Raw genomic sequence first — 72,089 nt, 5'->3', positions numbered from 1 at the left:
AATTAACTTTGAAATTTGATGAATTGTTCAAATTCTCTGAAACAACCCGTCCTAAGAAAAAAAAAGTACGAAACAGTTTTTTATTTTCTGTGTCTTCTTACGTTTTATATTTTCGACAGTTATTGACGTAAAATTTTTAAATATGAACATAAATTTCATACAAATCTTCAGCCCTCTGGTATCGAAAACAACGAAACAGTTTTTTATTTTCTGTGTCTTCTTACGTTTTATATTTTCGACAGTTATTGACGTAAAATTTTTAAATATGAACATAAATTTCATACAAATCTTCAGCCCTCTGGTATCGAAGCCGTCATTTATCATATTTGGGAGATCTCTGTTTCTCTTCCCCAACTAATTACAATAATGGCTGACTTTTAAATTGGCATTGCATTCCACTCTATAATTCTTATTATTCAACCAACACAATACACCAACGATAAAACGCCTCGCACAACGACTATAAAACTACGTAGGGGTGTAAGTGTAACTAATCCACAAAAAAATATAAGAAAATCACGAAAATCGCACGAAAACATACGGCCCGCCACTGCTATGTACGTGCAACTAAATTGATTAAAAATTAAACTACGCTTACACATACCTTCCTCTTGACTGAAAACATCCTGTGATAAATTAAATGGGGAATATATTATTATCAAAGTATCAAAATTGAGTTCTAAGTCAAGCCATCTGCAGCGGCGATCGGTCGGCTCAGGGCGCCCACGCATCGCCCCACCGACCCGGCACTGACTGGAAGAGTAAACAAAAGATCTTTTTCCACAGTGGGGTGGCAAGCGGTCGGAGGGCGAGCGAATATTTCATTTTCATCCCATATATTGCAAGAATTGATACATTTCACAATCTCACTCAAACTAATAAATTTTTAAAAATCTTAAGCTTCTGACAGTGACGGACATATACAGGGTGTATCGGCACGTACCCGACAAACTTTAACCAGCTTTTCCTTAGCACATTTGGAGTAAAAAATGTTATGGGCACTTTGCTGTCCGGTAACATTTTTTTTCAATTAAAAACAAAAAATTATAAAAAAATCCACACTCCGTCACTGTCATAGGCATTGTTTCTCGTGTTCAACAGCTGTTATTAGCAAGTGTGTCAAAAAGCGTCTTCGCTCTTTCATAGACACTAAATAATAATAGTTAAAAATGAGACGAATGGTGCCATGCCATTTCGTTGTGATTGTAAAGGCGCGCCAATGTAGGTACGTACGTATATTATTCAACGAAACTCGAATAAAATATTGCCAGATGGGTTTTCAAACTATGACAAAGGATAAAACAGTGGTGACATGTGGTGAAAATATGAATGGTAAATTTTTTATTAAAAAAAAAATTTACCGGACAGCAAAGTGCCCATAACATTTTTTAATCCAAATGTGCTAAGGAATAGCTGGTTAAAGTTTGTCGGGTACGTGCCGATACACCCTGTATATAATGGAGTTATGCCTGTTAGTACGATCATCTCCAGAAAAGTTTCCACAAAAAAACTCAACACATAAACACGCTACAAGGTTCACAGAAAACTTATTAATCCCAAAAGCAAACAAAACTATATTTCAAAAAGGACCACACTACATGGCCATTAAAGTATATAACAACCTTCTACGTAGCATCAAACAAATAACCGACATACTTAAATTTAAATCAACACTAAAAACATTTCTTTTAAACAAATGTCATTACACCTTACATAAATTAAATACCTCTGCTTTTTATTTTTTATGTACATACATTTGTTAACATGTAATTGTTGGGTTATGTAATATAATGTGTATTTGTTGGATTAGCTGGAAGAAATAGGATGTAACCTAAAAGCTATACCCTTTGTACTCTTTGTGTGCAATAAATATTTTTTTGAATTTGAATTTGAATCATCGAAAGTTCACCGCCACTTCATATCTTAGAATAACCGTTTTAGGTTATAAACCTTAAATATCAGCTTTCAGCATACAATATAGATATCTCAAAAGCTTATTTATCCCAATAAAAGGAACACTTCATCGAAAATCCAAGAGACAGTGAGAGTCGCCTATAGTACATATTAGTAAGGTGAGTTTTATAATGACCCATGAGGTCCCATCACGTGTCTCAGGAAATGATTTAGAATCAGGGGGACGGATGCGGTTGTTGATAAGGAGGCGCCAGTCATCGTCCATAAACCACTAAAAGATTTTGACTAATCAAACATAAAAATAATCATGTTTATTTTATTGGAAAACTATAAATAAATTGGTTCAGTGGGCGCCGTACAGTAGAAAAATTACGATATTTAAAACATGACGTTGCCTGACATTGTATTGATATTGCCAAAATGGCTTTAAATTATTTACCATTTAATTCATCATTCACACCTTTACTCCAAGCCATTCATTACCCTGAACAGTGCTGAGTGCACACTAGGGTGTATCGATTTTTAACTTTTTTTTTGTTTTCAAATTCCAAGTTGAAAAATATAAAATTTTCACTAGGCCTATGTAAATACTATACATAATTTTGATTTAAGGTTTTGAAGCCAAGATGAAAGGACGAATACTTAAACAAGTCAGTAAATTTGCAGTAGAACAAGAAAACTGCCACTTATGTCGTATGGAAAGTAATCAGCAACATTTTGTACTTAGTTTTTATACTACATTTTATGACATGTTATAATCTTTTATACTTTTGTAATAAACAACAGTAATAGCAAATAACATCAGTTTCTTTCAACACCTTTCTCATACAATTTACACCGTCCAACTATCTTTTTTCAGGTATAAAACATATTATATATATATAGTATATATGTGCTATATATTTTTAGTGTATGTATATAAGAATTATGTATATATATATTGTCTCATTTTATGCCTTCTGTAAGAAAAGTACAATTAATTCCGGTGGCTTAAACTTTAAAAAAACATGGTTCATATATGTACACAAAATTACAAAATTTCATCAAAATTAACAAACTTTAGGGCTTGTGCGGGAGACCAAAATACCATATTTTATAAAAAAAAACCGTTTCTTACTTATTTTTATGCCCTAATATTACTGTTTTTAACTTGGAATAAACACAAAAGTTATGAATTTATTTTTTTAAATTTAAAAAAAAAATGAAATTTTTTGAAAAAAATTAAAACTTTAGGCCTTGTGCGGGAGACCTACACATTTTTTTAAAAATCCAAAAAAAATTGTGGTAAGTTGTGGTACCTAGTAGCAACTTTATTTCAACTTGGAATTTGAAAACAAAAAAAAAGTTAAAAATCTATACACCCTAGTGCACACGACATGACATCTATTTTTTCAATAAATATAAACTAGAATGCATACATTGCATACTCAATAATGTGTGGTGTCTTAATTAATATATCGCTTTTCCATGGTCATTGTTATAGTACTTTAGATTTTTATTTTTTCATAAATTACCTACGATGACTTTGTCACATCTTAAAAAAACATCATAAAACTTAGGACGGGTTGTTTCGGAGGATTCGAACAATTCTTCAAATTTCAATGTCGATTTCCGGGTTCTGTGAAAGTCCTATTCAAGTTCTGTTATTATATCAGCACAGGGTAGTTGCTTGACAGAACTGAAATAAAAACAGAACTTGAAAAAATCTTTCACAGAACCTGAAAATTAACTTAGAAATTTGAAGAATTGTTCAAATTCTCCGAAACAACCCGTCCTTAGTAAGTAACTCGAATAAAGATTGATGATAGGCGATGCAGTTGGAATGACTAAAAAAAAATTTACTCAAGACAGATACGAGTCGAGTTTGATGACTTGTTTCGGGCTGCAGTCAGAGGGTTAAAATTGTCTTAATAATATAGAATCAACGTCCAAAGTGAACAGAGAAAAAATCAAAGAAGAATATTCTAACATCATAGGACAAAAAACTGTTGCATATAGTAAAAGTGCCACATAAAATGTTGAATGGCTAGGGTTTATCAATTTTTCTGCTTGAAGATACTTTTGTAAGAACGAAACCCACGGAGTCTTGTTGAAGGTCCATCGGTCCCTGACACTTTTATCTTCACCGATCTATTAAAAAAATTAAAAAGCTTACAATACGCAAATTTTTATAATATTTAAGTATTAGCATTCTAAGAAAAAGTTGGCGTCCAATGCCATGGCCGTGTGGAAGAGCAGAGACCCGACGCAGTGGTTCTCGGATCGACAGTAAATGTTTCAGTTGTGCGTCTGGCAACTCGTAAAAACTGCCATCAATCCTGCATACTTGTACATGTACCAAACCAAATGTAGCCTGCATACAAAGTAGCTTACTATCTGTCTTATCTTTAGGCCCATTGGAACCTTGATATGAACGGTTATTGAATCCATGATGAGTAGACGAATCAAGTTATACCTGAAACTTGAGAAAAGACCCAGGGGAAGACTTCATTTCGCATGTGGTATGAATTTGACTACAACGTGGTGAAAATTTTATTCAATTGATAAACGACCGTGTAAAAGCCTTACTAATTGAAAAATAAAACTGAAACTGATATAAAACAGTTCGTGGAAAGATATATACATTGCTTATCCAGTCAAAGGAGGTTGTTTATCAGTAGTTTAAATATGAAATAATGATAATTTCTCATGGAATTTAGGAATTTTTCCAGGGTATTTTAAATGTTCTACATGTTTCTTCATTCATCAATAATTAGTTCGAAATATTCTCCCTTTTTCCGATACGATGAAGAAGATGAAACTAAATATGACATTGTTGATGGATTAAAACTGATGAAAAATAACACAAATAATAGTAAACATATTGAATTATACTAATATAATAGTAAATTGGTCATTATAATAGAAATTATTATGAAAAAAATATTTAAATCATAAATGACAAATCAACACCGTCATTTGCCGGGAAACGGAAAGTATTAAATGTTGCTAGATTTTTTATTAGAAATAATTCAAAATTAAATTAATACAGTCTTTGTACAATGTGTAACAAAAAGTCGTTTAACGGTTGTGAAAGGTTTTTTTGTTAGTAACACCGAAAGCATTTAATATTTAACTAAAAATTGCATAGTGTTTTGTACACACCAACTACGTGGGAGAAAATTGGCAACGATAGCGATGCGTTTATAGCTACCTACCATCGGAAAATCCTTTTCAAGCGGTGTAAGAAATTTATAAATCCCTTTTTGTAAAGACATATCTTGAATTATAATTTGTTGAATTGAACGCTCATGCGCTCTGGCAGAATAAAAAGGTACTATCAAGCACGGCTACCATCTTGACATCATTGGCTGGAAACGAACGAAACAAACGAACGAAATGCAAAGTGGCCGAGTCATAATAGGACTTCGCCACGCTCAGCCAATGATATAATGATTGTTCACAGAATCTCCAAAACAACACCTTACCAATTAAATACGGTAAAATATGTAAGTATAGTATAGCACTGAATGGTTTTTAATACTGCAACCTTCTATAGACGCGTTGCATGTATGTAGGTACGCTAGTATCTAATGATCATCTCTAATTTGTAAATAAATACCTGTATAGGAAAGTACTACCTGTGTTTATATAGGTATACATAGGACGGATTGTTTCACAGAATTTGAACAATTCATCAAATTTCAAAGACAATATAAAACTTCTGTGAAAGTCAAGTTACAAGTTATATGTTAAGTATCTACTATGAAAAAGGGCGAAATAATAACATTATTTAAATAGAACTATCAAAGAACTTAAATTGTTAAAATTCTCTGAAACAACCCGTCCTAAATACGATATGTTACATAAATACAAGAAAATCATTTTAAAGAGACTCTTGCTTGTGTAGTGGTGTAGGCAGGGCCGGCCCTACGCGGGGGCAATTGGAGCAGTCCACTCCGGGCGCTTAATTGGCAAGGCGCCAAGTCGCTGATAATACAGGGGTCTCCAATAAGAGGTGTTATTTTGATATTCAAAGAAAATGCCATATTTTAATATAAATGATCGAATGTTTATTTCATTATAAAGAGGAAGGTATGCCGTTAATAGTGAAAAATAACATCAGTCAAATGACCACCACGACCAAGCCTACAGGACCATATCCTTTTCATGAAATTTTCCATAACCAAATCGCAAAGTGGCTGCCTTATGTCCTCGATAGCCTCACGAATTCCATATTTGAGGTCTTGAATCGACGCTGGGCTGTTGGCGTAGACCTTCTCTTTCACGTGGCCTCAAAGGAAGAAGTCGCAAGGTGTTAAACCACAAGATCTCGGTGGCCAATTGTGATCATCTCTTCGAGAGATAACACGGTCCGGAAACTTTTCCCGTAAAAGATCAATGGTTTCGTTGCTTGTGTGGCACGCAGCGCCGTCTTGTTGAAAGTAAACGTTGTCCAGATCAATACCATCCAATTCCGGCCATAAAAAATCATTAATTCCTTAATTAATATTCAAAATAACACCTCTTATTGGAAAACCCTCTATATGATATAGAAGTTTCTGAGATATTTATATCTTAGAGACTTCGGATATTATCCCTGGTTATATCCATCAGCCTTTTTGTCCGGCATGCTGGGTATTAATAGCCTCACCGATAGAAGGAAAACTGCTTTGCTGATAACAGCATATAAACTTCTAAATGGTAACGTCTGTATTCCCGATATTATAGAAAAATTTGAGTTTTATGTCCCCGACAATTATACAAGAGCGCGCAGGCACAGAACCTTTGTCGTTCCAAAATGCAGAACCAACTTACCATTAGTAATGCCGCTCGGAAAAATGATTATGTTACTAAATTACCTGTCCCCTGATATAGATATTTTCCAACTTAATATTCACCAGTTCAAAAACGCTATTATTACTTAATAAATTAAAATAAAATGTATGTTTATTATTGGTTATGTATAACTGTAAATGTGCATTTAAAATAAAATAAATAAATAAATAAATAAAATAAATAAATAAAGGGTTTTCCAATAACCTGACAGATCGCCCTTGAGTTTATTTTTCACAAAACGACCCTACACAAACAAACAAATCGTCCAAATATTATTGATTACAGTGCTCACCTTCCTATTCGTCCATTGGTTTGGACAAGGGGCTCCAAAATTTTATTCACACCACGCACTGGTGATAAAAAAATAATTTAATAACAATTTTGTTTTTGAAGCCGAAAAATGAAATAAACAATAGGTATAAAAAGAACACTGTCCTATTGAACTGTGATAACGCACTCAGTATCTTTTGGGGGCATATGAAGGTGGTAAGAAGGGATTGCGAGCGGTCATTCCAAACTAGTTCGAAAGACTTTTTTGAAAGTTAGCTGATAAGTACATTTTAATTCACCCTTTGTAACTGCTCAAGTTACTTGTGCAATATAAATTTATTTAATTTGAATTACATTTAGAATTTAAATTTGAATCCAGACGTCAGGCGTTAAAAGGTAAACAATAGTTATTTTTAAATGCATCTATCTGAATATCACTTTTGTATTCAGGAATGAAAATCTTGGAAGCGGAAATTAACCCATTTTCCCACATCCGATAAAGCTGAAACTCGGCTGCTAAACTCGCTATCGATGACAATGCATTATATCAACTATTGATGACAATCACGCATACACACGTAGACAAAAAAGCATTTCTCTGAAATTGATTGAAATTACATTAGTTTATATGCGAAATAAATGTTGGTCCTACCCGATTGGGATTTGACTCAGTTGCTAGCGCGGTTGACTTCAGTCCCTGGGGAGGAAGGTTCAATACCCAGTCAAACCAATTTTTTAGACATTTAAAAGTTCACAGCACTTAAAAGCCAATTCCTGGAGACGAATCGAAGTTCAATTCTCAGTAAAAAAAGTCTATGATTCATCTCTTATTAAGGCGATGCCATACGTAGTAATGCAAAATCATGTGTTTTTGGTTTGAAAATTTGGTCGCCTAGAATTGTTTCAGATGCTTTAATTAAATAATGCGAGTAGAATACATCTTGGCCTTTATAATAATCGAGTATTTTTTATATAAGTCTTTTTATAAGCCCAGAAAAAAATAATGTATAAGGTCTATGAAAACTGCTTTGAAGTTCAAAATCTCCTACTTACGAACACATTTTCGGTTATAATTTTATTGTATAATGTGGCAAATTAAGTCATCTATAAAATGATTAAATAAAAATTAAATATTTGTGCCTGAACATCCACAAAATAAAATAAAAGCCACTTTTTCGCCATGTTTTTTTCTTGCATAAATCAAAACAGGAGAATGGTGTTAAGCAAGCAGGAATTTAAACCTTATCGCCATTTACGTAAGGGTTGTTATTGATAGCGGCTCAATGTAAAATATTACACGACGTAGTGCATCGCCTTAATAATAAGAGATACATCATAGTAAATCGATATTTTTTTACGCGTTAATTTTTTCGTCTATCTAGTACACCCATTGACATATAGATAATAAAATTATTTACCTGTACTTTGATAATTACTATCTTCACAATAATGTAATTAACAGCAATCCATTTCATGTTTTTCAATATTTAATATTAGTTATAAATAGAGCCGAGGATGTATACAAAAAATAATTCAATAAAAAGTAGGGGCCAGAGAATTGTAATTTATATACCTATTTAACAGCACACAAAAAAATTAATAAATATATATTCTTTTCATTGCATTTTGCGTGCATTTTCTGAACTGCGTAGTTCTTGAAGAAGTTCAAAGGCAAAATAATTATTTTAAAATAATAAACATTCTTAAAAAAATTGTCACAGAATTTTCAACATTATTTATATACATTAATAGCTGACTTCAAATTGATCAACTATCGATTGTCTTTGTGATATGATTTGTACTGATGTAGCTTATTGGTTTATCATTTGATTCTTGGTTTGCTACAGTTCTGCTACAGTTACTCCACAACTGATACAATGTGCAGTATTATTCAATTTCTTGCCTTTCCAACTCTCACCTGACACTATTCGCTGCGTCCTCATGATTTGACAAGATTAAAGATGCTTGTTTTGACTTGTTGAATGAAACATTTTTTTATATTTTTTTCAGGGTTCGTCCTAAGGCCGAAATGTGGTCTGGAGTTCTAATAACTATGGGAGCTCTAGGGAAAGATTGCACTTTCCCTCCTTGATTGAATATTTGGCAAGTCCTCTGCTTCCAGCAATCTTTTACGACTTCCACGTGAACTTTTTTACAAAGTTTTTTCCATGTATGATTTTTAGAGAAGGTTTAACGAATCTGGAAATTTAAAAAAATATATGTGTTGGTTATGTATAGGACGTCTAGTAGGCTGTCCCAGGAGAAGTTGGAGAAACAACTACAGAGGCTCGGTCTGCAATGGATTGAATAGAGGAAGAATGCCCAACGTCGTTGAAAGATTATAGTAAACTTCAAAGCATGAATTTAATTTAAAAGTTGGATTTTATAAGCAGTTCCATGAAAATCACGGGATATAATAATTGTAGGATTTGTAAAGCTGAAAGCATTTATAAAATCTTCTCAGGATTTCTAAATTTCCTCAGGGTTACTGCCATTCAAAAAAAAATATTGTCAATTTTAGAGACGATCAAAAATTTACTTCTTGAATGAATACCGTTAAGGTAAGTAGAAAATTCATGAAATCTATCAAAAATTCAATGAAAAGAAATATACATCCATTACAGAATTATTATTTGATAAAAATATCATAATTTTCGGATTACAGCTAGTTACGACCTTATCGCATGTCTGAACAATCAGTTCTAATTTTAAAACTTTTATAAAAAGCAAATTTATACAGGGACAACCAAGGCACATCATCACAGACAACCAGAATAAATATTAGTTATAAGAAATTTATTTATAAACGAGTTAATATTATATACCTACTTTTGGGGTACCGCATGTGGAGGAGAAACATGGGTGGACGAGTGACTTGTTGGACTTCAAAGGAGGCTCATCATTGTTTCCCATCAGTTTTACAAACCAGAAGTTCACCTAAAATTTCAACATAACATAAGAAATCCTTTAAATCATCTATTTTTATTAAACAAAAATAAAACTATTTTTTTACCGACAAACTCATTTGCGATTGTTTTTAGGATTGATGATCCGCGTTGTGCTTACGATGTTGTATAAGCACAACACAGTTCAATACTAGTAAAACAGCCAAGATAAGACGCTTAGAGTCTCATCCTTGACAACTATTGCAACAAAGCTACCTGTCTTAGAATATAAATTGTTTAGAGGTAGATAAGGAAAATAGATTATAAAAAAATAATATAATAAACGCCCGAGTTGCCAGAAATAAAATTGAATATTTCCCCGACGAAATTGTTTTTGAAATCCGTCTTTAATTGTGTACTACATCTAAATAATTTTGATCTGCAGTAGTAACGACTCAAACTGCACATAAGTTTGTTCTAGTGTAAACTCATGGAATTGATAAAGAATGCCGATCTAGTATTTGAGGTGCTAGAAATTGGCCAAAAAGTATAAGTTTTACCTCTGGCAACATCCAATACTCAATATCATTGTCATCTTCTGTGATTATGGGAGGCTTGCGAACATAGGACGAATTGATATTTATCTCTGTTGAGAAACGATTCTCCCTTGAAAAAGGTTATTTAAAATATTTAATAGAAGTAGGCACTCAAAAATATTGTATAACTAGTTAGGCACCCCTGGTAAATTATCTATTTATAACAATGGTACGTGCAAAATGTATTATTTTCAAGAGAGAATTGGAAGTATACCTCTTTTCGTCATAGTAAAAGTTTCCATAAAAGCGGGCAAGCCTTGATTCTGGAATGACATCATTGACTGACAGCCTATTTTCGGTAATCGGACTTTCATTCATAATATAATTTTCTTCATTCACTGGGCTCTCTGAAATTAATGAAATAAACTTCACTTATAAATAATAGAAAACAAAACAGAATACTCCCTAAACTTTGACCTCCGAGTTGTACTAACCCCACAAAACAAATTATGTTAAAGAAATCTAGAAGGATTTCCAATCCCCAGTCCATAGGTCATAGGACTAAGGTGTGTAGGGAGCTTGACTAGCAATAGGACGGGAAAAATACCATACTCATACCCGGTACCTACCTACTCGCTTTTCAAACCAAGCTTCTGCACTGAAAATATCAGTATCACCTAATATTACCCATAAGTTTTAGGGTCCATGTCTCTATTTTTAAATTAAATTGAACGTCATCTGAATCTCCACTTATTATAAGTTTGAGTGAAGATTTGCCCACAGAGCGTAGGTACTTACTTGGTTTGAAGTTTTTCTCAGTGTTTGAAATGTATCTCTTGTTTTGTGCTTGAGACTGCTTTGGATTGAAGTCATAAATTCGTCTTTGTGACCACAGTTTCTGGAAAATAGAGAAAAGATTTATTAAAAAAAATATATACTCTATAATAATTCACTAAGCACAACTTGCAACGAAAGGGAGTTCGCTGTGCCAGTACCTGCAGTAATCTAGATGTAGCTAGACTGCTAAACAAGCGACGTACCCGCCGGGTACTAATTTTAAAACGATTGTAACGATCGATAAAACGAAACATTAGCATTACCTATAAACAAAATCTTTCTTTTTTCGTCGATAGATTTGAATGTGTATTTTTTGCATGACTGTCATTTGAAAATCAATCTGTCATTAAAACTATACACCTATTACATTTTAAAATCTCTCGTAACTCTTTCATTAGAACCAACGCTTGTATTAATTGAACTAATATAAGATAAAGTAAAATTTAAAAAATAACTACTAACTTACTCGATTTGCATTGATAAACTCATCATTTTTAGACTGTGGAGCCCAAGCAGTGTTAGCAAATAACTCAACTTGTCCCCAGGCTCTTATAATATTTTCGTTCTCTTTATTCATTCAGAAACAAGAAAATAATGTAATTAATCTCAAAAGAATCTTCCTTTTATAGAAATGAAAACAGAAAAGTTTTTCGTAGATTATAAAATCATCAAAATAATAATTGGTAAGATCCAAGAAAAGCCGTTCAAGAAACAACGTGAAAATGACTTTGTTTTTTGAAAATCTGATATTTGATTTTGTTTACAGTTCCAAACATAATATGTTTATTTTTTTTTTGTATTTTAGGCGGATGTTTGCAGTACAATAGTTCTCACTTAGGTTAATTTATTTTAAAATTGGGAGCTTATGAATTCCGCTGCATGCAGACTATTTAAAAAAACAACACTTGTTTTCAATTTAAATATCTAATGGAGGCAACTATTTAAGTCGAAGGTTTAAGTAAACATGAACAAAATATATTTTTAGGGTGTTAGTATGGGTTATTTTAATAATTCATCCGTATTTCCTAACCTTCAAACTTAAGTCTGAGAAAAAATTATATAATTACCCGGCATAAATAGTTATTTCTTGTAGTAATTAAGTTGAAACCCAGTACCATTTATATTTTTTTATTTAATAAGCGTGCAGCGGAATTTGTCAAGTTCATTCTTTTTTGTCGTAAAAAAAAGAACTGAATGCAAGTTAGTTGTTGTTGGTGAAGGAACAAATAATTGGTGAAGGTGGTGTAGGCTGATCCAAAACTATTTCGTGGACGAATTCAAACCAACGATTTAAGAAGATGGCGAAACATGTATGTTGGATATTTGCAACACCGCCGGGCAAGAAAAATACTCGGCTATGCCGGACATGGCTCAAGCAAGAAAGGTACCTACGTTCCAAAGCAACCCTAATGTTTAATTATGATTCTCATACTTTTTATCTTCTTCTTCTTCGATGGCGCTACAGCCCATATCGAGCTTTGGCCTCCTGCAACAGTCGCCTCCAACTCCTCCTGTCCTCAGCGGCTGACTTCCAGTTTGTCACCTGGAGAAGCTGTGCTGCATCCCCTCTTACCTCATCTTCCCACCTCATACTTTTTATACTGACATTAATTGTTTAGAGGTGACTTTGTTTATCCACCTAAATGTTATTTATTTATTTTTCATTGTTGCAATCCATTTGGCTTGATTGATGTATCATTTGGGAGTTGCTAAGTTAAATCTTGTATGATCTTTGCGTAGAAATCTTCGTAGAAATTCTGTTCATGTGTATAATGGTTAACAATATAAAATTTGTTTAGCTTCAATTGCTATATAAATTTTAGTACTGTTAAAAAAGAGCTAAAAAATGGTGCAAAAATTTCCAGAAAAAATATCGGGTTAAATGTTTTTACTAGAACAAGACACTAACGCTGCAGATCACTGGGGTACCCAAGTTTTCGCACATTTCGGAACACCTCCAAAATCTTCACTGGCTTCAGCCAGTGACACTTCAGTGTCCTGAAAGGATCTAGTAAAAAGCTATGCTAGATGGTGTTTAAATCTATCAACGAAATGGCACCACCTTATATTTCTGAGCTATGCATTCCGGAAAATACTGGTCTAGGGAGTCAACTCTTAGATCAGTGACATCATCTGCAATTGGAAGGTTAAAAGAGCCTAAGCGAAATCCGAACACTAAGTTTGGTGATCGTGTATTCGGAGTATCTGGTCCTAAGAATTGGAATAAACTTCCTATCGAATTGAGATGTACGAGATATAACCAGCCCAACAGAATTTAGATCCAAACTAAAAACTCACTTTTTCAGACACTCATTTCCATAAATCCGTCATTCTATCCAAATCTTTTTTTATACCGTAATGGTTGATTCACACACATAAATTCTCTAGCGATTCCGTTCAACTACTTATGATAAAGTCAAAATGCTATTGAATTGCCTACCAATGGACAATGGACAATATCAGCGGAAACATAACAGGTCAATCGGTTTAATTGTTGGCAGATGAATCATTTAAATGCGTTAAAGATCGACGATCAATTTCATTCATTCACTTCATTAATTTAAGATATATATATCCAGCTAACAATAAAAACTAATTATAAATACATCCTAATATAATAGAACTTCCTTCTTCTTCTGACGCTAATAAAATTAGTTTGTTAATGTTAATTTTAGTTGTAAGTTTGTACATACGTAAATATATATGTCATTAAGATAGTAGTTATGGGCCTTAGTCGTAAGTCACTAGATATAAGTCATAGAGGTAAGTCACTAGTTTTAAGTCAGTAGTTCTATTAAGTACCTATTAACTATTTAAGAATTTTATTTGTACAGCGGGTATGGTGGCACAGTTTAAATTAATAAAAACTTAAATTTAAAGACCATACATTATATAAACCCATTTAAAATATGTCAATTGTTTACTTATAACAACAAAGAAAAATACGAGCCTGGATTAATAATAAAAGCCACAAGGAAAAAACAACCTGTAAAAAAATAACACAAAGGTAGTTAATAATACAATAGTTTCATCTTTAAAATATTAAATATATAGGTACCAACTACATAAATCAAAAATACAAAAAGTAAAATTATAATACAAGCTCATATATATATATATATATAATAGATAATTATCGATCAGAATTAATTTTATAAATGAATTTTATAATCAACCTGATAATAGGATGATAATAAAATTGAATTTTCAAATATTCATTGCACAATTATAACGATAATTGTAAATAATATTATAATTGCTTATATCATACAATAACTTGAAAAACTACACACAGACCACCCTCCCGTCTCACAAAGAATTCTTGAGTTCGTCATTAACACATGCAAGCAGTTCAATAACCAAGATGCTATGTTAGCATTGTTCGATGGCATACTGAGAAACAAGCTGGAGTATGCGAGCGATGTTTGGGCACCGTACCACCAGAAGTACAATGATATGATAGAGCAAATACAGAAGAAATTCCCCAGGTATTTCTATATGCGGACGCATGGAACCTATCCTAGGTTCATGCACCATATCGACTTACTTGAGGAAACTAATTCTGTGAGTCTGGAAACTAGGCGGAAAGCAAGTCTAGATATTATGTCTTTAAAAATTTGGAACAATTTTATCGATAGCCCATTTCTCTTGGGATGCTATGATTTATATGTACCGGACCACTACAGCCAAAGTCGATACCATGACTTATTCAGAGTACCAAAAGGCAAAACTGACGTCCTGGCAAAGCATAGCATGACGAAGGGAGTGGTGCTGTTGAACAAACTAGTAAAGAATTTGGATGTAAGTGACTGTTCTCTAAATGACCTAAAACAATCATTGAAGAGTCACTTAGCTAAATGCTGATATGATGTAAAATTGTACTATATGTAAAATTGTACTGTAACTGGAATGAAATGTTCTGTTGTACAATAAAAAATAAAAATAAAAAAAGCTGCCAAACCTGGTGACGATATAGTTCCCCTGTATTTACACTGTACAGAAATGGCGCTCTTGCGACGTGTAACATAAAAAAATACCTTTGGTCATATTGTAATGCACGCTGATGTACGATAGGTACAGAGGTAGATGTACGTAGGTAGGTACCATTTGGAAAAGAACGTAGGTAGTGAATTTTGGAGAACCAAGTAGGTACCTGGTTGGTAGGTATTCCAGCTATTTCAGCTTCTATTTAGAAAAGTTCCATTTGACTACGATAAAGAAATTAGGTAAGTCGGCATTATAGAAAAACGCCGTACAAAATTAACTTTCATAAATTGATAATGGAGTTGATAAATCTAATCGTAACAAAGTTATTTTAATTGACATTATCTGTCTATCTTTTTTCGGTCCTAAATATTTAACAGCCCGCGACATCTATATATCTATGTAGAAGTACCTAGATAGTTGTTGGACATAGAACAACGCACGCCACTACTTAGAAATATAGGTAGGTACGTAGGTAAAGTAAGGTAAATCATTTTAACCAGACCCTTGCTTGTGTAGTGGTGTACTGAATATATCAAACAAATATTTTAATTTTGGTAAAATCTAATATAAACGTCCCCACGCACCCAAATTCTTTGGGCATTTGCAGAGTAAGAGGAGACTGCGGGCGACTATTCTAAACTAGTTCGAAAATCTTTTTTGAAACTTTATATTCTTTTTTGATAAAATCGTTGTGCAGAAATACGCTCAAACGTACCTATCCTATTTAAAATCATTTGTCTGAACCGATAGTGTTTTGGCATTTCATCAAAATACCTACTACGAAGTCGTTGGTAGTTTTAACAATTCATTTTCTAGCTTTTTACCGTCTTACAGGACACAAAAAGAAAAATTAAAAATTACCCAGTGATTTTAACAAAATCTACTGATACACACACACACACACACACCTTCACACACACACACACTCACACACACACACTGTTAAATATTAAAAAATGTTATGTAGGTAGGTACCTATATTATATTCACACACTGAAGAAAAGTTTTTTATCCATTTTTTGTAGGTAATTGCACTAATTCATCAAGCAGGGCACCTAGAGCGATACGAAAACACTTTAATAGGTATCCTACCGGCTATAACACCAGAACTGCCTTTTTTAAGTACATATTGATTAAGCGCCATTTCGTTTGTGTTCCGATGGGCGTGGCTTACCACTATGATCACACGGTGATGAGTCCAAAGAGCGTATTTCCGTTTCATCTCGCGTTATTGCTGGGCGGACGGAGCTCTTCGGTACTGCAGTCTCCCTTTCTAAACCGGTCTTGTACCGTATCAGTTCGTGTGTCTGTCTCTTTTTTTGTACGGATATCTCGTGAGATGGCGGGAGACATTTATCCGTCTCCCTCGACGAAGACTCCCACAAGTTAAGCGGCCCACTTACGGGCGAGCATGTCCGCGGCGAACAGTCCGTACGAACTGCTCGGACTGGACTTCCACACCTGCGAACATCTCAGTACGCTCGCAGTGATGGTGTTTCTAGGGAGAATCCCCCAGATCTGGAAGATTTTGAATTCAAAACGGAGTTATTTTTTTTAAATAGATGTATAGGGAATTTTGATTAACGGTACACATAATCATACGTGTAGAAAAATTAAAAACATATTTTCACTATTTTCTTCTTTTGCCATTCACTATGTTCTTTTGTATGTAATATTATAAATGTTTTATATGTTATGTATTTTAAAAGAATAAATTGTAAAAATACTTTTACGAAATAAAAATATATAAAAATTCCATCACCGACACTCCGTGAAATCGAGTAGAATGCACGTGTCAGCCGTTGCCCACTGTTGTTTTTGTACTTGCGACCAGTGGCGGCCAGCTAATATGTGCTCCCGAGCGCCGAACAACCAACAAGATTTCCGACATGGCTAATCACAATACGAAACTCGGTTCGTTTATAATATCTCATTCAAAAGGTACCTACTTATTAGGCGCGCTTAACTTGCAGACCGACTTTGACTTGTGCCTATGTTCGTAGCAGTTCGTTTTCGATTGCGATCCAAAATTTAACTGCTTTGTCGCATATTCTGTGGAACAGTCGAAAGCGTGGGTACATACCAGTTCATACTATTCTTTGCAAATAATACCATATCATGGACGGCGTTCGGGGTTTTACCACCACATCAGAAGGAACGGTTTATTCAGTAGAAAGTTAAACTAAAACGCGTATGTTTTATATTATTGTCGATATCGTGGTTTCAATTTACCATCTGCTATTTTTCAGCGAATGTTCCGCTTCTTCGATACAAGCATACATGATAAAACTTGTCATTAAGAGATGAGTGATGGTCAGATTACTCATTATCAGTTTAGTCAGTACTCGCCGTTGCCGGGTACGGGCATTATCTGTTGAATTTAAAACTTTTCTTACTCTGCGAAAGTTTTGATATTTAATTGCAGGTTATATCGATCTTGTATATCAATTATTAATAAGGCATATCAATTGCAGGTTGTACTAATTTATGATTACTTTTGTGTTTGTTCAAAGTATAAATTAAGAATGAGTTTGAATGTAGAATACATTAAGAACAATAGGTCGAGTTTTGAAAACAAAGTGATAATAAAAAATGCCGTTGCACCTAAAACCTGAACTGATAATAAAACAAGAGTGAAAATCTGGATCGAAGAAGTTTACTCGATCATTTAACAAAAAATTGTATAACAAAGCTTCGTAGCTCTGTGCATGTGATCAATTCAATAGTTTATTTTGTTTTCCGTGTTTAATTTACGATGTTATAGGTATCTACCTTTATTTAATTTATTTTATGACTTAATGTTTTAATCCAGTGAACCCCCACATATTTTGACCACCGGCCGCCACTGCTTGCGACTCTCAGTTTCTCCATAGATTTAGGTATTTCTCTGGCTTTTAGGATGTCTGGCCCTGGCGGAACGATAACCCTTACTGACGGGCGAGCATGCTCGGGTCACGCCTCTGCTAGCCGGCCTAGACGATGGACAGGCGAGCCGGGCATGTTATGCTCGGACTGCTCGCCGTGGACATGCTCGCCCGTCAGTGGGCCCTTTTAAGAAGAGATCTCATCGCTGAAAAAAGTCTGACGCCACTGTTTAAAACTTTAATGGTTTTGAAAAAAATATCAATCGTGTTATATCAACGTATATTTTTTTGGAAATGTAGGTACCTACTTTTAATGGTCTTTGTTGAGTAATTATAATAATAAAACACCAAAAGCAAAATTGTTTATGAAGGTTAATCGTTTTTTGAGCGCAATGATCTATCTATCCATTTTATTTTTGGAATTAGCAGGCTCTGATCCCGCCAAAACGTAAAATTATAGTTAAGCACCTGCATAGCGAGTCGGATTATATCATTTCTAAAACGGATGCAACATGGGCTTCATAATGTTGCTTTATAAGTTTGTTCTGCCGAAGGTGAGGAACAACTTACGGTAAATACTATGAGAATATTCACAAGTGAAGAAATATCGAGAAAATCATTATTTATTGATGTTTCTTATAAAGAAACATTTTAATACAGGGCGGTTTTGTAAAAAATCATCGTTTATTAGTTACCACCAATAAAATTTGCCTATCCGCATTTTTTTTAATTTTTTTTTTATAGTGAATACCTCACAAGAGTCCCAACTGCTCCCGTCTGGAGCCAGTGAGACTATGGCATCCCCAATTGGGGGATGTTGTGAGGCTGAAGGTAAGTGGGGAAGGGAAAGAGGAAGGTGGGGAAGTACCTGGCTATTCAGATCTAGTCACTAAACACGGCTAAAGCCATTTGGAGCAACGTTTCAATTCTGAATGGTGGTCTTACACCAGGGCGATACTGGTTGTATCTTCCACTCTGGAACGTGCCGCAAATATACTATATATTATTTTGATTAATTAATTGTGAAATTACACAAATTAATCAAATAAAATTTATTTGCGCACGCCGGGTTCGAACCCGCGACCTTCGGAATGGCAGTCCAATGCGTTACCACTAGATTATGCCGGCCGTCTCAGATTTATCAGAACTCACCATTGAAATTTTGTACGATTAACTATACATGAAGCAGATTAGTTGAATACATTTCGATTAATCAGTTGACTGCTGATTGTGTGTTGAAGTCCGTTGAATCGCCCGATGAGACCTGCTGGGACGGCGGCCAATAAAACCGGGGAATGCGGGGCCTGTTTAATCCGCCGGTTTGATGTGTGCTTATTGTGTAAACTGTTAAGACTATTAAACTTGCGCAGGCGGAGGGCAAATGGGGAGAATTCACAGAAATGACGGAACCTGATGGCTGCCATACACGCAGGCCAGGCGTAAACACAATCGTTAAACTCAACACTCGTACATGGATCTCGAAAGTAAGAAAAATCTCCATTGAAAATATCCATACATAGAAGAGATACATTTTTTTCTTTATAAAACTGATGTTAAAAAATGTCTCCGTAAGAGAACATACAGTAATGATAACGATACTTGAGAAATTAAAGTTGGAGAAGAAGATCTTTATAACTAACAAACCATCACGCCGTTTCCCCGCAGGGGTAGGCAGAGAGGACGGACCGCCAAACAACTCGGTCTTGGCACACACTTCTTGCCTCATTCACATTCATACATCGTCTCATACATACTCTTCTATTATTCTGACTCTTGACATGGCCCGACTCGAGTATCTGATTCACTTGATCGTGCCATGTCTTCCTCGGGCGTCCACGACTTCTGCTACCATTCGCATTTGCATCATATATCCTCCTTACACTCCTATCTTCGTTCATTCGCTCTACATGCCCAAACCATCTAAGCGTCCTTTTCTTAATCTTACTCATTACGCTTACATCAGCCTTGCACTCTTGCAGATCTCCACATTCCTCACACGATCAAACATAGTTTTACCACACATACGCCTCAGGGATCTCATTTCAACAGCATTTAGTCTACTTTCATCCTTTCTTTGCCAGTTCCATGCCTCACTTCCATACATCAAGGTAGGTACCAGCACTCCGTTGTGGACTGCTAACTTCGCTTCTTTGGACAATTTATTGTTAGCGCCAGCAGCGTTCAGTCCTCCATTAACGGAAATACTTATACACATGTTATTTTTATTAATATATTAGTACTTAACAATAACTTACGTATTATCTATTAAACTAACCACTTACACTTAAAACACTTAATAATATTTCATGACGAAAAGCGACGAGTGAGTTCAATTCCTCAGTTTGCACATGCAACATTTTCCGCTTACCGTGGTGTTTTTTTTAAATAAAAATACTGTATGATCATTTCTTAATATAATATTAGTCATTCATAATGTATCTGAACACACGTTGCCTCCCACACGGAGGTGCCCTTGTCCGAATAAATGTAATGGGCGAGATGCGAGAATATTATTATTTTGAAGAATACGTGTTCCGACTTCCTCATAACATATTCGTGCTTTACTGATAGTTTGTTATGAAATTTGTCAAATCAATCGTTATATGCCTCTAGTCCCATTTTTAACAGGAAAATGAATAATTTGACCACATTTTTAATAAATTAACAATATTTCATGGTTTAGTATTAAAGTATTTAATAGTTTCGCATCTCGTCCGTTACATTTATTTTGACAAGGAAACCTGCGTGAACATGTGTTCATAAATGTTCTGAATGACTAATATTGTATTGGGAAATGATCATGCAGTCAAATTTTCAACAGTATCTTGATGAAAAAATTCGCACGCATTTTTCTCCTGTGAGCTCTCTGATAAAACAGGACGGGTTGTTTCGGAGAACTTGAACAATTCATCAAATTTCAACGTTCATTTTCGGGTTCTGTGAAAGTCCTATTCAAGTTCTGTTATTATATCATTATAGGCTAGTGTCTTAAAAGAACTGAAATAAAAACAGAACTTGAAAATGAACCTTGATATTTAACAATTTCTCAAATTCTCCGAAAAAACCGATCCTAAAATATAGGTGCCTGAACATCTAAAAATAGAATTATCATTTAAGTAAGAAGTGCTATTGTTATCGACTCAATTCCAAATGTTACACGTTGTGGTGAATTGCCTTAATGGTTGTTAAATATATATTAATATTTTTTTTATTATTTCTAATAATTCAAGATTAATAATCTGCGATGACTTACAAGTAGTTCGAAGTGTTTTTAACCCTGTATTTACTTCAAAAGTATGATCATTTTCCAAAAAAATAATTATCTGTGAACTCGGAGTCACTATGGCCATTTACAGCTTTAGATATTCTTTAACTCTTACATCGAAGCTTTCAGTAGTTCTACATATATAAAAAATAATTTCAATCATTACAACTGACTTGTAAATTCCTGATTTTTTAAAATTTCTGGAAAACTCTTTTAAATATTTTCTCACTTAACCGGTATTTCCCTGGTTATAATAATGTAATTCCAAATTCTAATAAACTTCCACACACTCTTACACTTCTCTTCTCCTTCTACCACCCTTCTCCAAAGTTGATCTATATTTAATTTTTTACTTTTGTATCCAGTTATTCCTGAAAAGTAGACATCATTCAAGAAACATGAGTTTGAAAATAAAGAGAATTGTCTTTTTAAAAGTGCCAACGTAATTGACAATGGGACATGCTGAGGGTGTGCTCCAACAACATCTCCACGCAAATCATCAAACTCATGCAACTAGCAAGGTTCTGCAGTGCCTCCAAGATGTTCACTGAAGGGAGGGTGCACTAGTTCCCTGCCTTACTTCACCACCGCTTAGCCAACTTTTGGGGCAATAATAATAATAGGATGATTTGTATAGCGCCGTTTTTGTGCAAAATCACCTAAAGGGCGCTGTACAAATTTATAATACATTTCTACAATGATCTATGTTATTACTAACTATATGTGGAGATAATATACAGTACAAACTTACCTGGTACCTAGGCCACTTGAGATTAACAATTAATTAACATTTACCTACTAATTGTTTATTAGCGAAATTTAGATTAAAAATCAGGATTTAGGACATAATTGGAAAATCGGATATAACTGGACTTTCTCTCAGGAATGGTATATTTAATTTAAGTGTACGACAGCTTAAAAAGGTAAGTTTTTAGTTTAGACCTGAATTCTGTTGGACTTGTTATGGTTCTTAGTTCCGGAGGGAGTTTATTCCAAGCCTTCGGCCCAGATACTCCGAAAGCGCGATCACCAAACTTAGTATTTGGCTTGCGCTTAGGTTCTATCAGTCTGCCTACAGCTGATAATGTAGCTGATCTAAGAGTTGACTGCCTCAGACCAGTGTTTTCCGGGACGCATAGTTCAGAGATGTAGGGTGGGGCCATTTCATTGATGGATTTAAACACCATCCAGCACAATTTGTGCTGGATTCTTTCAGGGAACCAGTGAAGGTTACGAAGGTGTTCTGAAATGTGCGAATATTTTGACACCGAGAAGTTTGACTGTTGTTTTTGGGATGATATCGTTTTCGGAAATAGAAATTGGTGAATCGTCTATGAAATGTTGACGTTTGTCGGTGGCCGCCCAGAAAAACTCAGTCTTAGATGGATTCAGCTTCAGCTTGTTTGAAGGCAAGACAGGGACAACAATGGTCGGACCTGAGCCAAACGGCGCTTGCCGCTAGTATAAGCCTCAAGGGTGTTGTGTTTGATGATTGGTGTTGTCAGTGCCTTATCTCCTTATCAAGTTGGCGCTCGGAGCGGATTGCTCCAATTGCGCCCGCGCAGGGCCGGCCCTGGTCGTGGCCGCATCCGAGATGCTCAGCTCTCCACCAAATGAGCGATGGATGGATTGGATTAGGTTTTAGAGCCTTGTACGACCGGGCGTCCATATTTTATAAAAGTATTATTAAATTTTTTTCTATCATGCGGAAAAACATTTTTTTTTTAAAGTTAAAAGAAAAATAATAATTCTTTCAGGTTTGCCTCAAATATTTATACGGGATGTCAATAATAAAATCCAAAAAAATAATTTATTTTCTATTTTTTATTGTTGTAATTTTTTTGATACATACGTGGAAAGTTACATAAAATATTAAAAACTGTATGAAAAATATTGTAATAAATATACAAAATTAAAAAAAAACACACACAAGGGCGAAGCCTGAGTATTAAGTAGGTATTATATGTATTTTTATCTTATTTGTATAAATTTAAGTGATTTTAAAAGAGTTACTGTACAGATTCAATACAAAAAACTAAAGCACGAAATATGTCAGAGTTTTAAAATACCTAACACAAAAAATAAAGTAAATACTAGTTTTTAAAGAAGACATCTTAAAAAGTGAATTAGTAGACAAAGCATAACGAACCACAAAATATATCCGCTGTTTAGTATGCATGTGAAATAATAACAAATAATTTGTCTATGGACATAAATGTGACAGATAGCTTTGCTAAAACTTATAAGAAAAAAATAATCTAGTTCACTGTTTTTTAGCCAAGATTTGATGTAGTTTTTAAAATATTGAAGGCCCAGTTAAAATTAATAATTTATATTTCGTTCCGCTACTGCAACAACCGAAATTATTTCTTATTTTTTATATGCCGACGAGATAAAAATGAAGGTACCTAAAGTTTTCTTACAAATTCCATAAACAAAACGAACGTGTTTTAGAAATATCGAGTTCTCTAAATTTAAAGTAAAAATGTGATTAGCGTTATGTGCAACATTTTTTATGTTTGATAGTAAAAAAATTTTTATTTTGAAACAGTTATATTTATCTTAAATGCGTATTTTTTAATAAAAAAAATAAAAAATAAATTTTTATATAGCGCATTTGAAGTACACAGAAAATATTACAAGATGAACTAATGTGTCGAAAGTACTGAAGGATCTGTGTGGGATCAATAACCAATGTTAACACAGTCCAATGTCTACCTTCGTGTGTGTTCCTTTTCGCAAAATGTAGGTTCTCCAGATGACGACCTAACCTACCTATATTATTTTTGTGAGTCGGTTAGTTCCTAATTAAATTAATATTTTTTAAGTCACGTATCGCGGTTTCGCACATGTTATCTGCAAATTAATGCTGACATATTATACAGTAATGACGCGTCGACACAGGAGGGTATACGTCATTCCATTGACGGTTCCGCATTTGTATGCCTTTTCGCTTGATTATCTTGTATGTTACCTATAAGGCTTGTGGCCCAGATGAAATTTGATATTCAGCTGTAGTTCATAGATGTGCCGCCATAACATATATTATGATTCCATTATAGTGGTTGTTGCGCAGTTTATTAAATTATTTAGTTTGCAAGTTCGATATCATAATTTTTATCATTTGTATTATTAAACGACGCAACGTGCATTTCTACTAAAAAGTAATATCAACTAAAATGCATTAAAAATCTATCTCTACCATTTCGTGCGAGATAGTGCTATGTCACCTAATCATGATTTGGAGATATACGTTTGTTCAAAAGGAAAGGTGAATTTTGAATTTTTGCGGACTGTTTAGGTACATTCGATTTTAGAATTTTTTTGTTGTTATGTTGGTACACATATTTTTATCATTTGTTAGCATTATCAGCCATTGGATTAGTGGTTTGTTTTTGACAACTGTAAAAATGTTGACTGTTGCATTCGGTGAGTCTACTTTTTCTAAAAAAAGTGTTTATAAGTGGTACACGCGCTTTACAGAAGGCCGAGAAGATGTTAATGACGATGAGCGTCCTGGTGTTGCAACCACGTCAACAAACGAGGAAAACACCGAAACAGTGAAGAAAATGGTTTTGGAAAATCGTCGAATCACTATTAGGGAAGTTGCAGAGGATGTTGGCATATGAATCGGCTCATGCCATGCAATTTTCTCGGATGTTTTGGGCATGAAACGTGTGGCAGCGAAGTTTCAAAAAACAAATCATGGATTTTGCATCACGATAATGCACCAGCTCACACATTAATGCTTTTTCGTGATTATTTGGCCAAAAACAACACCGTAATATTGCCTCAACCACCGGAATCACCAGATTTGGCTCCCTGCGACTTTTTACTATTTCAGAAACTGAAGAGACCGGTGACCGGATAAATCATCAAAATGATAATTCATCACATCTTAAAAAAGTTATATAAAGTAATGGAAAGTGATGAAACAAAAACTTTACTAACTGGGTTAAGTAGGTTAGGTTAGCTTAAATTTTTTTTCATAGTTTTTAATGACTTTATATCACTTTTTAAAGGTGTGTTGAATAGTCACTGTGTTGAGTTAGCATGGAACCGATCATGATGATGGACACTGCAATACTGTCCGAAACGTTGGCTAAAGAACAACAGCGCAACACGGCATAATACCAAAAAAAAATTCACTATAATCTCGGCGAAGCTACATAGATTGGAGAGCATCCTTGAGGTGATTTTTACGAAAACAGCACAACACTATTGTGTTGTACAGGAAAAATATACCTAGAGAGAATAAAAATTATGGAAAGATAAAGTATTTGAGTTGCGTTGACAAGCTATTCGGTGAAATGCTGCCAAAGTTCATCAGACAATTAGCTATATTCGAAATATCTGTTTACGTCACTTTAGTATATTTTTCAGAAACGCTCGCTGTAAAAGGTGGAAAGGTATTCCCTCGGCCGCGCGGGTGGCCGACGAGGCAATGCACGGCGACACATATGGCTAACAGCGAGGGCCTACGTGTTCGTGTAGTGTATGATTGTTCCCGTTCCGCGAAGCGACATAGTCCGCGAGCTCACCCTCTTATCAAGGTTTAGGTTTTTATATAACCGCGAGATTCGCATTACCCGTGTGACTTGCAAAAAATTTAAAGGTTGAAATACTTAAATAGATCAGCATAAAATAAAAATACTTTAAGTATCCACTGACACCGAAATATATAATAATACTCATCAGAAAAATGCATTATCAAGATCCAAAGGTCGAACTAAAAATTCGGTATGCTCAAATAAATGTTATTTAGTTTATAAATACGATACACGATACTAAAATTGCGCTATGATTTATGTTGGTAGATAGTTTACATATATCTATTCAATATTTTATAATAAGCCATATTATTCTAAAACTTCCGGTAATTGTTTGGTTTCGGTTGTCTCCTTATTGTACCTTTTTAAAGTGTCTGCTCCACAGACATAGGAATTAATAGACGAGAAGATAATGGCGAGGGGTAAAATCATCTGTTGAAGAACGAAGGGCGTAAGGCTGACTGTGATTCGTCAATAAATCAATCTGACAGTAAATAGGCATCTCGCATTATAATATCACCATTTACTTCTTAAAAGTAAAATCTGCTTTTGAATGAATAGACATTTTTACATGGGAGCGCAAATTACTCGCCACGTAATGAACAAATTTGCGAAGTCCAAATTCGGCAAAAAAATTCGGCTCTATTTTCAGAGTCGAATATTTCGTTTAAGTATTTAGTTAAGACACTTTTATAAATGTTCATAATTTACTTCCCAGCAACCAACCAGCTTTGTGTTTCGCGTCTAGACGTTTCTCGATGTGATAGTATATTATGTTTCTACAACTGATCCATATTATACGATGTGAATATGCTTAAAATAAAGTAAAATAATGCTTATATATGGAATGTAATACGACAATTGGGTTTATTCTCTTTTTCACATCTATTTTTACAAGTTTTCATAGTACAAGTCAACATTTTGCCGTGTTATTTCGTAAAATGAACCGATGATGCCTCGACCATAGTTCGCACAAGAATGATGACGTCACGTTTTCAAATTTCACTTGAGGCCATACGCGAGCCCAGCCGGCTCCAATGGAACCGGTATGGGGAGTGGGGATAATACGCTTTTAATCACTTAGGGCAGGTCTACTAATATTCATATGTCTATGGTCTGCTCAGAAAATTCTCATTTCTGAGCACAAACTGCCTCCTGTTTTATATTATGTTTTAGTTTTAATATTCTTGTTTTGTCCTGTCCTGCTGTTATTGTTATTCTCAGTTTTGTCATCACTTTTGTATAAACAGTGTATTTAGTGTTATAATATTAGATCTGTATTGGGTAAGGCACACTGAAGGAATAATTTTAAGAATCACTAATACTGAATTACCATTTTTTTTAGTTTGTTATACGAGTAGTTAAGCGCACTTGAAGTGAAATGACACTAAACTGCGCTATATAAATGCCATCTTATTATTGTTATTATAGATACCTTTACCACTACTCATAACTTCTTCCAACAATTTTTATTTTTCTTAATGTAATGTTTTTTGGATGCTAAGAAAGGAAAAGGCACTTTGGTAATTTCTTTAAAATGTTTTTTTTTTGGAATTTTTAATATATGTTTGAACCTACTCCTAATAATATATTATCTTGTCAAAATTAACTTCTATTAATATTTTATGTATATTTTATTCATTTTTTTTATTTTTCATATTTTCTTTCTACATTTTTAATGATATTTTCATTTACAGGATTAACCTACTTTTCCTTATTTTAAAATTTTTCTATCAACCTGAAAGAAATTATGTAAAAATATATTTATGCTTAGTATTTATATAGTATTCATGTATTTAAGAATTTACAAACCTACCTACATATTATTAAATACCTGAAAAAACCCTTGACTCAAACCCCTTTGCAGAAACGGGCGGTGCGTTTAATAGATTCCTCTGTGTGAACAGACGGATTGCAATCTTTGGAGCCCAGGCGTCAGGTAGGTATACTATCCTTGTTCTACCGGTATAACAATGAAAGATGCTTCGAGAAACTAGCGTCATTGATCCCTTCGGCACCGGGCATAATCGAAAAACATGTCAAACGCGCCCCCAACTTTTATACACGGTGAAATTTGTCACATGAGAACGGGTCGCTTCTAGGACTCGTTCTTGAGTTCAGCTCGGCTGTGGAACGATTTGCCGGCCTCTGTGTTTCGTTTTTCCTACAACAGTGGTCTCTTCAAGGCCCATGTTCACTCCTTCCTCTCCTCAGAAAGGCCCTCCACACAGCATCATTTTTATTTTCTTCAGAGCCTCCGGTGTGGAGTAAATGAAAAAAATTAAAATTTCTGTACCTGCTTACATATCAGACATGTTAAGGCGATGCACTACGTCGTGTAATATTTAAAATTGAGCCGCTATCAATAACAACCCTTACGTAGATGGCGATAAGGTTTAAATTTCCGCTTAACACCATCCGCCTGTTTTGATTTCTGCAAGAAAAAAACATGGCCAAAAAGTGCCTTTTATTTTATTTTGTGGATGTTCAGGCTCAAACATTTAATTTTTTTCTGATCATTTTATAAATAACTTAATTTTTCACACTATACAATAAAATTAAAACCGTAAATGGGTTCGTAAGTAGAAGATTTTGAACTTTAAAGCAGTTTTCATAGGCCTTATACATTATTTTTTTCTGGGCTTATAAAAAGACTTATCTAAAAAATACTCGATTATTTCAAAAGCCAAGATGTATTCTACTCACAGTATTTAATTAAAGCATTTGAAACATTTCTAGGCGACCAAATTTTCAAACCAAAAACACATGATTTTGCATTACTACGTATGACATCGCCTTAACTGTATTTTTCTGTATCGCAATGAATACCCATGTATTATACTTTATTAGGATAAGCAAAAATAGAATCAACCTAAAAAAAATTACACTCAGTCATTTTTAGCAAGTACACGAAGTAACAAATATGTTTGTGTATGTTTTTAACAGCCGTGTGACATGATAAATAAAAATATGAATTTACTAATACATATCATGAATCATATTAGTCAACAAATACCGAGATTTATAAATTTAGTTACTTACAATGAAGAGTTTTATGAATGTCTAAATGGATACGAGTTCGCAGTATGCATCTGGACAGATTAGTCTTTAATCGTATGGTTAATGTTATCATTCTTAAAACAGCTGTCAAAGATAAGCAACATTTCAAAAAAATGTTAATGATAATTATAAGTTATTTCCACCGAGACCTATTTGTTTTACTTATTAATTACTTCGTCTCACGTTATTATCATCTTACTAAAACAAACTGGTACATTGTTGCTTTTTGAGTCCCTTTTTCACGACATATTTTATTATAGCGAGATAACAACAATGACGTTCATATAAAGTAGTAATTATTTTATTGTAGATGCGTAAAAGCCCTCCGGGTCTTGAAAAATACGGTTTTAAGTTTTAGCGCTATTAAAAATAATAATAAATAAATAATAAAAAACATTTATTTGCCAATAGATAAATTTTACATATTTTTTAACATAAATTCTGTTGTCAAAAAGGTCACTGCCGGTTTTCAGCAGTGCCTCCAATATAATAATAATAATTATATATATACTTATTTAGGTATAATAATGAAATATGAAATAATATTAACAATAAAAAATCAAATCAACACAAACAAATGAAAATAAAAATAGAAATGTAGGTATACAAATCAGTGCAAATTAATAATATAGTCAACAAAAATCCAAAATAAATAATTATCGCAACCACATGTACCTAAGTATCCCCTTCACTGTAACGATAGTAACCATTCGCAGCAAAGCTTTTTGAAGCAATGCAACGATGTCGATATTCGAATTGACAGTGGTACTTCGTTCCAAAGCTTTGACGAAGAATAGCTATAACTACCCTCAAACACAGTAGTTTTATGTTTGGGGAGAACGAGTAAGTGGTTTCATTGATAACTTTTTTAAATATAAAAATTAAATAAATAAATATTAAATATTAGCTTTTATATTCGATTATTTTTATCAAAATTATGTCCCCTAATGGTGTCGTCCTGTGGATCATATAAGAAGTCAGGGATGCTCGAAGAAAACGTGGCATAATCGTGTGCGTCAAATGAGTAACTGCGAATGAGACGATGAGTGGCGGTCCATCTTCTCTGCCTACTCCTGCGGTGATGGTTATGTATTTATGCTACTTATTTTTTTTTATATTCATCATCTTTGGGGATGCCGTGTGGATGGTCTTTTTGTGGAGAGGAAGGAGTGAACATGGGTCTTGAAGAGTCCTGTGTTGTAGGAGGGAGGAAACACAGAGGCCGGCAGTTCGTTCCACAGCCGAGCTGTTGAACTTAAGAACGAATCGTAGAAACGACCCGTTCTCATGTGACAAAGTCAACCGTGTACAAATGTTGGGCGCGGGTTTGGCGTGTATCCCGACTACGCACCGGTGCCGAAGGGATCAATGACGCTATTTCCTCAGAGCATCTTCCATTGTAATACCGATAGAACAAGGACAGCATACCTACCTGACGCCTGTGCTCTAAAGATTGCAGTCCGTTTGTTACGATTGGGGAATCTATCAAACGGACCGCACGTTTCTGCACAGAGTCAAGGGTTTTTTTCAGGTATTTAGGGGCTCCGGACCAGAGATGACTGCCAAATTCGACAGTAGGGCGCACTTGCGATTTGTACAGGGTCAGCAGTTGTGTACTATTAAAGTATCTGCGGGCCCTGTACAGTACGCCCAGCTTCTGAGAGGCCAGCTTTACTCTGGCTTCGATGGAGCCCCCATACCTGAGCTGGTCACTTATAGTTAACAATATAACACCAAGCATATCAATGGAAGGCCTGTTCGGAAGATAGCTTCCGTTAAAGGAGACTAGATTATCATTTAGATCCCTTTTAGACGTAATCAGACAGGATTGGGTCTTTGAAACATTAAATTCGACGAGATTATTTTTACCCCAGGAGGAAATACTCTCGAGATAACCGTCCATTCTCTGCTTCAAAGCCCTTCGAGCCGTTGGAGTTTGTGTGCCCTTTGGGGGCTTGTCAAACAAAAAGCTATCATGAACTGTACTGTCATCCGCGTAACAATGAATCGGTGCACATGTCAAAATGTCATTGATGTGCAACAAAAACAAAGTCGGAGACAGAACCGATCCCTGTGGGACGCCAGCATTTATAGAGTGTGAGGATGAGGTGAAACCGTCAGCAACTGCCTGAATCGACCTATCCCTTAAAAAGTCAGCAATCCACGTACACAGGGATGCGGGAAGTCCGTAAGAAGGCAATTTGTTGACAAGTCCTCGGTGCCAGACCCGGTCAAATGCTTATGCTTTTATACACGAAACACCTTCGGGAACTATTAGATTTAGTAGGCACTAAGGCACAAATACTATGTATCAGCTTACCACAATAGTTAACCATCAGGCAGTTTCCCCAAAGGGGTTAGCAGGGAGGATAGACCGCCACACCACTCTCGCTTCATTCACATTCACTCATCGTCTCGTTATCATCTTTTCTGTTATTCTGACTCTTGACGCGACACATAACCTGACTTAATTTATTTATTCACACCCCATTTAGACTTTCAAACATAATTTCGTTTTTTCTTTGATTTAGAGTTAAGAAATTATGTCTTTATTCCTAAGATATAACCAGTATATCAGCATATATATTACGGGTCAATGTGCTTATCTATATTTTGAGAAGGTGAGGTGATGTTTTCAGAGGTTAAATATGTTAAATATAGTATTGAGCTTGCGTTGACAATTATAATACAGGTAAGTCCAAATAAAATTTATATTAAGATGGATAAATATATTTTCAGCTAATTTTTATTATTTTGCACAGCACATATGTTTTAATTTATGTAGGAAAGTAAAAAAAACATTCTATGGTAGCTTTGAGAATTAAAAAATCTACCAATTTTATCAAAGACCAGACAGGATAGAGCATTGTAGACATATAGTACATATTTTAACCAAGACAAGACAGGATAAAGCATTGTAGATATATAACATATATTTTAACCAAGACACGACAGGATAGAGCATTGTAGACATATAATATATATTTTAACCAAGACACGACAGGATAGAGCATTGTAGACATGTATTAAATATTTTAACCAAGACACGACAGGATAGAGTATTGTAGATATATATTATATATTTTAACAAAGACAAGACGGGATAAAGCATTGTAGATAAATAACATATATTTTAACCAAAACACGACAGGATAGAGCATTGTAGACATATATAGGAAAGTAAAAAAAACATTCTATGGTAGCTTTGAGAATTAAAAAATCTACCAATTTTATCAAAGACCAGACAGGATAGAGCATTGTAGACATATAGTACATATTTTAACCAAGACAAGACAGGATAAAGCATTGTAGATATATAACATATATTTTAACCAAGACACGACAGGATAGAGCATTGTAGACATATTATATATATTTTAACCAAGACACGACAGGATAGAGCATTGTAGACATATATTAAATATTTTAACCAAGACACGACAGGATAGAGTATTGTAGATATATATTATATATTTTAACAAAGACAAGACGGGATAAAGTATTGTAGATAAATAACATATATTTTAACCAAAACACGACAGGATAGAGCATTGTAGACATATATTAAATATTTTAACCAAGACACGACAGGATAGAGTATTGTAGATATATATTATATATTTTAACAAAGACAAGACAGGATAAAGCATTGTAGACATATATTATGTATTTTAACCAAGACACGACAGGATAGAGCATTGTAGACATATATTATATATTTTAACCAAGACGAGACAGGATAAAGCATTGTAGACATATTTTATATATTTTAACCAAGAAGAGACAGGATAAAGCATTTTAGACATACATTATATATTTTAACCAAGGAAAGACATGATAGAGTAAGGTAGACATATAATATATATTTTTACAGCACCCAAATATTATAATTTGGTTTCGTAAAATTAAAAGCTCAACTTTCGATTTTCAGGAGGATTTTCCTGTCTAGCTACACCCCTGAGCTATTATGCCGAAACGTTAATTTTATGAAATTGAATTCGAAAGCCGTTTTATGTATACTAAACTTTATTTTGTCTAAATATGTCACCATTAATTTCAATTGAAACTTTTGGTTTAAAAATATATTTATAGTGTTGGAACTGCCTTAGGTAAAATAATTATATTTTTGCGGGATACATTAAAAATATGCAGATTCTAAATACTGCAAATTCTTGAAGTTCTTAGAAATTATTATTTTTTTCTTTCCTTGCCTTATGTTTTCTTTAAGTGTTAATTCTATACATAGATGTAGGTAGCGTCAATGTAACATACTTAGTTAGTTAATTAGGTTTTTCCCGCGGATACTCAGAAGAAAGAAGATTGTGAGGATGTGGGGTCAGCGTTAGAAAGCAGGAGGCAGGAGGAAGGAGGTAGGAGTAGGTAATGGTAGCTGCCTCGCTGGCTGACAGGACCTGCCTGCAGCGCAGCGGTGCAACCACACGTGTATACGCGGGCGGTGGTGTGCGCCGCGCGAGCAGGTGTGTGTGAGCTCCTGCCTGTATATGTGTAACGGGCCCGCCCCCCGACGAGCTCATTCCACCGCCGCGACCCGCACTCGACCCACGTTTGTATACGCCACGGTATACAAAACGGGATTGTGTACTCCGAAAGTAAACTAGCGGCTTATAAACCCTCCTTTGTTACACAAAAATAATGTCGATATTTGTTTACGAGCTCGAGTTTGTTATTCGTAATTAAAATAATTATTTAAAGTGCACGCGGACTCAACGTAAATGTTTATTAACAATGTTCGCGTAACCGAGTAAATATTATTTATTTACGTGAACTTTCGGAAATGATGAAGAACGAAGAGCAGTCTGTGGAGACCGTCGGAGCGGAGAGCAAGAGGGCCACGGGAGGCCGGAGACAGGAGAAACCGCCCTATTCGTACATCGCCCTGATTGTCATGGCCATCCAGCATTCGCCCTCCAAGCGCCTCACGCTGTCGGAGATCTACAGTTTCCTGCAGCAGAGTTTCCAGTTCTTCCGCGGCTCCTACCAGGGCTGGAAGAACTCCGTGCGACACAACCTCTCGCTCAACGAGTGCTTCATCAAGCTGCCCAAGGGGCTCGGCCGGCCGGGCAAAGGACATTACTGGACGATAGATCCAGCTTCCGAGTTCATGTTCGAGGAGGGTTCGTTCCGTCGGCGTCCGCGGGGCTTCAGACGCAAGTGCCAGGCGCTGAAGCCGCAGTTCAGCCCGAGCTTCCAGGGCCAACCGGGCTTGTACGAGCCCCCGGCGCAGGAGTACGCCCCGTGCGGCTACCAGCAGCAGCAGTTCCTGACGCCCTATGAGTACTACCCGGAGCGTCAGTGGCCGCAGCAGTCCTACATGAAGGGGCCCAGCCCTCCGCTGCAGCCCGCGCCGACCTCCCCGCCGCACCTGGAGCCCTACTCCAACTACCATTACACAATGGCGCCCGACGATAGGGGTGAGTCTACCAGTCCACTTACTTTACCATCATTCTGTTATTTTGCTCATCTTCATCTAGTGCTAATCACCAAACCCATTACAAACATATTGTTATTCAAAGTACATAATAATGTATGTTAAATTTTATTTTTTATTCAAAATAAAGCATTTTAAACACGCCTTTAAATTAAAAATAGTAAATAGTATTAACATTATGTAAATAAAGGGGTTGGTAGTTTTTTTTTTGCTTTATATATACATAGCTCGTACCTGCCGCATGGCATTAGTTAGAAATTACCGTATAAAAAAATTTCCCACGAGAATGAAATGTTTTTCTGTGATGAAAATTAGCCTACGTCACTTCCCAGTCCTCCAACTATCCCTATGCAAAAATCACGTCGATCGGGCACTCCGTTGCGACGGGAAAGAAGGAAAAGAAACAAACACACTTTCGCATTTGTAATATTATTTTGGATTTTACATATACGTATATCAAACCGAAAACCTACTAGGTAGGTAGGTAGGTAGATTTACGAAGCAATGTAAATAACAAATATACCTATATAGATACACTAAAGACTCTACATACCATGCATTTTTAATAGGTAGGTGGGTAGGTACCTAGTAATGTAAATAAAATAAGGTAATTGGGTTGATCGTGCCAACTGAACAGAATATATAGTGATTATTAATGTTCCAAATATCTTTCAATTAGTCACACATCGGAGACAGATATTACTTACTAGGATGCCTCTCTTCAAAGTCTAGTGCTTACCTAGGTTATTATTATTTTTTTTATTTCAAAACTTATACAAAGTTAGTTTAGTTTATTCTTCTCATTTATTCACATATTTTAATAAAACTTCCTTTTAAATTAAGTTTGTTATTTTTTTTTATTTTGCTATTTTTTTAAATTGTTATATTAAGGGTCCGTATCAAGGCCGGCCCTACGCGGGCGCAATTGGGGCAGTCCGCTCCCGGCGCCGAATTACTAAGGCGCAAAGGCGCTGATAATACCTGTCACCTAATAATTCTTACACGTCGCATTTGAGATTATTTTTCATAAAAACGGCGTTTCACAAAAATACAAATCATTCGAATATTATTGATGACATTGATCATCTACCTAAGCGTCAACTGGTTTTGACAAGGGGCGCCAAAATTTTACTCGCGCCAAGCGCTGTTTGGCTCAGGTCCAGCCCTGTTCTATAGTAATCGTTCGAATAGAAGAAAAAGATGGTTTAAAATGGAGATTTATTTATTTATTTATTTTTTCATGTTCTCCGTAAAACGGTTATTCACCAATACATTATGGAGAAGATTACAAATTAGACAAAAAGTATAGCAAAACACATAAAAAGGTCAGTTTCACTACTTTGTGACATACGTCAAAAGATAATTGTTAAACTGCCTGTAGGTTACGTTAAAAATGTCGATGGTCAATGCAGACTCGTTGAGCAGTTCAGTCGCTCTGTTGACTGGGGCGTTCTGATAGGCAGAAGTCCTCGCTTTTGGAGCATAAAAAAGGGTATGGGACCTTCCACGAGTATACTTGTCTGGGACATATAAGTTAATCTCTTTCAAAATAGGTGGATTATGTATAGTTCCAGAGATTATCTTAAAAAAGTGTTTTCCTAAAAATATTTTTCGGCGGGCTTCTAATGTATTAAGATCGAGCATTCCTGCTAAGAATAAGGATGGATACAGGAAAGGGTAGTACATATATTCCCTCATATATAGGTAACGCAAATATGTAAATACGAATGTTAGACGGAACGCGTTCACATAAAAAAAAAACGAAAATAATTAATCGAATAAATAAATAGAACAAAAATCTCTCGACAAATGCCTAAGTTGCATTTAAAGCACAGCGTGAATTTTCGCACACCTATAACGTGTAATTCACCTGATGAAATGTGTTTTCAATATTTTTTGTAGCATACCTTGCGATATTTTTTCTACCGAAGGAATTTCATATAATTGCCATTTCAGCTTTACAATAATACTTTTATAATAATAATATATTTCACAAAAGAATATACAATAAAACATATACGGAAACTTTGACTAGCCAACTAGGAATGATATAAAATATAGATATTATCTTAAAAAAAACAGTATATTATTATATTTTTTTAGGAACATAAAATTTTTAAATGTTTTAGGAAAACAAATATGTTGGGTGAAACAATCACATTTTATCATATTTTTTTTATGTTTCGCTGACTTTCAAAAACTTAGAGAAGTCTTACAAATAAACAAATTTTATAAACTCATAACTAATTCTAATTTTGATGTATTTTAGCACAATGGAGAGATAATAAATCCATTTTGTTATTTTGCTTACTGTTACTAAAGCAATTTTGTAAGAAAAGTTATGTTGTGAAATCAAAGGCGATGCGACAGTATTACGTCAATATTCAACTTTCTCTCAACATTTTATTATAATTTATTCAGTTTGAAAGTTTTCAAGCTCGTCATGAGTTAAAGCACCAATTAAAAATAGCCAATTAGTCATACGTACGGTCACACATGTAGAAATAGAATTCAAAGTTAAACTTAAAAGTCATTTTTTCGGACAATTATATCTGTAAATGGTAAAATTAGAAATTTAAATGGTATCTAGGCTAGCGGATTAATACTTACCTAAAGCCACTTAAGAACGAAAGAAAATGCGTCGAGCTACTGCTGTACAAAAAGTCAGAAATTTCGCGACGTTGTAAATACATAAAAGTGTAAAAAATATTAATATCTATTGATTATTTCGTTTTTACACCTAAGTAGAACTTCAGCCACTTGAGGTCATTTTATTAAGAATCACCAGTCCTTAAATAGCATAATTAAAAATATTAATATTCAAAATAAATAGTAACTCTACTTTTGCCATCAATCTTATAACAAATATAACATCGTAAAATGTGCAGTGTTTTTAATATTACGTCTTCTACGTGCGAAATCGTATTTTGTCCAAGCATAAAGTGTGTTTATCAACCTGCTAGGTGTCTGTAGGTATTTAATTAAATATGGCCCATGAAGTCACATTGTGGGCTGTGGTGATTTTTCATAAAAACAGCGCTATACAAATTATCTAATTTTTATTATTATTAGTCAAGGCTCTCCGGGAAGGTATAAAATGACGTAATCCCCAAATTAAGGATGTAACCGCCTTCTGGGTGGCAGAACGCAAATATCACGTGTTCCCACAATATGACAGCACTGGCCTCACTTGGCGTCGCGCGGAGGATGTGCGGTTTATGGATGTACCTACGGCGCTAATATGGGAACTTTTACGAAGGAGCAGCGAGATATTAAAGGTTTTAATCGAGAAAATTGCGGTGGGCACATGTATGTACGAGCAACGGAAGGAGTTTCCTGGCTCTATGAAACGGTGACCAGACAAAGCGCCTAGACCTCCGAGGAATTCATGGAAAAAAGTTATTACTGTCTTTATTGTGAAAAGCCACCTCGATCAATGACTGTGGATTTTAATATGTAATAGTGGTACACTTTTTTTTCATTACATGTTCAAAGCGAATGGAACCATGTATTCTACTTTTTGACTAATGTTGTGAGGCTGGAGGAATGAGGGGAAAGTGTTGACAATTTAGTTTCGACTTCTAAGCGAAACGAAACCAAAGAAATTTAAACAAATTTTGAATTCAAGATGGTGTTCTCTCATCAGAACGTCGATATATTAAATTGTATGTATTATAATACCTACGGAATTAGTGGGATTGCACAACGCTCCATAAGATCTGTAATAAACATTACAAAAAGAAAACAAACGTAGCATATACCTACTTTCCTTCCATTGCCTACCAACCAATTATAATAATCGCCAATTTATTGAAGTGACATTTGACTCCTCAATAAACACCAAAATTTAATCGTTAAAGCTGCTGTTTGACCGCTGTGAATGCGCGTGAATACATGTAATCTAATATACACAAGAAAAAACAATGAGGTACCGTAATTAGGTAATATGTCCAGATGTTTAACCCTTTCTTCCTTTAATTAAGCCTTTCTGTCGACTCTTTGTATTGGAAACATAAAAAAATATTTATGAAACCGATATGTATATAGTTTTCTTAATTATTAGTAGGTTGGGCAGTAAGGTGAATCTTTATAACGATTTTGTCTACATGTTATGACCCCTTGAAAGAATAGGTGTGGGTTCTAACATTTTCATGTTCGTGTTCGAACACGTGTTCCGATATTGTGTTTCCGAACAGGAAACCTGTTAATCGGCCTTCAATCCCGTTTTTTACAGAATACCAACAATTTGAATAGGTTCTAAATTGGCAATTTACATTTTTCTTCGTGCGGTATGTACCCAACGAAAATCATTGTGACGTTTTATTGAGGAGAAAGATAAATAGTTGATGGCCTGGCTATTCAATTCATATCTAGTAAATAGTCTTAGATAATTAAAAAAGGCGAAAATATCAAATAAAGTATGCATTCTAATAATTTGTGGTATTTTTTCAGAGTGAAAGATTCTTCCGCATTGAACATTATAACATCGGTAGTTACCGCACAGTTGTAGATAGGTATCTATTAGCGAAATTAAACACTTATCAGGGCCTTACTAATAGAGATGTTTTGAATTTTACGCAATTGATAAACAACCATTATTGTAGGGTTTGACCGGTCAGTGGCTGTGTTGGCATCGCGTCTGGGTTACACCCAAGCATCGTGATTTCAATACGAGAATGTTCTTAGCTTGGGGTATTTTTAATAATAAATAAATAAATTCCTCGGCTGGCTGAGTCCTCCATCACGATAGAAGGAGAATTTAAAATTATTGTCAGGTTATTCGTAACCCAAGAATGTTTGTTAAATAAAGGTTGTGTAAAATTTAAAACATGTTAATTAGTAAAAATGTTTTACAACGCGATTGTACAATAGGGTACATGAAGTATATGCAATATAGTGTTTTCAATGCATGTAATACATGTAAAAAAATGACGAATGACGATATTTATTAGAAAGTACACCATTTTTTTTTAATGCACCTTTTGATCGCGTTGCACCACTTTTTACGCATAATAACATCATTTGGGACATGTATAAATAATTTCTTTGGTGTCGAAGATGTTGAATTTGTACACTTTGGTACTATACAGTATTTATACACGGTGTTTGCAGATATTTTTTTCGAAAAACAAATGATCAACTGAAGACTGACTACTGGATCCTAAAGCGCGATAATGGCAGCTGTCAAACAAGAGGTGTGTTGTGACGTCACAAGCCAAAACCGCGCGAAAGAAGTCGTTTTGGCCCTAATTTGAAATGTGAATATTCAAAACGTTGTTGAAAGATAATCCCTATCGTAAAAAAAATTGTTTGAATATTCTAGTTTGTAATTTTTTTTCTTTAATTTTTGGTAAAAAAAAAAGAAAAAGTGATGTACCCTATTAAAACAACCGATATTGTAGGTGTATTATGTAGGCAGAGCCATCGATGAAACCACATTTGAATCGCACTGATTTGATTTCGATTTAGAGTAGCTATCTCCTTTATGCTTTAAAAATTCCCCACCAAAATATGGATAATACCTAATTTAAGGCCTGGTGCTCTCTTCGAGTGAAATATGCTATTCGTTATCCGAAACACGATATTTTTAATTAGGACTCAGGTAATTGATTCAATCGTATTAATCTAGCCACTAACCCGGTACATTAACTTCTTTCCCAACAGAATAAATAATATATTTCACTCAAAGCAAACTTTGACAAATGCACCGAGTTTATACTGAGCTCGGATTTCAAACGTTACCATTGTTAAAACTTAACAGAAGCCTTATTTTTTCTCGTCAAAAAGTTCAGACTTAATTTATTGAAAGCTTGGCCGTAAACAAAACGCCTCTAGAAAAAAAAATTATGCGCTGTGTTGTTCGACGTTAAAATTTTTGTTGCGGGTTACCCGATGTTCGACTTTGGTTTGTAGGTTGAAAGTTCAATTTCGGTCGCAGCGATTAAAGTTTATTTTCAAAAAAAAAACTTTTCGAATCAAAGTGATCGTTTAGCCTGGGTGTCGTGATGTTAACTGCTAATTTGTATAAATATTACAAACGCTTATTTAAATTATATTTTTTACTTTATTTCAAAGCGAGATAGTAAACAGTTATATTATGTAGTACCTATATTAAAATACACGTATTTAGACTTTCAATATCATGTTTTTTTAATAAACAATTTCACCCTTTCCTAAACACTTGTGAGTTATTATTTATCACGTGTGAGCACTTCAAAGTCGATGACGCAGGACAAAATATCAGACCATAATAATGAGTAATGAGTCTTAGCTCAGGTTGAGGGGAGATAAAAGATTTAAAAAACAAATAAAATATTTAACTCGCACTCCAGCTTTGATTTTGATTTACTTTAGTGATTTAGTGTTTAAAATTATCAATTATTAATCTGATCACACTTACGAGGCGGTCAGCGCAGAAGTGACGTAAACATATATATAGATAGTAAGGTTCCATAAAAATAGATAAAAAACCATCCTTACACGGAAAAAAATGACCATCGCTAATTTATTAAGAATCTTTTCAAATTATGGGTAATTCCGGCTAAAAACGCGATTGCAGGCCTTACGAATGAAATAACTGGTTTTCTGATAATATATTAGTAAATTACCAATATATTATCATGATGTCGGAACACTTGTTCTCGAGAATCGAATATTTTTTGCATTTCTTATTATTATCAAGGCAAATCGCGTTGCTTTGGTTCCATAACAAATGACAGAAAAAAACTATCCTAACACGGAGAAAAATGACCATCGCTAATTTATTAAGAATCTCTTCAAATAATTGCTAATTCCGGCTAAAAACGCGATTGCAGGACTTACGAATGAATTAACAGGTTTCCTGATAATATGTTAGTAAATTACCAATATATTATCATGATGTCGGAACACTTGTTCTCGAGAATCCGAATATTTTTTGCATTTCTTATTATTATCAAGGCAAATCGCTTTGCTTTGGTTCCATAACAAATGATAGAAAAAAAAACTATCCTAACACGGAGAAAAATGACCATCGCTAATTTATTAAGAATCTCTTCAAATAATTGGTAATTCCGGCTAAAAACGCGATTGCAGGCCTTACGAATGAATTAACAGGTTTTCTGATAATATATTAGTAAATTATCTATATATTATTATGATGTCGGAACACTTGTTCTCGAGAATCCGAATATTTTTTGCATTTCTTATTATTATCAAGGAAAATCCGATTATTTTTGCAAATCGCTTTACATTACGAGTTGCTATTATAATCTATTTTTCCGCGTACAAACATAACCTAAAATAACTTACGTAATCACTTTTCTTGAAATTATACAACTTTTCAAAGATGTGTTGATTGACCTAAGTTGACCGTCCTAAGTTGTCTGGTTACCAGATCTTGGTCGATGGGCGTAAACCTTGAAAATTCCCGAATTAAGTTAACAGTCGGAATGGGCATTGAATATTTGTTTCATCAAAAAGAATTGGATAAATCAAACAAATAATGCATTTCACAGTGAATTCCAATTTATTGTTGCAATTTTTACTATAACCGCCTTAAAATTTTAAAACTTTAAACACAATTATCTGCTGCTCGACATTTTGCACATCCACGTACCTAGGAGCATGAACCACAAAATGAGTTATCTGCGTAGGAAATACCAAGTTACTTTATATTCGTTATATTCTAGCCATCTGTGCATTATTATTTTTTTTGGCCACCTTAGAAGATTTAAGCCAAACGATAGATTTATAGTGCCTACCTTTTCACTTAATTTAAATAAAATTAAAACGTACCAGCCTAACATGTACAGCCTGCACCTGAAAGACGGTCCCATTAGAAGCGAAGAACTGTCCGGCCCGGTTTCGAGAAGGTATTAAAAAACTGATAAACTTAGATATCTCAGGTTAGTTTCGACACTCAATTTTTGCAAATAGTTGCTGTAAGAAAAACAGCTCAAAACTTCAGAAATATACTACATCAGTGTATTGCTGATTAAGACCGCCATCTTGCTGAAGTTGTATAATAAATTAATAAAAAAATAGAATTATATACAGATCATAATAAAAAAATTTATGTCTCGAAGTTTATAACTTTTTATTTTATTCCTTCGTCAAAACCGGGTCATTACTTTTCTCCCACTCTGTACGCTTTGAACGCAATTTGAGACAGTTAAAACTTACGTCACAATATCATAATAATGTTGTCAGCTTATTGTGTTCCAATGTGTAATAGGGATGAATAGATATGTCCAAAAGATAAAGATTTAACGGCGATAGTGGATTAATTACATCAAACGTTTGAAGTGGATAACCTTAGATGAACTAAGTAACCATTCCTCCTTTGTAGTCTTAAATATATTTTTTGTCATTTTCTCGTAATTGATAACAATTTTTTTTAAATTATATAATATTATACTATGTAAGTGTAGTATATAATTTACAGTAAAATTGTCATTGGGAATGCATCTTTCAATATTTTATTTCCCCGTAAAAAATACTTGTCAAACAACAATCAATCGAAAAAATTGCAATAGTGTTAAACAAATTAACCGGAATGCGATTCATATTCCATAGATATCATACCCAAATTCATGACAGGAGTATCACTTGAAAACATCCCATTGAAAACAACTTACTTTTGTAAATATAAATTATGGCTGCAACTACGTAGATAGGTACCTACTTATAGTTCATTAATACGTGAGAAATTATTTGCATTGTTACAAATATCGTAGTAAGTTTTTTTTTTAATTTCTTAATAAAACCTCATGATTTACGGGCGGCTACCAAACCAAGAGGCAAAGCAATACCACCAAGTTATTATTTTTATTTTTCGGAATAACTTTATTGAGTAATACCTCTAATTGTAATATTTAATTATTGAAGACAATATTAGCGATTTCTAAACGAAAATCTCAAACAGAAAAATCAGAAATGGATACGGTCACATCTAGGACTCGAACCCAGGACCCTTTTCTTGCCGGGACAACGCTCTACCACTGAGCTAATGGGACCCTATCCCCCTCGGTCACTATTTTAACTGTATCATACTTCGAATAAGAACTACCAACATTGTCTTCATTTTTTCACCGCACATTTTTATTGGCAACTATCTTTATGTATGATCGCAAGATTCAATCCGAACTAAATGCAATCTAGACAGCGTCTTTTTATATAAACCTATCTAATTTTTTATTTTTAATGTGCGACATCTATTGACTTTTCTGCAAGTCTAGAATGAATATTTATTTTTCGGAATAACTTTATTGAGTAAAACCTCAAATTGTAATATTTAATTATTGAAGACAATATTAGCGATTTCTAAACGAAAATCTGAAACAGATAAATCAGAAAAGGATACGGTCACATCTAGGACATGTCCCGGCAAGACAAGGGTCCTGGGTTCCAGTCCTAGATATGACCGTATCCTTTTCTGATTTTTTTTTTCAGATTTTCGTTTAGAAGTCGCTAATATTGTCTTCAATAATTAAGTTATTTTTTACCCGCAATAACTACTTATTGCGTATGTAGGTAGGTACAAAACAATAATTTGAATGTTTCTCCCCCGTCCTGTAATATTTAGTTTCCCGATCTATTCCTGCCCCTGATGCGGATATCTTCCATATAATCGCAGGCAGCACCCTTTGATCAGCTGCTGAGAAGATGATCCGATGTTTAGAAAATCCGACGGCTCTTTGAAGCTGGCGCCCGCGGCCGAAGGAACCAAGCGTTGTATATCTTACACTGCATTCTTAACCCACGCCCAGCGGAACATATCAAACATAACACCTTCGAAACGGGGCGGGTAATTATTTAAGAATAATTACGTACCTACCTAAAAATATAAAAAAATATATAATGTTTCACTTTCAATTTCGGAAGATTTATTAAAAAAATTTTGGAAAGCCTGTAATCTCGGCAACATCTCGTGAACAAATAAATGTTTCCATAAAACTAGTTCTTTCTAAGTGACAAATTCCAAATTCAATGATTAAACCCTTAAATTAAACTATAGCTCATTTAACTCAATCACTAAAACTGAAGAACCCTGAAGTTGTTCAGCTCTCTTTCAGTTTGGGGAAAAACATCATCTCAAAACTAAAAATATTCACATGAAAAATTGAAATATAAAAAAAATTTCAGTTAGAACATTAATAAGAAATTATTATAAGCATTAATTAGTTGCCTGAAATATCCATCCAAATTGAAAATATCTCCCGAGTAAAAATAAATACCGCCGACGGGAATTGAACCCGCACCTTCTGATGTCCGGTCAGGTGCTCTGGACCACTGAGCTACGTCGGCTTATTTCTAACCCGCCAAATAATTCAATATGTACAAGTACTTCAAACGACAGTTACTGCTTATTATATTTTTTCACCTGTAAAGAACCAAATTTATTTTTGTAAGAAATGATTTGTTGTTGCTGAATTTCCCACTAGATGGCGTCGAGGTATATTGTATCTAATATACATTTGTTGGTGAAATATTTTAACTAGTCAAATATTATTATTTTTTAATGATAAACTAATATTTATAAGACAAGGTTTTATGCATAGCACAAAAGATAGCAAATTATTATAAGCATTAATTACTCGCCTGAAATATCCATACAAATTGAAAATATCTCCCGAGTAAAAATAAATAAAATGTCGTATTTTTCAATCTTACTACTCTAGCTCACTAAAAAGCCACGCACCGCCACTGTTACCTGTGTAAAACGTGTACACCTTTATATGATATGTTACTTTGTCTACTCGTTCATAATATTTGTAGGAACTATTACTTACCTTCATAAATTATTTTGGATATGTTCCGTCCATTGGTATTTTTGTTTGTGTCTTTATCTGCGCCGGAGCGCGAAGGGGTTAACCCGTTAATAGCCGTGGATGTACGTTCAATTAAAGCCATTAAGCACAGCACATTCGGGCGCATCTTTTTCCGGAGAATGTAAACACATCGGATTATAATAAAGAAGAGATTCATTGATCAGCTCCGACTGTATTGGTACCCAATTATCACGCCGAGAACCGTTGGCCTAATTTCACGATCTTTACATTAAACAAAAATTAAATAAACTTTTAAACTTTCCAAGTATTTTGCACTTTGTGGTGGTCGATGGAGGATTGGAATTCATAATCAAATTATGTTTAGTGGAAAGGTCCAAAAGTAAAAGTGTAAACGTTTGTGATATTATTATTATTTTTTTTTTTACTTCCGATTTAGTTGTCCGGGTTAAATCTTCCCCAAAGGAAAAACTTAACCCTTCCACTCACTTTTCCACAAATGATCATCTAGTCAATCAACATTATGTAAGTGCATTATATAAGCAAAATAAATACAAAACAATACAAGAACAACACGTCAACTCACCAGAGATCAAATGGGAAAATAATTCACCGACTCCAGATATTTTCATATCAGAGGGTTCGGCTCGGTAGAACTTCTAACAGGGCCTATAAATCCTACTGATCCCTCAACATAAATATTCAAAAAATCTTTTGTTATCCTACATGTATTCAAAATGACCGACTTTTGCATCTTTATATATAATTTTTTTGATAGATCTAATACGCCTAAATTTTTAATTAGAGAGCTAGGTGTAATGCCAGTAGCCGAAATAACGAATGGTAATATTTTTATAGTCTGAGAATGCCAAATTCTTTTTATTTCATTTCCTAAATCTGTGTATTTTCTTATTTTTTTTACTAACAGATTTTTGAATATTAATTATTATTATTATTATTGACATAATTATTTAAAAAATCTTACCATTTATAAATTTTAACTTCTTTTCAATATTTTACAATAAGCCATATTCTAAAACTTCCGGTAATTGTTTGGTTTCGGTTGTCTCCTTATTGTACATTTTTAAAGTGTCTGCTCAGAAAATTCTCATTTATGAGCACAAACTGCCTCCTGTTTTATGTTATGTTTTAGTTTTAATATTCGTGTTTTGTTCTGTCCTGTTGTTATTGTTATTCTAAGTTTTGTCATCACTTTGTATAAACAGTGTATTTAGTGTTATAATATTAGATCTGTATTGAGCAAGGCACACTGTAGGAATAATTTTAAGAACCATTAATACTGAATTACCATTTTTTTAAAGTTTGTTATACGAATAGATAAGCGCACTTGAATTGAAATGACACTAAACTGCGCTATATAAATGCCATGTTATTATTATATTATTATATGTTCTCTTTGTTGTATCTTAATATTTTTAAGCAAACGGTAAATGAAATGTGGCAGTCATAGTGAACGGGTAGTTTTTTCAATTGATATTTCCCCTTAGCTTTATTTTGTTCGTATTTCATATTAAACCAAACATTTTCTCTGTAAATTCCTAATAATTCGGAGATTAAGAATGGATGTCTCCATTCCACCTGCTGCGTTGTTTTTGAAAATGTATTATTAGGAACAATGACTTATTAGAGTATTTTATAATATGAAATACAACATAGTAGGTAGGTAGTAGGTAGTGTAGATATGAACCACTTATTGAATGATAGGTATATTTACCACCACCAGTTATGATTAGGTAAAAATAATAATAATAATTGGATGAATTGTATAGCGCCGTTTTTGTGCAAAATCACATCAAGGGCGCTGTACAAACTTATAATACATCTCTACAGTGATCTATGTTATTAATTCACTATTTATGGAGATAATATACAGTACAATACTTACCTGGTAGGTCACTTGAGATTAACACTTAATTAACATTATATAATGGTTTATTAGCGAAATTTAGATACAGGATTTAGGACATAATTGGAAAATTGAATATAACTGGACTTTTTCTTAGGAATGGTATATTTAATTTAAGGGTACGACATCTTAAAAAGGTAAGTTTTTAGTTTAGACCTGAATTCTGTTGGACTTGTTATGGATCTTAGTTCCGGAGGGAGTTTATTCTTTCGAGAAATCGCGATCACCAAACTTAGTATTAGGCTTGCGCATAGGTTTTATCAGTCTGCCTACAGCTGCTGATGTTGCTGATCTAAGAGTTGACTGCCTCAGACCAGTATTTTCCGGGACGCATAGTTCAGAGATGTAGGGTGGGGCCATTTCATTGATGGATTTAAACACCATCCAGCACAGTTTGTATTGGTTTCTTTGAGGGCACTTGAGCCAGTGAAGGTTACGAAGGTGTTTTGAAATGTGCTCATATTTTGAAACCCCGGTTATGAGCCTTGCTGCTGCATTAACCCGGAGGCTGCCGTGCGCATCTATGTTTGATTCAAGATTCCGAGCCCTCGCTGCCGCGCGCAATCATACATGATTTGAATTTCATCTTGCGATATCTCGGGACTTTCTGTATAGATGGCGCAAAACTCGGGCTTAAAAAATAATTTGAACTTTATCTAGCGACATCTCTACACAGATGTGACAAATTATTTGGTTTATATAATGAAAGACCTCGTCAAACTGGAGACTACAATATTTCCCCTGTCAGTGTTTAAATTCCCCGCGCGCGCGTAGCTGTGTTAGTGTATCACGTGGTTCCTTCTTATCTCGACGGTTCGCGAATACTTAGAATCTGCAACGAATCGTGGTTCTAACGTTATTATTTTAACAAATTGTTTTTATTAAGTGGTCATATTTTTAGTGCAAATAAGTTTTGTGGTAATCAACATGTTTTGTTTTTTTAAATGAAATAAGTTGTTATATCCGCCTTTCGAGTGAAAAGGTAATAATATACATTTTATTTTAATTATCTGTGTTTAGAAACTAATTATTGTGTTAATTTGTCGTTTTTCCTAATATTTTTTTTGTGTAACCCTCCATCATGGCTCGACGCGACTTGTCTGATGACCAAATAAGAGAATATTGTCTCGATTTTATATCTGTTAAATTCTTTTATTGTACACAACACCATAAAAAATTCAGGTATGAGCTTCCCCGATTATCAGTTATGTGTGATAAGACAAGTAATCGCAAAACACCACAAAAAACTCAACTCCTCATTCGTCTCATCATGACACACCATTACGTCTGCTTTCAAAAGAGGTTGTAAACATCAAAACAATCCAAGCCATACAGAGCCTGCCATGTTTGTGCGAATACAAAACTTAAACAAAGCCGCAGAAAAATGGCTCGATATGTGTTCCCAGTGTAATGTGGCATTGTGTATTCATTCTTGTTTTAAAGTCTACCATTCGAATAAAAACTATTAACATAAATAATACGATAAGAAACTGTAAATAAAAGTTTAATAAATAATTAAGTTTAAAACAATAATATGATCACAATTGTATTGTGAGAAATTTAATGGTGAGCCGTTGCAGAGGTCCCACTTCGGAGACGTGAATACTGATATTACTATAGTATGTCTGTATGTGTTGGTGAGATTACTGATTTGATAATGGCGGCGGGTCGAAGTTTGTTGATGTTTCATAGATAGTTTTTATTCGTCAAATAATGCATCAATTCATAAAGATATCTTGTTTAGACTTTTCAAAAGTGTAACGTAAACAAGTTTTTTTTTGTTTTGGTAATAATTTACAATCTCTAAGTGCTGAGGATAATAAATAATGAGGCAATGTAAAATATTCTAAAAATCCTTGGCGTGGGAGTATCTATCTTGTGTTTACTTTCGGGCAGCAAAAGGGTTAAAGGTACCCTGCAATCTAGGTATAATACACAACGAGGTTTAGGTATGAGCGAAACTGGCAGGCAAAAAATATACTCGTACATAATATATTATAAGCAATAATTCGTCGCTTGAAATATCTATACAAATTAAAAATATCTCCCGAGTAAAAATAAATGCCGCCGACGGGCGACCTTTCAGTTTGTATGGATATTTCAAGCGACTTATTATTGCTTATAATAATTTGTGCTATGAATAAAAAACCTTGTCTTATAAACATTATTTTATCATTAAAAAAATTATATATTATATCCACATAGATTGATTAGAGGTTTTTCATTTTTTTCCGGAGATTGTCAAAATGTCAAAACATGAAGTGGAGTCCACAAGAACATATTTTACCTAAGATTTTTTGTAATATCTAGGCAGTTGATCTGCAGTCAAAACAAACTATTAACGCATTTTAAATGGGATCATTGCATAGAAAAGTCAAGGAATCGGAATCGTTAAACGGATTTTCCAGTCGGTAGTTTAATATCCCGACCCAAATTTCTAACTACATTATGTAGTTTGAGATGTAGGTAACTACCGGGTGACCAAAAAAAACTGAAAGGTCTCGAGCAAAGCCAGACCCGTGTAATCTTAATAGCCATGTGGTGACAGCACCCCTGATCTGCTCGCATCCCATTTGTCAGACTATCGTCTTCTAGGGTAGGTATCGAAAACCATTTACCAAAAAATAATTGAAATTGCGTACATATAAATTAGTTCTAATGTCATTTGTATATAAATGCTTACGCACACAGGTAAGTACAACTTCTTATCATTTAGAAATAAAAAGTGTGTTTATAAATAGTATGCAGACAAAATATTTCACTAATTTGCCTTATACCAATAACAGATAATATCTTCACTTAGATATCCTTGACAAACTTCTAAAATAACTTATCTTATAAATAAGTAAATCTGAGTTAGTTAAAAGATTTTTAGTTTAATTTTATCAAATTAACAAATTGCTAGGTATGTTTTTATGAGTAACTAGTTTTGTTGGAAGTCAATACATAGTTAATGTTTTACTGGAAGTAGAACGGGGCAATCTTTGCTCTGCAGGATGCAGCCCGGAGCATTTCAGCTTTGTACGAACTGCGTCCGTAAAAGTCAGGTACATTTCGAAAATCTACGAGTAATAATAATAATATTTGGATGATTTGCATTGCGCCATTTTTGTGCAAAATCACCTCAAAGAAGTACTTCATCTTCTTCTGATACTTTATTTGTTTTAATCTTGGATATCGGTGAATTGCTAGTATTTTATAATCCTTTGACCTATGCGATAAGAGATAAATTTGACAAAAAAAGCTGTACCAAATCAATCTACATATTAGGTATGGTCATAAAATAATGAAAACCTAAGGACGGGTTGTTTCGGAGAATTTGAACAATTCATCAAATTTCAACGTTTTCGGGTTCTGTGAAAGTCCTATTCAAGTTCTGTTATTATATCATTATAGGCTAGTTGCTTGATAGAACTGAAATAAAAACAGAACTTGAAAATGAATGTTGAAATTTGATGAATTTTTCAAATTCTAAGAAACAACCCGTTCTAAATAAATGCGACGTGAACGTGTTTCGTAATCCAAAAGTCTGACCGTTCTTTGCTTATATTTCAAGATTCAAATTCGGTATCTCAGTATATATACAAATTCAAATGTAATAGCAAATACCTGCAATGTCAGGCTGTGTAAAATACAGAGAGTACGCAAGAATGCAATGTTGATTATGACTTGGTACCTTATGTGTCGATCTAATATACAAAAGGTACCAAGGCAGTGGCCACATTGTTTTATAATTCAATTAATTTTAATTTATGAAGGCATCTGTGAGTGTGTTAAGCTAAACAGTACGCAAAATGGTTTTCATTTATAAACCTATTGAAAAGAGCTTACATTTTGAGTACATAAGTTACAGTTATTATTACAACAAACACGAAAAACTAATATAGCTTTTATGAACAATATTTATTAAAAATATATATATTTGAAATGGTTCTTCACGCCCCCAAGCATGTGAACCTTTTATTATTTGTTAGGGGAAGTTACTGTTTTTTATGCAAACGACAAACATCAGAAGGCTGTTTGACATTACTAGAGGAAGGGTGGTATGTTCCCCAAACGCTAAACGATTTGACAAAACATTAATATGGAGCTATTAACGAATGAGCAATTAACAGAGCTGACATTTTTTAATTCTCTGTTCTTTATAGTCGGACTTAGAATTTGTTGTTTCGAACGACTAGTTTGTAGTAATTTTAGATTTATCACAAATATTATTGATATTTATAACTGCATTGCTATAAATTTAATTTCTTTAGTATTCTGAGAATAAGTGAAGGTGGGTCAAATACAATTATTATTGTTTAGCTTTCCACCCTCTCTGATGATTCAATTGAGGAATTTTGCAAATGTCACAATGGTTAGAACACTAATATGTATGCTTTATTTATTATGCATTGACAGGTATTTATTTGTCTTCACTTTTACCTATCTTTATGAGCTGAACTCTTTCAACCAAGGCTTGTCAGTTTTTGACAAAATAAAGAATATCGTTATTCCAACCTTTGCTTGATATTATTGACACGTTGAGATCCCTGAGGCTTGTGTGCGGTAAAACCATATATGATCGTATGAGAAATAGAAGAAATAGAATAGAAGAAAAAAAGAAGGAGAAGAAGAGCATGTACGATGGGAATGCGAATGTTAGCACAAGTCGGGGACGCCCAAGGAAGACAAATCAGTTACTCGAGTAGGGCCATGTCAAGAGTCAGAATAATAGAAGAGTATGTATGAGACGATGTATGAATGTGAATGAGGCAAGAAGTGTGTGCCAAGACCGAGTTGTTTGGCGGTCCGTCCTCTCGCCTACTCCTGCGGGGAAACGGCGTGATGATTAGTTAGTTAGTTGAGAGTAAAGCAAAAATTTGTTTTCAATGTAGTACGTAACGACAATTATGTACCTAAAATATTTCAATGTTTTGGTTGCCAATAATGTCAGACAATTATTTAAATAATGTGTCGATACATGTTGTGCTTATACGTCTAATAGTTTCATTCGGTTTGAACTAGGTGGAATTGAATGGATAAATCATAGGAGATGACCCAGGAAGACTAGAGACGACTATGTCTAACAAATACTTGAGTCGGGTATAAAAGAGGATGCACAAATGCGGATTACACAAGCCACGAGACAGGAGTAGTGTATTTTAGAAGAAAGTTGTGTTGCGTTCTATCCTCTTGACTAATCCTGAGAGGAAACGACTTCATGTTAATTTGGTTTTGATGATTAGTACTCGTCGATAGTTTTAGTGACAAATTACCCCACACCTAAAAATTACACAAATTTTAAAATAAAGCTTGCAAGGATGGGTGGGATATGGCTATAGAAAACAATTAGGTATGCTTAAAGTCTGTTTAAAAGTTTCTAAAAAGATATATTTAAGCAATAAGTAGTGAGAAATGCATGCATTCAAGATTCAAGTATTGAAATGCAATTAGTAATTCAATATTGACACTTCACGTTAGAGCGTGCATTATGCGGTGGTTTCAAATTTCAGGCTACTCGGGTCAATTTTATTGGATGCGTCGTTCCCGAAGCATGCGAACATTTTATTACGCCTAATTCTTAATATAGTGCACAGCATAATTATCTTTTATGGGTTTAAAAATATTAACCCTTATTTTTTGTGAGAAGCGTGTCGGACCACGTGTTGGAGGGTGCATGAATGTATTTTTTTCAGTCTGTGAAGTTCCTAACGTCCTAAGTCCCTTTATATTTAAGTCTGTTTGATTTTTCACTAAAAGGGCGATATAAAAATTAAACAATTATAAGTATTAAAAATTACCATGACACTTTACGTATATTCGGTGTGGTGTACGTGCCGATATACCTAAATTGGTCGTGCAACCAACTATATCGATGAGGACGGGTCATAGAAAACGTCTCGCAAACTTGAACATAACACGGAGAATTTTATGTCACACGACACTGTGTCCCTGTCACCTGCTTATTCGTCATCATAAATAAACCAATCACTTCGTCATCTAGCTAATAAAAAGTTATTGTAAATATTCTAAATTAAAATGTCATAAAATTAACGCACATTATTGCGATTATTGTAAATATAACCCATTTCTCAAAATAAAAATAAAAATTATGTACCTACCTATTTTTGCTTTGTTAATTTTTTTAAAATTTAATTTTAATTTTTTATTTTTAGGCAAAGATTATACATTATTTAAGAATTGTTTTGACTCCCCAACTAGGAGGATTCTCGTTTTAGGACAGTCAAATTAGGATGAGTATTAACATTTTGATAAGTTGTTTGATAAGTATAGTATTAAAATAATTATGAAATAATAGGTATATGTACTTTTAACTGGTGCCTTAGCCTACTAAAATATTTTTATAAATATGAATAACAAAGAGAAGAAATAGAATAAAATAAAATATCCAATTAAACATAAGATTAACTTCTGCTTGGGTATCATTCTAATTTAAAAGTACTAGGTAAGTACATATATACACATAATGATAAAGATTAGAAAATAAAGGTATCTTTTACATTTTTTTTGTTGTTGGAGTTTTTGTGGTTGTTTTTGGTTTGTGTTTGATTTCATTTTTTGTGTAGTAAAAGTTATCAGTATACGTATACTATCAGTAGGTATAGGATGGACAATAGTTCGATTTTTATATTTATACTAATTTGCTTCATAACAAAGTTAAACAAAAACTTCATAATACATATTATGCGTACTGTTTTATTTTTGATTTTTTGTGGGAATGGTAGTATATTTAAATAATATATGGCCTATATTTGATTTTTATTAACAAGCACGCTTGAAGTAAAATAACACAAAATTGCGCTAGACCAACAAGTGTTATAATTATTATTTTGCTGCCTTCCTAGTAACGTTATACCGATTTGTGTAAAAGTATTATAAATATACTCGTACAACACGACAAACAAAAATAAATTATTCCCTAATGCAAAATATTCAATCAAACAAGGTAGATTTCTTTGGCTACAAATCCGAATTTAAATCAAGGCGCGGGTAAATTTCATTTAACTATTGCCAGCGTTAACAATGTAGAGACCGAAAACATCGACTTTTTTCTAATTTTTATAAATATAATATATATGTACGTATTATATACGAGTATATAAACCTTCCAGATGAAATTTTAAAAATTATAATCAAAACGTATGCCGTAGTACTGGTTCGAAACGGTTGGAAGTAGTTGGGACTATTGTGCAGGACCTACTAAAATTTAAAAAAACCTACTAAAATTTTCTTCGAGAATTCTCTCCCGATAAACGATATTGGTAGGTACAATTTTTATCACGGGTAAAAAACATACTTATAAATTATCTATCTGTGACTTCTTTCTACATTCTGTATAGTTTTCAAGTGGAAACCAACGGTGCTCAAACTCTGTGAAGTGCAAACGGGAAACCATCTGGGAAAACACGTTAATTAATTAAATGACAAGTTCGACATTTCAATGAATATTTTTATAAATTAATAACCCAAAATCTAACCACAGAAGAGAATGTCTTGTTTTTGTAGTCGTAAAGCATTGAATCTAATGTTATACTTCCAAAATATGTAAAGTCGCTAAATTACTGTTTTTCCCAAGATTCTCTAGTTTACTAAGGCATTAAAGACAATATTAAAGCCGTGCAGTAATTATTAGTCAATTCATATACATCTATCTATTCATACGAGGAAGAATGTCTGTGGCGGGCGGCGTGGATTTGATTTTTAGAGAAATATAAAATTTAATTCAAAGGTTGATGAAATTTTACACACTTGACCTTCAAAACAAGAGGAAGTTTAAATTATATCTCGGAAAGAAACTTTTTAAAGCAGATTTTTTTATATTTCTTGATGTTTAAAATAAGAGACAAATTTGATATCAATAAACTCTGCCGGGCAACGCCGAGAACTTTAGCTAGTGCCCACCCACAATTTTTTTTTTTTTTTTTTTTTTTTCTTTATAAAAAGAAAGACAAACATTCTTAGGTTACGAATAACCCAACAATGTTTGAAAATGAACTCATCAATTCGATAACTTTGTATTGACAGCGATCAACTTTTAGTAAGTACCAAAATTGTCTTAACAAATCGTTCAAAATTAAAGCATTACGTTTCTATATAACATTTAATGTAGTATTAAATGATATGTTTAAAAAATAAATGTAATATGGTGTGTTGGTGCAGTTTGAGCGCCATTGGGCGGGCGCCGGGCCTCGCGTGTGGTCCGCGAGCCGTCAGCGGGCCCGTACTCTTCCCTCGGTTGCAATATGTATGCTAATATTTTGATGGATGAAAAAACAACCAATGAGCTGTCGGCGTGGGTATATTATTTCCTCTGGGTTTTGTGCGCTCATTTCACTGGTACAAAAAGCAGCGGATGAACGCACGCTGTATTATTATACCTACCTTCTACCCATTTACCTACGCTTAACTCCATCATTCTCCGTTTGATGTTCAATATTAAAGTCATGTCCGTGTTTCAACTTTTAGCACTCCTTTTTAGAAATCGTTTTCTTAAAATAAAAAATATTAGCATTTTTTTGTCAAATACAGGTTTTAGGAAGTTCCTTTAGTTAGTAATTGAAGACAGAAAAGGCTGTGCAAATTTAAAAGATTAAGTTTTATCAAATTTAATCTTTTATAATGTAATTTATTTTTTAAATAGTCTGGCTGGGAATTGTATTGCACTACCAACCTTGCCAGATGCCGATAGGGTAGGACCGACATTTATTGCCATTGTCACTGAATGTTGTCTAATAATGCATTGTCATCTACAACGAGTCTATCTGTCATGTTTCAGGTCTATCGGATGTTGAGAAGTGGGTTAATATCCGCATTAAAATTTGCATTCATTCATTACCGAAAAAAGTGAAATTCAAATAGATATATTTAAAAATATATAAAAAGAAGTTCAAAATATCCGATTACGAAGTTTTTAAAATAAGGTTAGGTTGTTGATACTTACCTTCATTAGATTTTCCGTAACGGCAGCCTCTGTAATACAATGACCCATTTATCGTAATGGTTTGGGTTCAATTGCCGATCCAAATTAGATGACCGGCTCTTCGCTGTGCTTAAAATAATATTAGGTGACTTAGGATTAGGTATTGGATATTGAGTCAAAGCATTCATCTAATTAATGTCACCACTTGAGGGATCCACTATTGAAAGATCCCCTTGTCAATGAACAGTTAATTTCGTGGTACTCAAGTATCTGCCGATGCCACCTATATAACATTTCAAGGGTGTAAGTCTGTAAGTTATGTTTAACAAATATGTATGTATATATATAAACGCAGAATAAAGAAGAAAACTAGAACCTTTGTCGGTTTATTGGGCACCATACCAATAGTGATACAAAAACAAAAGACAAAAGACTTCGAACAAAAGGAGGAGCCGTCATTACCGTTAAAGTGTACTTATTCAAATTGTGGTTATGACCATTTTAATTCTGTATCTTCGAATTGCATTCGTTGTGGGAAAAGAAACAGAAACCATCCACAGATTAAATATAAAGAACTGCCAGGTTGAGAGCTCAGAGTCGCAATAAATTAGCATAATATCAGAATATCATAATATCCATTACAATGTTCCACATTCATTAATTATTAATACAAACACATATTACATTATTAGGCACGGATTTAACGCTTCAGCTCACAGCTAGAAAATAATCAATTAAATTTTGAGCATAATATCATTTTGCAACATTTAACCACTGAATTGCATTTTATTTTTGCTGATGTCTCAGAACTTCCTTTTGTTTTCAAAATCGAGTGTGCAAAGTTTCGTCAATCTCTGAATAAAACTGTAGATTAGTGTTAATATCACGACACTCTTATTTTAAATAAATAGATAGTTGCATTCTTCAAAATGATATCAAGCTCAAAATTTAATTGATTACTTTCTAGCTGTGAGCTGAAGCTTTAAATCCATGTCTAATAATGTAATATGTGTTTGTATTAATAATTAATGAATGTGGAAAATTGTAATGGATCTATTACAACATGATCACGAGAGACGCTTAATTTAAAAACAAATAACTACATAATATTTAGGTAGTTTTATTAACACCAAGTCTCTAATTTTGATGATTAACTTCCATCAAAGTGAACCAATTGCGCACAAGTATTATATTATATATTTCTTGGCCACATCTGAATGAAAGAAGCAATTCTTTCAGTTCCCAGCGGAGATCGAGAATTTCTCCAGTCTTCCAGTTGTTTGATGAGCCGCTACTCCTCGTGATCAGTAATGATTGCCTCTATTAAGCTCGGCTCGGTTCGGCCGTATGATAATATTTACAATATTAAAAATGATTGTTTATCTTGAGGGATAAATGTTTGAGAAAAAGGTTTGTTTACAGAAAGGTGTAAATGGCGCATCTTTTGATCTTCGCCTCGACAGATTTAGTTCTTGCTCCTTCCTTTCCTGAATTGTTTATGTCAATTTAACAATAATAAATTCACGTTAATAATCTGAACCATAATACCTAATGATTTAAAGTACCTACCTACCTACATCATCGTCATTTTTATCTGCTTTCCCGTTTGAACCCATTGCTTTAAAAGAACCCTGATTTAGGCGTTGTTGGGTTACTTGTGCTAGATCTTTGGCCTCGGTCATCCTTGATTCATTGCTAGGCCGATTTTATCCGATTTCTCATTTGAATCCTTTACGTTTAAATCGATGGCCTCTGTTCATTCATAGTTCAATTTTATCTACAATCCTATTTGAATCAATTGCGCTAAAATATCCCATATATGCGCTGTTAGGTTAGGTTTAATCGATGATCTCGGTTCATCACTAGTCCGATTTCGCCTTGCACAGCCTCTGCCTTTGTTTCCTCCTGCCTCTTACAACTAGATATGTTTCGTATCCCGCATTCCCGGTGGATTTTACGACGTAAAACTGCTCTACCTCATCTATTGTGTAGAGAAAGTATTAAAATAAATGTTTGTCTCTGGTTACATTTTACGTTAAAAAAAAATTCCTAATGTCGTCACTGGTCACTTAGCCGAGTTATCTCCCAATCCCTCAAATGGACCTCAACTGTCCAATTATAACTGTTTTTTTATACTCCAAAATATTATATTTCTGAACGTATTCTAAAACTAAAAACTGATTTTGAAAGTTGGTAAAATACGATCACAAATAAACATATTTGTTTTGAAATATTGAAATAACAACAAAAAAAGGCTCACTTTACGATTACACAAATTACTGAAAATATGGAAAAACAAACTTATTTTACTATACAAATGTATTAAAAACTTTATTGTCACCTCACGTTTCTGTATTTTCATTCGAAAATGATTGATGAAATATAAGTTTTTTTTTTCAAATTGCGGTCGGTTCCTTTGGTTTCATAAAGGCGCATATTTAAAATCTTATGTAGTTAACTTCTAGATTTTAATCTAAAGTTTTCTTTTAAACTAAAAAACTCTGTTTTTATCTAATTTTTCACCACAACAGTAAGGAAGACACAACAATATCTGTGAGACCAAATGAGTTGTTCCCAAAAGCGAACAACTCATATAGTCTCACAGAAATCGTCTTCCCAAAAGCGAACAAATTATCCCGTATAGTGCCCCCGCTGCGAATCTATTTTACGCAGTCCGAACCCTGAAATTCAGGTAGATATGATGAGCTAGTAATTTTAATCGATCTAGTCCTCCAAAAAAATGTAAATCCAAGAAAACTCTTAAAAAATATTAAAAACTCGCACTTAGGTAGGTAGCTAATTTTCTTGTTTTATTTTGTCCTCGACATCTGCGATAATAATGTACAGAAGTTTGCTGTAGGAATATTGTAGGGAATATCGAATATCCTGCTAGGAAATATGAAAGTTTGATAGTGCCTTGCCACCAAAATATGTTACAAATAACACTTCACCAAACTGATCGCTGATTGTGACACCCATACAGTGTTCATTATCTAGTTTTGGATAATCTTGTCGGCTGTCTTTACCTTGGGCATTTCGAAGTCGAAGAGCCATTATAGAAAATAATAAACCGATCATTGAGAGCCTATTACTAGTATAATTTATATTTTTTAACATCGGATATTTTAAACGATACGTTTCTTCAAGAGGTTTTGGTATTGGTTACCTTTCTCGACACCTTTTTATTTAAATAAACACTTGTACATAAATCGTCAAACGTGTGGGTCAAGTGGTATCGCTGAAGTGGTTCCAAGATGACGGATTACTCGGCGATGTTTATAGCTCGCTACCTACCTTAAATAAATAATTATGTTATTTGATATGATCAAATAGTAATAAAATACAAAAAGAACACAATCTCATACCATGATATTTCCATTGTTTAAATGTGAATGCAGTTTAACGAATTGGTTGGGTGCTTTAAATTATTTTACTTTTAATCAATATTATTTTACACAGAAGGATGTATTGTTTACTGTTTGGCTTTTTTATACATATATTTTAATTCTAAATCATTTATAATTATTTACATTGATTTATTGGTTTATTCAGCCTATACAATGGGAGTTGGGAGGGACCTATTGCACCAGGATTTGACTTTGACTGAACCCAGGACTGTGACGTTTCATGGATAATCTCACAAATATGATTATATTATATACGGTGAGGCAAATTCAATAATAATCGAAAACACATGAAAATGTGATGCGAGCGTACCTAATAAACATTATAATTTTTTTGGATTGCGCAATGTCTTTGCTTTCATCGTTTTATAATATGACATGTCTGTAGTAGTTGTGAAATATGTTGGTTGATTATTTTTGCGATGTGTTTCTTAGAACTTTAAATTATGTATTTGCGATTTTGATTACAAGTTTATTTGAATCTGTTATTTTGCTTATATTGGTGCATTCTATTCTGCGACTAGAGTTATATAATATATACGTTCATGGGTTCGGTCAAATTTGTTGCGGAAAGTCAATAATCCGATTCTTAACATAGTATTTGTGGCCTCCGCTAATCACCAATAGTCTGACCGTGGTGTCTGTTTGTTGTTTAGCTCCCTTCACCACTCTGAGGGGCTCCTTCCAGCAAATGTCGCTGCCACCGCAGCCGCAATACGACCGCAAGAGCTACCTTACCCCGCCGCCCCACCAGGCCGTGTCGCCCAACCCGCTGCCGCCCAACACGGCCATCATCGACCACACCAAGTACGCATTATAAGTGACCAGCGTACCTACAGACATCTTGCACCCTAAACCCATCAAGGTAATTAACACACCCTGCTATGAAGAATAGTACCTGTAATGTATAAAAATCTGGCCAGACAGCGCGAAACTAACTCACCTAAAAATGAGAAATATAGGGTTTTCCAATAAGAGGTGTTATTTTGAATAGCCCGGTAGATGTTACTCTTGAAGCTGTCATTTTTTTACATTTGGCAAGTTAAAACTACGCCATTAATAAAAATGGAACAATACACGCTTCAACAACGCATTGAAATTATTAAAATTCACATTGTGAAAATTTGGCAGAGACGGTTCGTAAAACTCGAACATTTTTGGGTCGTCGTGAAGCATCTTGTCGGACCGCAATACAGAAATTGGTGGAAAAATTCGAACTGTTGGGACAACTTAGTGATGTGAAGAATAAAACCCGTGCACGTCCCTCAAGAACAGCCGAGAATATTGCTGCTGTAGCCGAAGGTGTTGAAGAAAACCCAGGTTTGTTCATTCCTCGTCGTTCTTTGGAATTAGGCATTCCACAAACGTCATTACACCGTATTTTGCATGAAGATTGAAAGTTCAGTTAACACAAGAACTCAAGGCGGCCGATCATCAACAACACCTCTAAAATAAAATAACACATCTTATTGGAAAACCCTGTATACCTTATATTTGGCCAGACGGCACGTAACTAATTTACCCTGTCATGAGAAATACATAACATATCTGACCAGAACGCACGAAATACGCCGTATCAAGGAATCAAGGTGACATGATCTATATGGACTACCTAAAACAAAACGCCACACTGTTATCTGTGATTTACGTGGCATAGTATTTCACTACGCGTGCAAAATTATTTACCGATGCAATATGGAATTATTTGCATTTATTCACAGAACTAATTTAATATTTAATTAGGCAATACGGTAGCCTCCAAATTTGTATTTATCAATAATAACAACTTGAAGTAGGCACCCATCTTTTAATACAACAAAATATTTTCACTTTTCATGGAATTTATTTGTATGTTTTAATGATTTATTTTGGCCGTACAAAGTTAACATTTTTCTTAAAACTAGTTACATTTATATTTTTAAACAAAAAAATCTAACGGTAAATTTCTAGCTTAATTATTCATCACTGAAATACTTGTATATTTTAATAATCTCTATTTATTTCAGCTAATGCATGATCTGAGACAAGCGGAGAACTGACATAGCCCGGTAAGCGGCGATACAGACAACGCTTATGAAATTACCACCGTACAATAAAATGGAAGGAGTTTTTATGTCAATGATATTATAATATAAGTTTAAGAATTGTATTATATATTTCTCAAATTTTTGCTAACAGATTTATTTAAGATTCTTGCGATACAGAATATTAAAAAGTTTTATTTTTACATTACGTATCTTAACTTCTTACTATTTTCATTCTGTTTTAACGTAGGCATTGTTAAATTATTATGTAATCCAACCATTAGTCATTAAATATTACTCTATTATCTCCTTGATGCCAAATACATATCGAATAATATGATAAACTTATTATATATTTTTCGTAATGATACATACCCCCTACCTGATAGGGGGGTAAGAAATACGGTATTAAATAAAATATGTTTAGTGATTTTTGTGCCAAATTATTAAACATAGACTAATTATGATTTTCCTTTTTGCTAAATACCAAAAGGAAAAACTGCTATTTGAAAATTTTATTATCTACCCAGTGAAATACAATAATGTAGTTATACATCTATAAAGAAATTAGTTTTCTACAATAAGTGAGTGACAAATTGACAATATGAGTGAGAACTTTTGTAATATGACATTTTTGTAACAAATTTCAAAACCTTTTGGTTAAATTATAATTATTTGATAATTTGTTAATTAATTTAAAAACTAAATTTGTGTTAATTTTTAATATTTGATTTTTAATGTTAAGACTTTTCCAGAATATATTTTATATTATGGAAAAGTCTTAACAATAAAAACTATAGTTTTTTTAACAAATTTCAATACCTTTTGGTTTCATTATATTTTTTTGGTAATTAATTTAAAAATTAAATTCGTGTTAATTTTTAATGTTTGATTTTTAATGTTAAGACTTTTCCATAATATATTTTATATTACTGAGCAACTAACAGCTATTTTTAACGTATAAGAAGTCAATTACCTGACGTTAAAATTAAGATTTTAGTTAGGTACAAAAAGGTATTAAAAAGGAATGATAATAAAGCATGTTCGTATAATTTTATCTGATTTGCCTTTAAAATAATTTTTAATTCTAACCAATTACTTACATACCAATTGCAAAACTTATAATTCTTGTAGTATTTATCTGTTCTTCGTAATATTAAGGTATATAATATCAAGCCAATAATATTTAGGAAAAAAATGAAGATTACTAAATTTATTCAAAAAGTTTCATAAAAATGTCAAAATGCATAATTTTTTTCAGAGCTTAAATTTGAATTAAATAGTAATTATTTACTTACTTTTATTTAACTAATTATATTAATACATCTGATCCGATCAAAAAAAATATTACTAATCTTTATTGATTCTTAGTGATCATTAAAAACTTCGTTATTTCAAAATAAATATTTTTTACTTCATTTTATTTCACAACTAAATAATTATCAAGTGTTGTAGTGATTTATTTTAGTACTATTATGCCGTGTTCCAGCATAACATATGTTATTACATATGCTCGCTTTACACATATCTGCCCTGATGATGGACTCTGTAATGCTGTCCAGAACGTTAGCTAAAGAAGGAGGTATCGCAACGAAGCATTATACTCCAAAAATAAATAACTAAAATAATTTTGGCAGTGAAAATCTCAAATCATTTTTTAAATGTATTTGCATTCTGTTTGTAGAAATATTTTATATTATAGATGATGTTATGTCGGTCATCAATTTTTTTAAAATCTTTAATTTTGGTTCAGGGATGGCCTTGTGATTATAGAATTATAATTTCTGTTTGGCGTATACAAAGCGTTACTTTGGTTGAACAGGGTTCTAATTTCACTTTTCTGTGTAATCTATTTCCCAATATCTGATTTTGAGGTTGAATTTTGTGTAAGGTATTTTAGTTTAACATATTTTAAGATATAATATGAGAATTATAGATTATGAGAATTCGTCTTTCAAACTTTGACACCACAGTAAAACGGTAGGCCAAGTTAGAACAATATCTAACCAAAGTGATGACCTGCGCCTCGTAACAATGTAAGATACAGATAAATTGGCAATTGCATACGGTTCAAAGTGATGTTAGAAACTTGTTAAATGAATTCAAGCTTAATGCTAGAACTTCGTCATTCAAGTATCTACGTAAATACAACATAGAGTGCTCAGAAAGATATTTTGGTTATAGAAATGAGCAAAAATAAATGGTTTAGCATTTAAAGATTTTATTTTTAAATCATTTAGAACCTTGTCCAACCAGTGCCTTTAAAGACCAAAGTTTTTGGAAAAAGATAAAAAATGAACTGTAAGTTTTTCAAGAAAGTATCAAAATAGTTGCTCTTATTATTCGAACCTTATTCTCACTGGCCGCTGTTGTAATTTTAAGTAACTTTTGTAATATGGCATTTAACTGTTTTATATTATTAAAAATATGTATAAAAGTACCTGTTTTATAATTGAAAGATTTTTTTTTATTTACTTCAAACTTTGTGTTAGTCTCCAAATGATACCAAACCCTTGGGAACAAGTTAAGAGTTCAACTGTTCGAACGACTGAACCAAAGGATGACAAATGTATTAACGGTTAGTAGTAAGCATTCAAAAAGAAGAAGAAGAAAGTTTGAAAGGTATATGTATACATACGAATTTTAGAGGGAGCGCACTAATATTAAAAAAAATGATAATAATGGAATCAAAATATTTAATAAGACATGTCTCGTTTAATATAGAGCAAAAATCTGTCGAAAGTTGCAATTAAAAATACACAACGATTTTTTTCCTGCTTATAGCATGTTGAACAGTAAAATGTGGTTTTTGTTCTATCAAGGGAATTTCAAATAATATCTTAAAAAACCACATATTTTTTTAGGAACTTAAATAATAAAGACGGGTTGTTTCACAAAATTTGAACAGTTCGTCTAATTTTTAAAGTTAATTTTCAACTTCTGTGAATGTTCTATTCAAGTTCTGTTGTGATTTCAGTTTTGGAAGCAACTGGCTAATAATGGTATCGTAAAAGAACTTGAATAGAACTTTCACAGAAAAAAACAAGCAAATCATCTGTGAAATTTGTTGAACTGTTCAAATTCCGCGAAACAACCCGTCTTTAGTGTTTAATAGAAATACCTATGTTATAAATCGGTAGAAATTCGAAATGCGGGGGATTAACGTGCATTAAATTTGGTAGGTACTACTGAGAGTTGGCCGTGACATTTAACGTTGTGATTTTCCAGATCCAAGTGGTTTTATATTTGCTGGAAAACTGCTGAATTCGGATAACATTCCAGAATTCATCCTCCTATCAAGATAGGTATACAAATAATACATCTTGTTGTGAATTGCTTTGTGATCCATATGAAGAAATAAGAGGAAATTGCATTCATCCGTTTTCATTTTGGGAGGCGGGTTTGGATTGGTTCGTTACGTTTGGGGATTTAGCAGGGGTGCCCGGGTTCTTCGGGTTAGGAGTGTTTGGGATGCGCCTGCCCATCAGCTGCCAGATAGGGAGAGGCTGGTTTGGAGAGACCCTTTGACCTATCCAACTAGTCTCTCGACCTATCGCTTTGCGCCGCAGTGGGATGAATATATTCATACGTCCGTCACTTCTAGATTCACTGATCCCTAGATTCACATTTTTCCCTCCCAGAAATTCCTCTCCTTCCTTCCTTAACCTAACCCAATCCTTACATACGGAGAAAAATGAGTATGGATGATTTACCAAAATACTGTGAAAAATATGACTGGATGCCCATTTACTAATATACTATTCAGTCAGTCAGAATATTTCTGAACGCGTTGTTCATGCAGGTGTCTAATACATACAGTGAATCTTTTACCTCCATTCTTTCCTTAAAAAATACCCTCCACGCAGGATCCCCAAAGATGATATAAGCCTTGTGGGTTATTATTTTTCTCGCGACCTCCTGCGTGGGGTTAGTGTTAAAAAAAATACCTTCGCGGTAAGTAATAATTTTGAGCCAAAATCAATTATATATTACGATATGTTTAAAAAAAATGACTTTACCGAAGATTGGACCTTCCTCCCGGGAGATGGAGTCAACCGCACTAATAACTGACATCTATTTCGAACATCCAATTTCATAGAAAGGCGTACCTATATGTCCGCGTATGTATGCGTGATTGCAACCAACAGTTGAAATAATGCATTATCATCGAAAACGACTCTATATGCCGAGTTTCAGCTCGGCCGGATGTTAGGAGGTGAATTAATTTCCAACTCCAAGATTTGTATTCATTCATTCACGAAAACAAAAGTAAAAATTAAGAAGATTTGTTTAAAAATGTAGATTACTACATTTTTTTATACTTACTATCCAAAATAAATATAGGTAGGTGTTTCCCTTATGCGTCGTTACATTTTCTGAAAGATTTGCATTGATCCGGCATAATTTGACATAGAAACAAAATGTTTCCAAAAATATATGTTCTTTTACTTTGTTAAAAATTTAAAAAAAAAATTATGATTATACCTACTTTGATGAGTAATAATATTTGTATACCTGTACAATACATTATACGAGACGGAGGGCTAATCTAGTATAATCTCAGCTTGCGAGAATCAATAGCCACATCATCTCTCAAAATAGTTTTGATTTCAGACAATTTTTGAAACGGTAGAGGCCCACGGTGTGTGCTATTGTTTACTGGCAAAATAAACGCTGTGTTTCATCCTCTTTAGTTTTCGACGGAATTTGCTACGCGCTATTCCGAAATAATAATAAAACGTTATCCTAATCTATTCACATTTCTACGCATGTCAGTTTGGGAAACCTCACTCCAACTGTGTGAAACTAAATAAATATTTTTATTGAAATATATAATATATTATATAAAAGTTTATTTTCTAAAGCAGAAGAAAAAGCTGATATAAATGTTTTACGATTTCTACCTATCTACAAATAGGTAGTTCTGTGGGCACAATGAACCACTAACACAATCACCAGGAACAAGATTACATGGAGACGAATGATGGAATTGCCGAACGTCACAGCGGTGTTGCCAAGGTCTGTTATATATGTGAGAATACTGTGTCAGCGCTTAATGAACCTCGTGCTGGCACTGTTGGTGGATGTGGTGGACTCTCTCGCTGCAGCAGCTTGTCCAGTTTCTTCACCACCCAGGATTTTTGCTGCAGTCTCCACCCTCTATCTTCGTCGAACGTCACAGCGGTGCTGCCAAGGTCTGTTATCTATGTGAGGATATTGTGTCAGCGCTTTATTAGCAGCAGACACATACCTGGACGGTTGACGAACCTCGTGCTGGCACTGTTGGTGGACGCGGTGCACTCTCTCGCTGCAGCAGCTGGTCCAGTTTCTTCAACACCTAGGATTCTTGCTGCACAGTCTCCATCTTCTATCTTCGTATCACCTGTTCATCCAATTCATTTTATTTCACTTATTTTTATAATATTTATATTTTTGTAATACCTGCATCAACTGTAAAGCGCCCCTGAGTTCATATCTCACAAAATCGGCACTATACAAATTGTCCAATAAATAAATTAACTGGCGTTTCTTATTCGCAGAATCTCTCTTCTGACGATGTTAGTCAAAAAAATGACTCTTAGCCAGAAAATGTAAACTACCTTGCTTACGAGACTCTTAAGTAGGTACTGGCGCAGTTCGTTGGGAAAGTGACATACAAAAAATGGAAAAATATCTCTAAAAAGTTAAATGAGAAGAAAAAAACCTTTTACCTTTTAATTTTCTACGTCTTGTTCTGTTTCAATTTATTAATATTATCTCCTTCTACAATGATTAAAAATGTCATATTTTATATTTTTAATGTCTGGGTGCTTAGAAAAATAGGTACAGGTTTTGCAAGATTTTGTACATTTTTCAGTCGCCCACGGAGCAAAATTAGTAATGCTTATTTATTAAAAATCTCTTCAAAATAATGGTAATCCTGTTAAAAACGGGACTCCAAACCACTTCCTGATAAAGTGTTTGTAAATTCATAATAATATCGGAACACGTGTTCATTCACCTGCTATTAATAATATATCATAACGAAATACAAAAATGTTTTTTGGATTTTTATGAACACGTGTTCGGACATCGTGACAAAACATTGCTAGTTTATCAGGATACGTCATATAAATAATTTTTTTATTTCAAATTTTTCTCCGTTACCTTTCCACCATTCCTATCAATTATTTATCTCCTTTATTCAGATGTTTTAGCTTTCATTTTCCAGTGCAGATAAAAATATTGTAATTGATCTTCAACTGCTTATTTTGTGGTAATTTTCGTTCATAATAAATTACCTAACAAATATTTGATTTTATTGGATAGTGGTCATTTTACGACGTGCGAAGTGTTGTGTTTAACTTTTCCTTCTAAATTATTTTTCGCAAGCAAAATATATTTTTTTAAACATGTTGCTATAAATTATCTATGATGTTGCTATAGTGTTCTTTATCATGACGGAGTAAACATTTTCAGAAAAAAAGGAGGATATTTGAAAATACGCATGGTCCGACTCTAGAACCTAAGTAGATTAGATATCTCTATGAATGTTTTAGTATTGTGGTGTGATTTTGTCTATTGAATGACTTCGCAGTTTTCTAAAACAACATTCATACATTATTATGTATGAAAAGCTTTGATGTCATTCAATTTCCATAACCACGGGAATTCAACAAGAAAATAATATTCAAATGGGGTTCGAACATAATACTGTAGCCACAAAAACCAAATGCTTGAATTTGTGTTTAATGAAGCACATTTTACTGAATTTTGTAATTATAACACATTCCTACTACTACATACTATACATAGGTATCAGAAATTGTTTCAGAAGTTATAAAGTGAGCCAACGAAGAACCCGGAGTTATTTTCGTGAGCGTATCTGCATGCCCATGGTGATGTTAATTTTAAATATTTTTTAGTTTAATTTATTAGAAAGTTTTTTGGGATCTCTATTTACCACAACTCAGTATTTACATCACAATGATAAAAGATGTGGGGTAAATAAGATTGTTGTATTTTCCAGAAATTTTAACCATGCGCACTTTTCTCTTTTTTTAAAATAAAGGTAAAGTTGTAAACAATGGTTTCTTCGCCAGGATGGTTGGTTTTGAAACATATTACGAAGTGATCCTAAACACTCGTGGGAAAGTAGCAATGATCGCTTTCCGCTTCCTGAGTTCACATCGCCATCGATAACTAGAGCAGTTCACTCCTCGTCACTTGCACTGTTTGTTATCATAGATACCGTGAAGGCGATTAGCTCCCATTTCCCGGCTCGCTTCTCCCGCCTCCGGAGTCTTCCATCTTACTACATCCACGACGTGTCTGGTTAGCTTCTATTTTGGCCCACGCTAAGTGCCTCAGTTCACACCTTTATGGCGCTCAACACGATCATCTGCTGGCTTAGCTGGGAGACAGAGCCAAAGCGGAATTTATATATATGAAACATGTATTTGGTATTTATTATATAGAAGGAAGGTTTTTGCTGATAGCGGGTTTTTTAAACTTCTCCGAATTGCGTAAAGGTCTGTTAGTAGTGTTAGTAAAGTGATCATATTTGGACAATTTATTCTAAAATTCTATAAAAGCGGACAATTCCGGTGTGCGAAATAACGCAAAATTCGTCTGTTGGAGTCTTTGGTCGTGGCTTCGTACCTACTTTGTTGAAGAATATTGTACTATAGTCAAAATGACAACACGTCGATTAGGTAGAGTCTATTACTTCACGAACTAAATTTAGACCTTATACACTTGAAGGGTGTATCTGCACATACCGGAAGGTACTATAAGGCAGTGAAATAATTATGCGAATTTTGGAGTACGTGAAAGACCATTATTTAGAATTTAAGCGCTGCTGCAGATGGTTTAAATCATGTATGGTGATCAGATCGGAATAGTCAGGTATTTCCCCACCTTACTTTTCCCAAACTCAAATTTTCCACTGGGTCCAGTCGGTTGGGAGCAATTGGGAATCTTTTGCAGTATTCCGAGATTAAGATTAACCACAAACGAAATCCGCAACACGTAGTATTCTCAGTAAATCACAATAATTTCTCCTTGTAGTCATAGTTTTCCCACACTTACTGAATCTACTAAAAATTCCATCATACCCCTTAATACATTTTTATTTATAACTCGCCTTAGTTTTAGATCTAAGTTCACAAAAGTTATACATCTCTATGTATCCGCTTCTTCCAGTAGCCCAGAATTAAGTTATCTACATAGGGTATTGATTTTTCTCCTGTGCCGACAGCTCGGGCTAAATTAACCGTTGTACCCAACATCTAAGTTACCCATCTCACTCCTCACTTGACAACATTATCTGTCCTAAGACAGTTAGCAAATTAATGTAGGCATTTATTTTCAAATCCCGAACCGGCCCTGCCAGAAATGATACTTGACAACTCGTTGTGTCAACATAATTCACAATCATAATTTTAGTATCATCATCGAGTTTCCGACAAAATATATTTGGATTTCTCAACATTTACCCGAGCTGTAACAATGCTTGTTTTAAGAACTTCTTACTGATCTGGCTATGTTCTCATAATAAGTGATAAATTGCTCCTGGAAGTAGGTACAATTAATTATACTGTATTCAGTGCAGTGCAAATGCAGTATAAAAAATAATAAATTAATTAAATGTCTCTTTCCAAAATCACAAAGAAACAGCGTTTTTAAAGGCCAATAATTCATAAGCGCCCCTGAGGTGATATCTCACAAAAGCGGCGCTATACAAATTGTCCAATATTATTTATTAGACAATTTTTATAGCGCCGCTTATGTGAGATATCACCTCAGGGGGGCTTTACAGTTGATGCAGGTATTACAAAAAATATAAATATTACAAAAATATAGTGAATTTAAGTTAAGTAAAATTAAGCACAGGAACAGGTGACACGAAGATAGAAGATGGAGACTCTGCAGCAAGAATTCTAGGTGGTGAGGAAACTGGTCCAGCTGCTGCAGCGAAAGAGTCCACCGCGTCCACCAACAGTGCCAGCACGAGGTTCGTCATCCGTCCAGGTATGTGTCTGCTGCTAACAAAGCGCTGACACAATATCCTCTTGTTCTTACATAATACGAGTATTATATTATAATTTTTCTACATCATTATACAACGCTAGAAAAAGCATTTGAGGATTTTTCAATTTATTCTTATTTATCATCTTAACAAATCCTTGAAAGGTTTTAGTTAATTTAAAAAAAAAATAATTAAATTTGTTGGAGGTTCCCATAGAAGTTAGGAGGCTGATTTGATTCAGTGACCCGGCCTAAAGATCCAGGAGGTTTTGGTTAAGCCGGATATCCCGAGACAAAATGTTTTCAAAACATTTGCTTTCCGTGGCCGATGGAAAACAAAAACATTTATGTAATATATTGTATAACCACGCCCCAATGTCTCATGTCTGCTGAAACATTTGCTCAATCATTTTGTCGTAGGCAGAGATGTGCTTTATTTCAAATAAATCCATTTCAAATGGAAATGCAAAATGCAAAATGGGTATTTTCCATTTTGCATTTTAAATGCTTTTCTAAAAACCATTTTGCATTTTAAATGCTTTTCTCAGTGCATTTTCCATTTTAAATGCTTTTTAGCAACATTCTTCCTACTATCTCCACTCAACTTTTTTTCATAAGCCCCAAATATCAGTCGGTCCTCAACCTCGCTATGAGAGATAATTTACATTTGTCAAGTTGCTCCCTGGTAGGAGCCCTGGCAATTGAGTGATACCATTACAAAAAATACTGATTCAAATACTGAACATGGGGGCATGACGCACAGTGGGCTGAAAATCGCCTTTCATAGACATAGAGACTTGAATTTTTAAGGGTATTTTTTTTTGGCTAGAAATGGATTCTGCTGATCATTGATTAATGTTGATGATTGCTTTTAGGCTTGCAGTGTAAATAAAATATTGTAAACTAGACAAAGCATACTCATATGTAAAGCATTTAAGCATTAAAGTGAATCATAAACATAAAAAAGTTTTTTTTTAAACTGTGAGGATTTAAAAAAAAAATCACAAGTTGCGCCACAATACGAAGGATGTCAAAAAAATACAAATAAATAGTAGTATGTCTGTGTGTAAGGATATAATGGCTAACCTTATGATTCCAGAGATAGCCTCATTTTTAATGTCAGTGCCATACAAATTTTTCTTAAAAAAATGATAACTCCTTCATTTGTACACGCAATTGCTTCGTACGAAATTTTATAGCAATTTCTAGCCAAAAAAAATACCCTTGAAAATTCAAGTCTCTATCTGTATGAAAGGAGATTTTCAGCCCACTGTGTGACGCTGTAATATTAAATGTTAGATAGCAGTTTCTACGTTTTTCGTTGGCAACATTAGTCCTGCGCAAAATTTGTTGTGGTTTCATAATCTGTAGTCGTGGTGTTTTTGGATTTACCATCATGTAATATGTTTGTTCTACATTGATATCCATTATCAAATGAAAAAATTGTTAAAAAATTCTATAATTATTTTAATTGTTTGACCTGAGAAACCATTTTGCATTTTCAATGCATTTTGAAAATAGGTATTTTGCATTTTGCATTTGAAATGCTTTTCTAAAAACCATTTTGCATTTTGCATTTTCAAATGGAAAAGTTTTGA

The 72,089-nt window shown here is 33.9% G+C and overlaps 1 protein-coding gene across 1 annotated transcript; it reads left to right on the top strand.

Annotated features, from left to right (window-relative positions):
* Positions 1-33,631: 33,631 nt before the first annotated feature.
* Positions 33,632-62,069, top strand: LOC149409372 (forkhead box protein D2-like). Its single transcript, XM_089649852.1, has 3 exons — positions 33,632-34,418; positions 60,115-60,323; positions 61,465-62,069. Exons 1-2 carry the CDS (start codon positions 33,782-33,784, stop codon positions 60,276-60,278), a joined length of 801 nt encoding a protein of 266 aa, XP_089505978.1. The 5' UTR covers positions 33,632-33,781; the 3' UTR covers positions 60,279-60,323; positions 61,465-62,069.
* The last annotated feature ends 10,020 nt before the right edge of the window (positions 62,070-72,089 follow it).

This window comes from Hesperophylax consimilis, chromosome 31 (assembly GCF_061612785.1).
Source record: "Hesperophylax consimilis isolate HC1 chromosome 31, BYU_Hcon_1.0, whole genome shotgun sequence".
NCBI lineage: Eukaryota > Metazoa > Arthropoda > Insecta > Trichoptera > Limnephilidae > Hesperophylax > Hesperophylax consimilis.
Note: the sequence above shows the minus strand (reverse complement) of the source record. Positions and strands in the feature narration are given on the sequence as shown.

Excerpts from the sequence above, each read along its gene's own strand:
- LOC149409372 (XM_089649852.1), top strand. The coding sequence starts at position 33,782 with ATGATGAAGAACGAAGAGCAGTCTGTGGAGACCGTCGGAGCGGAGAGC. Across the intron at positions 34,419-60,114 it reads AATGGCGCCCGACGATAGGG|CTCCCTTCACCACTCTGAGG; the intron begins GTGAGTCTACCA and ends TTTGTTGTTTAG.